At 37.8% G+C, this 72089-nt stretch overlaps 1 protein-coding gene across 1 annotated transcript; it reads right to left on the bottom strand.

Annotated features, from left to right (window-relative positions):
• Positions 1 to 49528: 49528 nt before the first annotated feature.
• EPYC (epiphycan) lies at positions 49529 to 71235 on the bottom strand. Its single transcript, XM_061351231.1, has 6 exons — positions 71068 to 71235; positions 57322 to 57475; positions 54545 to 54703; positions 52826 to 53028; positions 51221 to 51316; positions 49529 to 49699 (listed from the first exon to the last, which is right to left on the bottom strand). The coding sequence occupies exons 1-6, from the start codon at positions 71233 to 71235 to the stop codon at positions 49529 to 49531; spliced, it is 951 nt and encodes a 316-aa protein (XP_061207215.1).
• Between the last annotated feature and the right edge of the window lie 854 nt (positions 71236 to 72089).

The raw sequence follows: 72089 nt of genomic DNA, 5'->3' as shown, positions 1-72089 counted from the left end.
GTATTCCAGGTTGTCCTGTATTTATTAAAAGTTAAAGATTTCTTACCTGAAATGCCTAAGGAGGAATGTAAGAATGTGGATTATATAGGATAATGACAGTTACAAAGCTAATTCCTGTATTATATGAAAGTAGCTTCCAATAAAATTAGAGCCTCTCACAAGTGCCTAGGTGAGGACATTCGGAGAAAAGTTTGTTGTAACAAAATTTTAAGTGAAAAAAACAAAAGGGACCATGGTTTGTGTTTCTTCAGTACAATGTATTGGAGAATTCACCTGTAGCAATGCCGCGATACCATACCATTGAATTCCAGAACAAAACACAGCAAATCTGTAAGAAACACTTGTATCAGCACATAAGAATTTCAATATACTAGAAACTGATGCTCTGGAAATTGAGTTTGGGAGAGTTTCGTGTTAGAAAAGTAAATAATTCTGCAATCCCACAAATGTGCTCTAAATTTCAGTGGATTTTTTTATGAATTGGCTTATTTTTTTGTAGTTAATCCAGCCAAGACTGCAGCTATGGTTTCAGTCTAATCATCCCTCACTAGCCATTAGAAATTAAAATTTAAACATGACTAGTTTACACAGAAACTGTATGCTGGCCAAGTATCCTTATATTTATTTTCTTCAAGAGAGAGAAGCCCACCAACATTTATGATAAGCTAGTGCTGCCACCTATAGCAAGAGAGACCTTGACTTTTATCTTATGTCAAGCACAGCGCAAATTGAGTTATATTAGGAGGAAAAAAATATATAGAATTACAAAAGGGAAGTAGAAGTTGGATGATGGTTCACTGAAGACTGCAAATTAAATCTATGTGCAACAAGAATAATTATTTTTGCAAGATCTTCTTCCCCAATTCATTTTTTAGCACTGTGACAAAAGTAATCGTTGGCAAAGTTATATAAAGCACATTCCTCAAAACAGCCTTTTTTAAATCCTCTGGTATGCAATCTGATCATGAGTATAATGTCAAAAATACCCTTAAAATTGAACTAAAACTTACTTTTTTTTTAACTGCAAATTTCAGATGTACTCCTGTAATTTATCTGGATCTGAGTTCAGAAAACTAATGTTTTCCAAGTTTCACATTTTATTTACAGAAAAGTTACTTCTGCCATGGGCAATTGTTCAAATTACCAGGCAGCTAGTAGATTTAAGATATATTTGGAAAACTGACTTATTTCCTCAATTCATTCTATAGAGTGTCACCAGCCCCTGGATATCCTAACTTTCTGAGACACAGGATAGTTTTATCAATAATTTTTTGAACAAGCTGACAGGTAACCAGTCTTCAAAAACAATTGCCAACTAGTAAAACACACTGATATATTGAATTCTCCCATGCTTCTCTGAGCTTCAGACGTTTTAGTGATTCTTTAAGCCATATGTTAATACAGACAGTCCTTATTTCCTCAGTGGTGGCAGGGATGTTATGTATATTAGTAGGTCTGAATTGCACACTGGAAATGCCAAAACCCTAACAAAAACAAAAAAAAAATATTTTTTTTTTAAATCTGTAAGCAAAATGCTTCAGTAACATTCTAGGATAGAAGTTATCTTGGCATAAACCTAACTAGTATCCTGAGCAATGGGACATGACATAGTCTCTTACTATGTGGTTTTGTATCTTATCATGGTTCCACAACTTATTGGTTGAACATTTGCTTCAGATATTTGGCTTCTCTCCACACAAAGAAACATAAAGAGGGATGAAAGCTCCTACTAATACCACAGTAGCTACAGTCAATAGCAGTGAGAAGATTAAGATATAGCACTTAGTATGGAAGAAACATAATAGGAAACAGAGTCTGGAATTGAAAAGAATCAGTCTCCAATGCAGTAAGACTATGTTTATGCTTTACAGGCAAGATGAAAATTGCTTGAGTGGCATGACATTATTCTGAAGCCCACAATACTTTTTATAAAGCATTAGATCAATTGTATAATTTACATTTTTTATAATAAATAACATAAAAATGTATATAAAATATACAGGTTATTAATGAGTGCTAACTAATTATTATGTAAGTATATTTTATGGTAAAGATTTGGTTATAGAGTTGTAATGAATCACTATAGTTTATATGCAATTATTTGTGAATCAAAAATTAACAATGTTCCCTGTTCCAATGCTTAGTCTTATTTTAAAAATCAGGACTCTTACAACTAAAGTAAAGGGAATAATGATTGTTATTAACAGTAGTAATAATGAGAGTGCTACCATTTTATGCATATTAACTTTTATTTATATTTGCATGAAAAGAAAAATGACAGGAACAGATTGTTTAGACCAATCTTTAAATCTCTACAATTTCAAGTATTTAAAAAAGGTTAGACAAACATCTGTTAACCATGATCCTATCTTGAAGAATAGACTCAATAACATTGCTAGATTTTCTGTAGCTTTAGTCTGTTATTCCAGAAAATTACCTGCAGCGATATTACCTTGATGCTTTCCTTTCTGCTTATCTGCCTCTGCCCTTTGTTTCTCCTTCCCGTTCCTTAGCCCTGGTTAGTCTGTGTAACTATTGGGTATGAATATACTCTGAACAAATACAGAAACCTATAACAAAAACAAGTCTTAAAAAACAAAAGTGTTACTTAAAAGCAACTGCATTTTAAACTGCTGTTGCTATTGAATACTTTGTCAAAATGATGGCCTTAACTTTCTGTAGTACTGTGTTGTTTTGAATAATTTTCTAGGAGCACAAGAACTCTTAATTTCTGCAAGGCATTCCGAGCCATCATATACTCCTAGAACAAGGTTCACATAGAGCTATTTACGCTGTAAACAGCATGGTTAGTAACAACAACCATGAACCATTTATGAGCTTATATCCAGCTCATAAAACAGAAACAACAGCTTATGAAACATTTGTCCAAAGAACATTTATTATATACTTATTCTTGCAAATTGAAAAGATAAGCAAAATGAAACAGCAGGTCTTGTTCAACAAGGAATTTCATCAGATGTCTAATTTAAAGCACATGAGCAATTCCAAAATCAAAGCACCTGCTTGTATATATAAGGATTTTGTTGAATCTCCTGCAGTAGTGGGAATGAAGCAAGTGAAGGATGCCATAGCAACAGTAATTCAGAGAGCACTTTCTGAGGAAGAGGGAATTCATAGCACTTTTCCATATTTAATGGAGGTCTCTATGTTTATTTTGAAAATGCAATCCGCAAGAAATTTTCTAAGTCTTTTAATTAGGGTATTCATGCATAGTGTTACCCAACAGCCCTGAATTCTTAGTGTGGAAACAGCAGGTCATAATCATTTCATTGACTTTATGAATAAGTTATAAAGCAAGAAAATAAATAAGTTTTTTCTGAGTAAGTAAGCAAGGTGCAACAGCTGACCAGTCACTGCCTTATTAATAGGTTTCTAAGTGTCAAGCTTGTCATCAGTTATAAGAAGTGATAGCACAGAATATTCCCTGGAAATCTGTAAAATCTGGGAAGGCAAGATGCATAGTGTATCTCTTAAGAGTAAATGAAAGACCGCTGTGCCTATATATCATTACTATAGCTTTGTATATATTTGTGTGAGAATAGAAAGATGCATTCTTATTACTCTTGAAGTCAGTAACAAGCACATTTACTTTGCTGTCCTTCAGCAAAATCACACAAGAATAAAAACATCATCTTTGATCTTTGTAATCTTTGTAATGGTGACTCATTACAAATGGTAGAAGTGGAGAGGGATGGGAAACTTCAGTCCATCCATGTGTAAATGTCTCAGATGGGATGGTATCTTCTATCTGTTCCTATACACTGACTGTTAAAGAAGACTAAATGATAGCATAAAATGGCTACCTAAAAACATATGCCTAAATTTTAGGCCTAAGAGAAACATGCAGACAACATATTTGGACACTGTTTTGCTCATTGCTTAGCTTTTAAATGGTATTTTTGTACATGTGCAGACACATATATTGACCTCACGGGGACCTTTGTACACAAATGAAAGTTCACTGTTAACTTTCATTTGTGCAGGTATACAATAATATTGGAGACAATATCTTTTGATGATATTTCTTTCATATATATATATATGCAGGTAGATTTGTGCTCAGATGGGCTACTGACTAGAGAAATATGATCAAAATTTATTGATAAACAAGCAATAAAGACCATGAGGCAAAACTTTGTCTTCAATAACAAAGAAATAACGTTTCACCTGTGTAAAATGAAATGCTAATTATCTTTGAACATCTGAATGTATCAAAGACATGAATAACAGCACCAGCACTTTTCACTACATTAATGGGAGAAAGATGTCCCAATGTCTGTATTTTTGTTCCTTTATTCACTTCAGCCAATGAGTTATTTTCAAGATCTTCCTATTTTATCTTGCAGCAGTTGCCCACACAGTTAAAGAAGAAATACAGGTGGAAAGGTGTTAATTTACTAATAATGAGATGTGAAGTTCTGATCAGTATTGCATTTTGGTGAAATTAACATTGAAATAGTAGACAATATGATTAAATTAATATCATGGCATCATATTGCAGGGAAAGATTTAAAAAAAAAAAAAAAAGAAGAAAAGCTACATTTAGCTGAGTTAAACCCAGACCTGCAGAGATTTGTGCCCCTGCTTTCTTTCTAACATGCGAGAGTCCTTTGAGCATCCATGTGAGTTGAGTAAGCATATTCATTGCTTCAGAGCCTTAAAAAGTGACCTTATTGAATATTTATAAGTGCTGTTCACACCTGAGGAGGACTGGAACCACTTAAGTCTTCAAAATATGTCTCAAATGCTGTATAGAGTAAGGCAGGATTTTACTAGAGAAGAGCTGGAATTTAGCTTTTTTACTGTATTAGTATCAGACAATGATTCACCCCACTTTTCACAAAAGGGGTACTGCCATGACATTTCCATTTCCACTGGGGCTCAGTTTTCATTTAAACCCCCTCCACTAGTTCCATGTACAAAAGCTTAGACCACTACAATTTTAACACTGCACTAGATACATCTTAAAATGAAGCAGAAACTCCAAACCAATTAAATGTAATACTAATTTGAAAAGTGTTGCCCCTCACACTGAAATTGATGAGTAACTTGGGAAAATACCTTCTTATATGTATTACCAAAGGTATTGTCTTGCATAACACTTTAAGAACTCTTGCAGTGGGCAGCATTTTTCCTTTCATAAAGGGCGTTCGCTCTGCATGAATATGTGGGATGTCTGTTTCTCTTATGAAGGTGTAACATGGAGTCTGCTGGAACTTCTGGAGTCCAGTCAGAAACTGCTCAAACCAACTTTGGTGTTGTGCAAAGGATATGTGATAGGTATTTGCAGAATTGGCATCTCTGTGGTGAGATCATTGCTATTTTTAAATAAAGTCATTTTTCTCAATGGAATCTTAATTTGGAAACACTGACTCAAATTACAGCTCCTGTGTGGAACCCAATAAACTATACTTAAGTCTTAAAACAACACAGACAATTGAGAATGTGCCTGGTCCAGCAAAACTTATTTTTGGCAATTGGATAATTGCAGTCTGTCTTCACTGAACAACATACACTTGAGAGTTGAAAGGACAGCCACACATATATACATATAAATCTCAAACAAGAATATTTAAGGAGGAAGTTTTATTAAAAATAAGTGTAAAATTCCCTTCTTGATTTCCTCACTGTCATTCAGAGTTGGCAAAAGATTATGAAAATAATTAAGATTAAACATCTATTCACGAGATTTTTTTTTAACAGTGAATTAGAATTTAATGCATTTAAGAGACCTCTCCATTAAATCTAACAGGAGTCTTTGTTTAATTCACTATGTGTTTGACCTGCAGCATCTGCTTGGCCCTACCTACTATGAGTTACCCAAATGAGACATGTAAACTAAAGGCATACTGTCCATAACTCCTTATCTAGTCAAAGAAGAAGCCCATCCATTTTATGTAAACTGGTATTCTCCTTCCATTCACTTTATAATGACTATTCCAGTACATTAGTCAGATCAATTAGGTGTGCAAAGTTAGATGGGATGAAAAAGAGTGTATGTAAATAATTTCAGCCAAAGCACTCTTACACATTTTTTTTTCTTTTCTGATTCTCCCTGCTCCACCACTTATTCCAAAATGTCAGAAAAATGCTTAAATAATGGGTAAGTTAAACTTTAAGACTGACAATAGAATTATCTCACTAACAAAAACCAATACTGTTGTCTCAAAATTTTTTGATATTTATTCTACATGATTAAGTGGACATATTCGAATTTCTCTGTGTATCAAACCAGAAATAACAACAAATTTTTTCCTTCAAAAGGAAAAATATGAGACTGCCATGGTTTAGTGTCTTATAAATTCCTTTTTGCAAATTTGGCTTTACATTTTCACATCAACAGAGAGTGAAAACAAAATATGAATTATTCATATATATATGCATATAATGTACACATATAATATGCACATATAATAGACACACATATATATAATATATACATTATTCTTATCAGATATATCTTAAGATCATAAAATCACCACGTAAATCAGTTGTCAGTTAACACCTGATAAAGCCAGGGGATCAGAAATACACAGAGCATTTTGCAAAATGCAACACCACCCACTTCACATATTAGTGACAATTCTCTGTGTAATAAGAATTCCTACTTTTCTTGCTAATAAGCTTTATGAACTTACTATAAAATATATATAAAAAAAAAAAGGGGGAGAAAACCCCACAGGTGGTTTTTTTTTGTTTTGCTCATTAAAAGGCAGAATGTGCTTCAAAATATTCTGCTTAAATGTTGATATTTGTAAGATCCTGAGCATTGGTTATGAATGTAATGTCTTATTGTTATGTACATCCTACTTCTTTAATTACTTTCTGTTTATTAACCTGGGAATGCAGGCATGAATTTCAAATCTGTTGGGTGTGGATCAACACTCATGCTAATAAGGAGGTTGATATGAGCAAATATATGATAATACATGAGAACTGCATATTCATCATTTGTATGCTACATACATGAAGTAAGTATAGCATATATTTTAATGATACAGTAATTTATCCTTCAGGTTAATTGATCTCAACAACAGCAAATTAAAGCTAATAAGATATAAATTTATTATCTAGATTATTCAAACTCAATCCTGGTAACATTGTTTTCATGGCCTTATACTTAACACTCATATAATTTAATCAAGGCATGAATTCACAAGTAGGTAAATTGACAATTTACCTACTTGAATGAATTCACAAACAGGTAAAAATAGGCAATGTAAGTCTGAAGACTGAAACACTGTGTTATGTGTATGCGTTAGATGATCTTAAGCTCCTTTCCACCCCTAACTATTCTATAAATCTGTGGCAAGGTCAAGTATGGTACTTTCATTAGGTAGATATGTGAGTATATGGTGTTGATCATGTTACAAAATCACAAAGATTTTCCAGCCTGAGCATTATAAAACCCCCAAAAAATATCCATAGTAGTTGATAGATGATGATCTCCATTCATAAAGCACAAATGAAAAAATATCAAAATAAAAAGTAATCAACCTTCTAGACATTGAGTAAATGCAATAATATTTAAACACATGGCATCATGCAGATTCTTGTTCAAATCACATTGGTGTACATGTGTGAGTTTAAATCAAACTGTAGTTTCCAACAGAATTGATATAAACCATGGTTCACTGTCTAGTGTAAAGATACATATATTCTCTAAAGCATGTATTAAGGATACTTAGGAACACTGGAACTAATATAGAATCATAGAATATTTAGGGTTGGAAAGGACATTGAGATCATCTAGTTCCAACTGCCCTGCCATGGGCAGGGACACCTCACACTAAACCATATCACCCAAGGCCTCATCCAACCTGGCCTTGAACACTGCCAGGGATGGAGCATTCACAACCTCCCTGGGCAACCCATTCCAGTGCCTCATCACCCTAACAGGAAAGAATTTCCTCCTTATATCCAATCTAAACTTCCCTTGTTTATGTTTTAACCCATTACCTCTTGTCCTATCACTACAGTCCCTAATGAAGAGTCCATCCCCAGCATCCCTATATGCCCCCTTCAGATACTGGAAGGCTGCTATGAGGTCTCCACGCAGCCTTCTCTTCTCCAGGCTGAACAGCCCCAACTTTCTCAGCTTGTCTTCATACGGAAGGTGCTCCAGTCCCTTGACCATCCTCGTGGCCCTCCTCTGCACTTGTTCCAACAGTTCCATGTCCTTTGTATGGTGAGGACACCAGAACTGCACACAATACTCCAGGTGAGGTCTCACAAGAGCAGAATAAAGGGGCAGGATCACCTCCTTTGACCTGCTGGTCACGCTCCTTTTGATGCAGCCCAGGATACGGTTGGCTTTCTGGGCTGCAAGCGCACACTGAAGCTGGCTCATGTTCATTTTCTCATCAACCAGCACCCCCAAGTCCTTCTCCGCAGGGCTGCTCTGAATCTCTTCTCTGCCCAGCCTGTAGCTGTGCCTGGGATTGCTCCTACCCAGGTGTAGGACCTTGCACCTGGCATGGTTAAACTTCATAAGGCTGACATCAGCCCAACGCACAAGCGTGTCCAGGTCCCTCTGGATGGCATTCCTTCCCTCCAGCGTATCAGCCGAACCACACAGCTTGGTGTCATCGGCAAACTTGCTGAGGGCGCACTCAATCCCACTGTCCATGTCAGCGACGAAGATGTTAAACAAGACTGGTCCCAACGCCGATCCCTGAGGGACACCACTCGTTACTGGTCTCCAGCTGGACATTGAGCCATTGACCACAACTCTTTGTGTGCGGCCATCCGGCCAGTTCTTTATCCACCGAGTGGTCCATTCATCAAATTGATGTTTCTCCAATTTAGAAACAAGGATGTCATGTGGGACAGTGTCAAAAGCTTTTCACAAGTCCAGGTAGATGACATAAACTACTCCATCAGTTCTGTAGCCCCATCATAGAAGGCCACCAAATTGGTCAGGCAGGATTTCCCCTCAGTGAAGCCATGCCGGCTGTCACCTAGCACTTTGGTTTTTTTCATGTTCCTTAGCATGCCTTCAGGAGAATCTGCTCCAAGATTTTTCCAGGCACTCAGGTGAGACTGACTGGTCTGTAGCTCCCTGGGTCATCCATTTTCCCCTTCTTGAAAATGGGGGTTATATTTCCCTTTTCAGTTGTCAGGAACTTCACCTGACTGCCATGATTTTTTAAATATGATGGACAGTGGTTTAGCAACTTCATTTGCCAGCTCCTTCAGGAACCGCGGATGGATTTCATCAGGTCTCAGGGACTTCTGTACATTCAGGTTCTTAAGATGGTCTTGAACCAGATCCTCCCCTACAGTGGGCCTAAGGTCATCATTCTCACAGTCCCTGCATCTGCCTTCCAGTACTTGTTTAGTGCTTCAACATCAAAATACAATTTAAGCACTCATGCAGCTATTTGTACCTAATCACTTATTTTTTACACATGGTTTAAGCTAGCTAGACATATTTTCAATACATAAGCTTCAGAAAAGAACAAGTTTCACAGCTGACGCAATTGTATCTTCTCTGTCAAGCAGATGTGATTCCATAAATCTACCCTAATCCTGTAGTCAGACAAGGAATTGATTTTTCTTTTTAAAAGCAGCCTTAGATGTTGTGGCTTAAGGGTAAAAGTGTCAGAATTATGATATCTTCAGTGTGCGTTTCTCAAGTATTTCAGAACAGGTATGAAATATAAGTTACAATTCTCCAAAGGTAAGGATGTACATGAAAAATGTTTACTAAATGAGAGTACAATTGTGTTCTATGAAACATCTTAAAACACAGTTTCAGCTGGTGAATACTTTTGTATTAAAAAAAAGGGTGGCATCTTCCTTGCTCAGGAAAAACATAATGAAAAGTCACAAAGGGTGCATTAGTTGGTTGCTAGTATTGTCCTTGGATGTGTCTTTAGTAACTTGTGCGCATCTGAGTTGTTGCCACAAACACATCACAAAATAGCTTCAAATTCCTAGACAATGTGTTTACCTTCTTTTTCTTTGCATAATTTTGATAAGTTTATGGAGAAGTATTAAGAGTCATTCCCAATAGAAGTAAGGATAAGTGGAAGAAAGATTACTGTGGTGATTCATCTCCACACAGAGTGGAAGGAAGACACCTAACTAACTGTAACACAACAGACTGGTCACTGGAAAAGTTTGAAATATGAGGATTAGTCTGAAAAAAAAATTTATTTTGAAATTCAACCAGAAGCACTGCACATTAAACACTGGTGAAATTATGGCCAAGAGTTATCCAATAATAGATTTTGTCAAAGACCTGCATATTGTTTCATCAGGCAGTGGAGCTGTATATCATCTATGAAATAATTCTTTCAGAAATAATTTAGAGCACAGAGAAGTACAATTGGTGACAGCAAACATTAGTTAAATTAGCATATACTAGGTTGTTCTTGGTCAATACTCTGTAGCTACATTCTTAATAAACAGACAATTCATATGAGGTAATTTTCTATATTACTAGGCTTAGTCCTTGAAATGCCACTAACTAGCAAGTAGTATTTAAAGCAATCTTGTCTAAAGCTGTAATTTATTTTTTTTTTCTGCAGATGTTTTTAGAACATTTCAGTGAAGCCGAGGGAATTACTGTGGTCATAGGTTTTAGCTTGGGAAAAAGGAGAGAAAAATAAAAGAAACGTTTAACCAGAAAGGGGATGCACTTATACTAATACATATTTCTTGAATAAAAACTGATCTCACTGGTCTTGTTGCCTGAAAAAAAAAGCCAATATTTTGTCAGTCAAACTTCTTACTCTACTCCTGCCTCCCTCTGGTATGCAGTATATCCACCTTTAAGTAAACACTGTGTTCATCCCATCTGTATGCCCCAGCAAAGCCAGTTCATTCAGAGAGGAGTGATTCCTCCATTTCCTTTCAGCAAGGTGAAGAAAAGGGCTATGAAAACAACACCTACATCCACTCATTTGACAATGCTTAGATGACTACAAAAATGAACATGTCTAAAAAACAGTCCCAACATATTATTCTTCTTCTGGAGAAGATCAAGTCAGTCTCCTCAAAACAACCTGTTTAAAGGGCTTTTTCTGCTACAGTTTCATGGATAGAAATTTCTCTCTCGTAGACTTTGCAAATAGAGATGTTAAAAACTATGATTTTTGAATGACCTAGATGTACCAGAAATCCTGTAATATTTTTTTTCATTATGAAAGGAAATTACAATTTACTTCCAGTTTGCAGTTGAGTGAAGTGACTAGATTCTTTACAGCTGACAAGCATGGAGGAAAAACTGCAAGCGCAACTTGTTCAGTATCTGAGAAATCAGGCTACAACTGACTATTCCAAGTTGATATTATAATGCATATATGCACAGGAAAAAAAGAGTTTCATCTACATTATTGATAAATTCAAAATAAAATGTAAGCTTATACACACGGGGTATCTCCCACAGTTTTTGCTAAAAACAGATAGAGGAGATGGGCACTTTAGAAGTCAAAAGATGTTCCTGATACCAAGAAGAGAATAGAGAAAGATGCTTGACATTAATGGATGAAGTCAAAACGTTGTGAAAAAGAAATACAAAATCAGTTGTGTTAACTGACAGCATAGATTTAGATAAAGATAGCACAATGAATACACTGAAGAGCTGAGACTGAGGTATTTGAACTGCATATAGAATGAACGAAAAAATAAAAGAAAGATAAGATCACAGGAGAGTGGGATGGAATTCTAATGGTAAGGATAAAAAGAAAGAGTAGATTCTGAGATAACTGGAGAAGACAAAGCAAAAATGTATGTAGAGAACCTAGACATAAAGAAAATAAGGCAGACGTGGTAAGGGATATTTTTGTTGTTGATATAATAAAAGGATGGCTGAGACTGAGATGAGGAACAATTATTTTAGAAGACAGCCAGGTTTAAAAAAAATAACTTGTGTTTCTTACTGTCTCATTTTTTGAGAGGAAAAAAACAAAACCAAAATTGTTTTCTAAAATAAGAGTCATTGATTTTGCTTTTAAAAGGCCGTAAGTAACAACCTCATGCATTCTTAGGACTATGTCTTGCACCATGACTAGGACTGTACATTTTCCAGAGTACATTTTGTAAAACAACTCTGAAACAATCAACCAAAAAAGAATACCACAGACTGTTTAGAAAATGCTGTGGAACTGACTCAAATATGTTTGCGTCAAATTATAAAACCTGTCTTTTGTGGATTAGAACATCTGAGACATGGGGCCAAAGGCCATCGAGCATTTTGTCCCTTCTGCAGCAAAATATTTTGTGCTAGAAAAAAAACCACTGAATTTTAGTGAATTCAAGCAGGGAAGCTAACTGCTGCTAGAAAAGAAGGGATGGATCTGGGAGGTTTCTTCATAAACCTGAGAGAAAGGAGTGACAGAAACTACTTTAAAACATTTTTTTCTTAATAAAGAGAACAAAGAGAAGAGCAATAGCCTAGATTAAAAAAGCATTCTTCTTGCTTCTGGGCCTATGAATGCTGACCAAATCCAAAACTTGCATGAGCGAAGTCCAGATACTGCATTAAAGGTGGGTCTTCCCTGATACTTAAACTTCTGTCTTTGGTGAGAAACTCCTTTGCTAAATGTCCCCTTTGGACATATTGTGCCCAAAGGTTTAACCTGAAATCCACAGGTAGACAAACACTAACAGCATTAGTACAAGTTTATGTGTAGCTTATCTCAAGTCTGAAGGTCTGATGGCAAGAAAGCAAGCATGGTGTGACAGACCTGATTCCAGCATTTCCAGATACTCCAAAACATAGCTCTTTGCTGTACACTCTGCATTTTTGCGCATTTTGTACACAAATAACCTTTCCATCCAGGTGAGCCTTTCTATCTAGACCATGAGAAACAGTTTCTTTGGTGTGTGTATGAACAGCTCTCTGCATCATCTGCTAGGAGATGAAGCATCCAGTGTACCATTTGTGTGTCAGATGTTGCCTGCTCTTTCACTGGTGAAAGCTGTGAACATGCTGATCATCCAGGAGTGGGTGTGTGGTGTGTGTGTTTGATTATATGGAAAACCTTTTTGTTTTGTAGTAAATCCAATGGTAAGGATAAAGAGAAATAGATTCCTAATATATCTTAATTTCATCTAATTATATCCCTTCTCTAAAGGGATCTGTGGTGCCTTCATACCTTCCTGAACCCTCTAAAGTTTTCCTACTTCATCCACTCACTACCCAGTGATACACAATCCACAGTCCATTGCTGCTCAAATTATATTTTTCCTGATCCTCTCTATCCTATTAGGCTTTTGTTATGTGGGTTTGCTTGTTTGCTGCTTTGCTAGGAGATGTCAACATTCAAGGGGAAGGGAAGGATGCAGGGCAGAAAGTTGCTGTATAAGCTGTTGCCATGTCTCAGGGCAGTGAATCTTGGCAAGGGCAGGGGAGACAGGGGGCAAAGTTGCTGATCAGAGGTTGCAAGGAAGGATGCCACCACTGTGAAAATCTCATTCCCGACACTGAGGCAAGAACTGCTGTTCTAGCTCATTTCCACCTACCTGTCAGGGGCCCTTTCTTGCATGGTGAGGCTTTTGGCAGAAATGTTTTATTCAGAGTACCTATGCCTTTTCTGCTTTCTAACAGACTGTCAATATCCCAAGACCTACAGTCCCTGACCCTTAGGGTCTCTCCAAGTAACCACATCTGTACGGACTCAGAGCACACAGACCCTATTTCTTGTATCCTTATCTTCTGTGCACCCCTTCCTTCCCCCCTCTCCCCAGCTCAATGCTAGACACTCAGTACCCCTGGATCTGCTCTTGTCACATCTCTCTTCTGTCTTGCAAAAGATTTTCATATTAAGAAAGAAAATAGCTGTAAACAAAAGTCAAATTTTAATGGGAGCACATCTGCTACTGAATAGAAATGGGTCATCAAAACTGCTCATACAAAAGCATAACTGCTCCCCAAAAAAGCCAACACAGCCCATAACTTGTAAGGAGATGTACAAAGGAAAGGCTGAGAGTGGCTGTACCATCCTGGCTCAGAACCTTGAAAATCATGAGCTAGGAAAGAGCTGGACGGCCAACATGGGGTATAGATGAGAGAACAGACTGACTTGGTCAGTGTGTGTGTCTTCTTTAGGCAGCTTAAATACAGGAGCAGGCACATCATCTGCTGTTATGAAGAAAACAGGGAAAGCCAAAAATATTCATTGTTCAGTCCAGAGCTGTGTGTTTCACTAGCCCAGTATAGGCGTATGCATTGAAGCTCTGTGCTCTGTAGAAATAATTCTCTTTTCCAGGTAAGGCTGACCTTCTTTCCTGCCCACTTATCTAATACTGGCTGACCTGGAAGAAAAAGTCCTCCCCAAAGCAAGAAGTCTTACTGCCCAAGGGAGCACACTTTGTTCCTGCCAGTAAAACTGCTCTAGCCTGGGCTTCTGTCTCTGTGGGGTTGCAGGTCTTTCCAGAGCCTGATAAACCCTAATCTAGAAAGAAGTATCTTGTTTCTTTTGTCTAGGGGGCTTAGCAGTAAGATGTTTGAGGGAAAGCACCGAAAAGAGTTTACTGTTATTTCAGAGATGAAAAAGCTGTCCTAGCTTGAAAAATACTAATTTCCAAATTTCTAAAGTCAACTTATTAGCTTGTGTGTTCCTTCTGTTCCATTCAGTGGTTCTATTTGTTACTTCCATTTCTGCAATACTCAATAGGATATCAAATCAATTTTTCTTCTTGTGTTTTCTAGATAAAGGGGATTTGTATTAACTCATAAGACTGTTGTCCCAGGATTATATATTGATTAAGGGTTGAATCAGAACTGTTTTGATTTTATAGTGAAGCTGAACCCTGAAAACACACTCACTGCATTATCATTTGAGGGTGCTGGTAGAGTTTTTGTTTCATTTCTAAATCACAGTGATGGAATATCCCTGTTAATACTATTCAGATGTTTCATGAACTCTTCACACCTGAAACACTCATGATGGATTACCAGCTAACATTTCCATTTCTCAGTTTGTTTGGCTTGTGGGGTTGACGGGGGAGAGCAGTTGACGTCATCTACCTGGACTTGTGCAAAGCATTCGACACTGCCTGGCATGACATCTTTGTCTCTAAACTGGAGAAACATCAATTTGATAGGTGGACCACTTGGTGGATAAAGAACTGGCTGGATGGCCACACACAAAGAGTTACGGTCAATGGCTCAATGTCCACCTGGAGACCAGTTATGAGTGGTGTCCCTCAGGGATCGGTGAAGGGACCAGTCTTGTTTAACGTCTTTGTCACTGACATGGACAGTGGGATTGAGTGAGCTCTCAGCAAGTTTGCCGATGACACCAAGCTGTGTGGTTCAGTTGATACGCTGGAGGGAAGGAATGCCATCCAGAGGGACCTTGACACGCTTGTGAGGTGGGCTGATGCCAACCTCATGAAGCTTAACCATGGCAAATGCAAGGTCCTAGACCTGGGTAGGAGCAATCCTAGGCACAGCTACAGGTTGGGCAGAGAAGAGATTCAGAGCAGCCCTGTGGTGGAAGGACTTGGGGGTGTTTTGCCAATAAGAAAATGAACATGAGCCAGCTTCAGTGTGCGATAGCAGCCCAGAAAGCCAACCACATCCTGGGCTGCATCAAAAGAAGTGTGACCATCAGGTCAAAGGAGGTGATCCTGCCCCTCTGCCCTGCTCTGCTCTGCTTTTGTGAGACCTCACTTGGAGTATTGTGTGCAGTTCTGGTGCCCTCACCATACAAAGGACATGGAACTGTTGCAATAAGTCCAGAGGAGGGCCACGAGGATGGTCAGGGGACTGGAGCACCTCCCGTATGTAGATAGGCTGAGAAAGTTGGAGCTGTTCAGCCTGGAGAAGAGAAGGCTGCGTGGAGACCGCATAGCAGCCTTCCAGTATCTGAAGGGGGCCTGAAAGGATACTGGAGAGGGACTCTTCATTAGGGACTGTAGTGATAGGTGTCCTGAGTTCAGCAGTAGCAGTCATTTTTCCCTTCTTGGTAGCTGGTGCAGTGCTGTGTTTTGAGTTTCGGCCTGGGAACAGAGCTGATAACAGTGATGTTTTAGTCTGACCAAGGACTTTGTGAGCCTCATGCTCTGCCAGGGAGGAGGGAAGCTGGGAGGAAGCAGAGACAGGACACCTGACCCGAACTGACCAAAGAGGTATTCCATACCACAGCACGTCATGCCCAGGACGTAACTGGGAGTTACCAGTAAGGGGTAGGACGGCAGGGTTGGAGGAGGTATCTGTCAGTGCTTGGTAGGGCTGGGGGGGGGGGGGGGGGGGGATGAGTTATTGGTCGGCTGGTGCTGAGGTGTTGTATTCTCTTCCCTTGTTATTTCCTTTGTCATTATTATTACTGGTGATAGCAGTAGTGATTTGTGTTATACGTTAGTTACTGGACTGCTCTTATCTCAACCCATGAGAGTTGCATTCTTTTGATTCTCCTTCCCATCCCTCCAGGAGCAGGGGAAGGCCAAAAAGGGGGGGAGTGAGAGAGTGACTGTGTGATTTATGGCTGACTTTGTTTAAACTATGACAATATGACAATGGGTAATGGGTTCAAACTTAAACAGGGGAAGTTCAGGTGAGACGTAAATGAGAAGCTTTTTACTGTGAGGGTGGTGAGGCACTGGAATGGGTTGCCCAAAGAAGTTGTGAATGCTTCATCCCTGGAGGTGTTCAAGGCCAGGTTGGACAGAGCCTTGGGTGACATGGTTTACTTTGAGGTGTCTCTGCCCATGGCAGGAGGGTTGGAAATAGATGATCTTGAGGTCCTTTCCAACCCTAACTATTCTATGATTCTATGATTCTGTGGTGCTGATACTTTATTAATTGTTGTTAATATTATTAATGTTAATAATAGTAAAGCAAGCTTCTGCTACAGGAATGAAGTCATGTAATCAAAAAATCTCTAAAAGAATAGCGAATGAATTCAGCTGATGACTGAGAGTATGTGAGCTATAGATGTGTCAAAGGATTAAGAGGAAGGCAACGGTGCTTGACTTTACCTATTCATTCAGTGACAGATGTTAGATTCAGGGATGAAGGGGGGTTTTCGAAATAAGCATTTATTTATTCATTCTACAGTCTCCTGCAGTGAAAAGCTGTGGTAGTGACAGTGTTCACCCACACTGAACAGCTTAGAAATGGCAATTTATGGTTTAAAAAAAAGAAAAAGCTGATTGTTCTGTTAACATGGAAACCTTTCACAGCACAGTAAAGGAAAAAAATCATCTACTGCCAGGGTCTTACTGGCTGCACAGTATGACACATACGATAGCACGTTACCAAAAGTTTTATATATTTCAACTTGAAGGTTGTGATTGCTGATTCTTTTCAGAACTGCAAGCCTAGAACTCACACTGACCCTTTTCAGAGAGCTGATTCTGGCCCAGTATATTAGAATCCTCTATAAATAAAACTTGCATTTCTTGGCAAAGAGGTACATTTTATCCTGAATGTAGACATTACATCTAGATGAATGACCCTTCCACCTCTCCAGTCTTTTCCTGGAATTAAAGCTGCCACAGGAGGTGTTACCAATAAAATTACATAAGTGCAAATCAGTGCAAAGTTGATTATAGCTCCTTCACACTCCCAGGTCTCTGCAGAGCCAAGGAAGGACTGTCACGTGGCTTTAGCATTCAGTATCTCCTTCCCTTTGTATATGGTAGATTATCAAAGTTCAGCTTCCACTGTGCCATCATAAACTTTTATGATGAGAGGAAGGGGGTGCAGAGAGAAGGGTGCATTTTAAAGGAACATTTTTAAAGAGATGAACAAATCTTTGCAGAGAGAAGGGTCTTAAAATCTTACCTCTCAGCATTTAGAGGAGCCTTTCTTTTGCTGGCCAGCCTTGCCTTCACCCTCATCTGAAGATTGCCTTCACCCTCATCTGAAGATTGTCAGGACAGTGACAGCAGGGAGGCTGTGGTGGTGTGGGTTGGCAGGCCTGGGATCAGAGGAGCTCCAGGGCTTGGCACATAAGCTGTGTGAAAGACCAGGTGGCCTCCAATGCATCTCTGAGCCATGAACAGACAGGGATATCTGCTGCTTCCAGCAGTTAGGGGAAATCTGCCATTATTGATCTGTTTAGACCATTTCACTGCCTATAAGCTATGACACAAGTGATAATGATAGCCAGCTGCAGTCTCCTCTGCTCTGCCTTCCCATCTCTTCCCTGTCTTCTTTCACTACTCATGAATGTGTAGTGACGCTCCACTGTGGATCTGCCTAATTGGGAAGGATTGTCCTAAAAGAATAACCTGCTGGGGTGATGCAAATGTGTTCCCAAAGCAACAGCTTCCTGTTTGCATTTAAAAAATTAAAATCCTTTCTTTTCTGAGATCATCAAAATCAGGCACTTGATTCTTCACTGTAAGAAAATGCCCATATTAAAGTGCACCATTATGGGCATCATTTCTTACAGAAAATCCAGGCAACATTTCTTTCTATCCCTGATTATTTCTTTCCGTTATACTAGGAGGGCACATACAATGCCTATCTATTGTTAGCTATCTAGCTTTATCTTTAAACAAAAAAATCTGCCATTTGCTCTGTAGTTTTGTGCATTCCTTATTCCACCTTTTGCTCTTTATATATTCATTAAAGGTCTGCAAAACACACTATCAAAATGTCAAGCACTTTGTGGCTCTGATTCATGTCTGCTCAGCATTCAGGAATTAGCTTTAGCAAACCTTCCGTGAACTTTTAATTGCAGCTGGTACAAAATTCATGCTCTCCTTGCCTGTCTACAAACATCTTTTCATACTGTTCTGTGATGAATTTGAAAGCTGAATCTTTTCTTTCTATAGAAAACCAACACTGTTCTTTCCATTTCCTGATTGGCAGAAGGTGTTGTAGGTGCCCTGGAGGATCAATTGGAAACTATTTCATTTGTGTGACTAAAGAAAGATAATCTGAGCTTTTTCTCCATGGAAAAAGAAACACAACCAAAACCAAAAAAACAATCAACACAAACTGTAATTTATCTCAGTCCTCCTTTCTGTGTTAACCAGAGCTATGAACTAGGGACTTTTACCTTCCATGGCTGACCTCAATACCCAAGCAACAGAGCATCACCAAGTGCTCGTAAATATGTTACATACAAGCATTAGTGTACATGTGCAAAATCTCATGTCTCTCATCACTTAGCATGGCTTTTTCTTTTAAACATCAGTGAATCCCATCAGCTACATCTATCTTTTGTGAGGAAAAAGTCCTTTGCTGTCCAGCTCTGGTCCATCCAGAACTTGCTACAACACCACTGAATAGCAGAAACTCAAAATGTGTGCTTGTCTCAGGTAGGTAACTATGTCACTGTACCCCAAACTCCATTTGGACATCCCATGACTCTCAGACCTCTTATATACAAAGTATTAACTTAGCGATGGGTTTCATATATCCCCATATATTCTCAAGTATTTAACTCTCTCAGGCCATGACTGCGACTGCAATACACTTGCAGACATGAGTACTCAGAGGTAATGTTTCATCTGTGGAGACTGAATAGGTTACTGGATCCAAATATCATTCCATCCTTTTACTACTGCTTAGACACCACATATCACAGGCTGACATGTTATCTCAAATCACCAGGAAGTTTATTTGATGTTGATATACCAGTCTGTGAATTATGGTAGCTAAGAAAGGACCTTCTGCCCTTTTGCTTCCAGGAAACACAGAGCAGAAAGCTAAGGGGGCAGGGAAGAGTGACTCTTTAAACTGACACGGCATGAACCTACGAGGGTGGGGTCTCAGTCTTCAGTTTCAAACTTTATCCAGTGGGCTTATTAGTAGGGTTACATCTTGTCAATTTATACTGCCTCAAATCCTGCTTCTTCCTTCTTCATATTTCTCTGCTTTACAATATATACTTCTGTTCCTTTCATAATTTAAAAAATCTTCTGCAACGTGTCTAAAATCCACCTTAGCATTTTTCCATTTGAGTGCTGCCTGTGACTTGAGCACATACTCAGACATGTCTTTTATTTCACAAGGAAAGCTAACCTTTGGTGGTTCAGCATTTGTAAATATATGCATATCTATTTCAGGCTGAATTTACTGCAAGGATAATGTGTCAAATTTGTCCCCAGTGAAACTAACTGGAGGCTTGGTCACTGATTTCAGTGAGCCAGCGTTTCACCATTAACTTCATTAATTTCACTCAGAAATAAAAAGAGAACATTTATTAATGTGGTCTTTTCAGCCCCTTACCTGAAGTCTGTTTCTTAAATCAGTTTAATCCATCTACCTTACATGGAGATACATTCTTTAAGGATTCAATGGCCAATACTATTTATAGATGATCAGTCTTAATGACTCAGCATTGATACTGCTTTCTGACCAATAATACTACTATTGCCCTTGAAACAACTGAGTAAAGGATGTAAGGTCAAGCACACCAAAAGTTAGCTTTTATAATGATTTTTTAACAACACAGCTGATCAACAATATCTTAAGGAATGAACAAGACATCTGTGAGCATGTCTATTCACTGGAAATTAGGAAACCACAGAGGCTTATGAGACACACATGGAACTTGTGATAGAGTATAAACATCCCTGAGTTAAGCACCCACCCAGAAAATATAAATGTAGTGTTCAATTATCCTCTGCTGTAAGCAAGTAGTTTATTAGAAATAGGTGTTCAAGAACTCTACCCTAGTCAAAAAGGGAGGAGCTGGTCTGCCAGAAGAGACTTCTGTGGTACACATTGAGGGAAACTTTAGAAACAGTGACTGTCAGCCATTGAAAATTAAAAAAACAAACAAAAACAAACCAAACCAAAACAAAAACACAAAAAAAACCCCAAGAACATGGAAAGCAAAGCTTCTTCAGGTGTAACACAGGGTTTCCATAATAAAATCTGTAGCAGAAAGTACAGCAGAGGTCATTACAGTCTCTGAGAAAAGCAAGTGGCTTCCATACAGAGAAGAAGCAAAAGGGTGTATAAATGACTGCTTGTCTTGTATGCTGATACTACAAACTCCAGAGTTATAATTAATTATCAAAGATTATGGCAGGTGAGATGTCTGTTCTGTCAAAAGTCGCTTATACTGATCCTAGCTGTGTCTGATGATCAGTCATCTTGTGTCAAAAAAAGCTCTTCTGTTTTGGAGTTGTTATCTTTCTGCATTATAGTACTCTTTTCCCCCTCCACCTCCACAATTTCTAGAATCACAGAATCATAGAATAGTTAGGGTTGGAAAGGACCTTAAGATCATAGAGTTCCAACCCCTTGCCATGGGCAGGGACACCTCACGCTAGACCATGTTGCCCAAGGGTCTGTCCAACATGGTCTTGAACATCCCCAGGGATGGAGCATTCACAACTTCCTTGGGCAACCCATCCCAGTGCCTCACCACCCTAACAGTAAAGAACTTTTCATTTGCATCTCACCTGAACTTCCCCTGTTAAAGTTTAAACCCATTACCCCTTGTTCTATCACTGCAGTCCTTAATGAAGAGTCCCTCTCCAGTACCCTTGCAGGCCCCTTTCAGATACTGGAAGGCTGCTATGAGGTCTCCAAGCAGCCTTCTCTTCTCCAGGTTGAACAGCTCCAACTTTCTCAGCCTGTCTTCATACGGGAGGTGCTCCAGCCCCCTGATCATCCTCGTGGCCCTCCTCTGGACTTGTTCCAACAGTTCCATGTCCTTTTTATGTTGAGGACACCAGAACTGCACACAGTACTCCAGCAGTTTTAAATACTGATATGCTGAAGGACTTACATGCTAATTGAAAGGAAATAAAGACCATGAGAAAGGAAGGTGTGCAAGCAGATCCTCTCATAAAAGAACAGTAAAGGAAACACATACAGCTTTCCCAGCTGGAAGAGAAATAGAATGCCTTGAGTCCCTAAAATCAGGAGGAGAAGAGAAAAGAAAACAACCCAGATCCTGTGTTTGTGAAGCTAATACCCAGGCTGCTTTGAGAAGCTGTGAAGAGTGACCTCTAATAAATAATTTACTTGAAAATAACACATAGAAGTGCTCCTGTGCTGGAAAATATTCTTCAGAAAGGTAAGTAATTTTCCATTTCACAACAGTACTGAGTATGCCTGTTGTTGCTGTTTCTCAAATGCAGTGGGAATACAGAGACTGAGGTCTTATTACATAGTTTCTCTTCCTATGAACCTACCTTTCTTCTTTTTAGTATGCAAGAAGAAATTTAAATCTAAGGACCACGAGACCTAATCAAAATAAAACTACTCTGCAGTCAAGACTTCTAATTTGCAAAGGTCTCCTCACATTTAAAGCATTTGATGTGAAATCCAAGCCTTGGTAACTCTCCAGTTTGAGCCGTGTTTCAGATGCATGCACTAAGAAGAATACACATGCACTTTTCTGTGAGGAAGTGAACTGCAAACATAACTTTATGAATAAAAGCCTCAAATGTCCTACCGACAAGATTTTCATTTTACATTCCAGGTTTTAAACTAAAACCAATTTTTTTTTTTTCCTTCTCTAAAGTGTTGTATTTATTTCATGTGGGACTTTCTTCGAAGCTAGCTTCAGATATTAGAAAGAATCTTCCTGCAGACATTTAAAAAATCACCCTGATTAGCTGGGTAACTACAGGTACATGACCCATTCCAATTAAATATTACAGATGATAACAATAATCTTATTAGTTAGGTGCCACAGCTGCCATGGTACCCTCATTTACACTACAAGAAAGCAATGCAGAAATTAGGAACTTTAAAGAAGTTATAAGTATACACAAATTATTGGAAATATGAGATAAAGACCCAGTTGTAAAAATTCTCTTTTATAGCTAAATCAAATAATGCCTGAGCACCATGACCTCCTGGAGAGGAACTCAGAATATGGAAAGGGGATGTTCTACCTTACCTCATAGTTGTCAGCAAAAAAAGCCTGAAACAAAAAAAAAAAACAAAACCCACCCTGCTGCTAAAAATAGATAGTCAGCCAAATAAGATAGTTTTTGAATAACCATGTGCTAAGTGTATTTAAAGGTTCCTGTGTTATTTCTGCTATTAGTAGAAAAAATTAAAAGGCCAGGCACATGTTTGTATGTTATTTCTACAAACTGTCTGATTCTACAAATTTCTACAAAACACATTTTTTTAATTCAGAAGTAATTTATCAGACATTAAACTATAGTTCTTTATGTATTTCCAAGCAATTTGGGCAATAGCTTGCAAAAAGAGGGATTATATTTCCTCCATCAGAGAGAGGTAAAACTGAAAGGTTTGACAGGCAGCATGCTGCATTTTCAGTGAAGATCACTCTATTTCAGGATCATTAAAAAAAGAAATGGACTATGGAAAACTTTGGAAATGGCTTAACATTTTTTGTTGTTAGAATGAGTCTTGTAAAGAGCTTCCATTTACAAATTGAAAATGTGGGAGAAAAGTTGAAAAAAAGTTTTATAAGGTGTCAAGCACTATGGAAAATAAGAGAAATCCTTTCAGCTTGATTACACAACATTTGAAAAAACACTGCCACCAAATAGAAGTATCAACTATTCTTAAAGCTATTTCTGCAGCATTAAAAAATGAGTTAGAAAGCCAGGGTAATGCTTCTTACTCAGAGATAGTCTCTGTGTGTGATAAAGAGCTCCCTCAGTGCTGCTGAAGAATTGCTGCCTATTCACTGGAAGTAGATACCTGTCTAAAAATGCATGGGATCATAGAATCATAGAATGGTTTAGGTTGGAAAGGACCTTAAGATCATCTAGTTCCAACCCTTCTGCCATGGGGAGGGACTCCTCACCCTACACCACGTTGCCCAAGGCTCTGTCCAACCTGGCCTTGATCCCTGCCAGGGATGGAGCATTTCATAGAATCATAGAATAGTTAGGGTTGGAAAGGACAGCAAGATCATCAAGCTCCAGCCCCCCTGCCATGGGCAGGGACACCTCGCTCTAAACCATATCACCCAAGGCCTCATCCAACCTGGCCTTGAACACCTCCAAGGATGAAGCATTCACAACCTCCCTGGACAACCTATTCCAGTGCCTCACCACCCTAACAGGAAAGAATTTCCTCCTTATATCCAATCTAAACTTCCCTTGTTTAAGTTTTAACCCATTACCCCTTGTCCTATCACTACAGTCCCTAATGAAGAGTCCCTCCCCAGCATCCCTATAGGCCCCTTCAGATACTGGAAGGCTGCTATGAGGTCTCCATGCAGCCTTCTCTTCTCCAGGATGAACAGCCCCAACTTTCTCAGCCTGTCTTCATATGGGAGGTGCTCCAGTCCCTTGATCATCCTCGTGGCCCTCCTCTGCACTTGTTCCTACAGTTCCATGTCCTTTTTATGTTGAGGACACCAGAACTGCACACAATACTCCAAGAGAGGTTTCACAAGAGCAGAGAGGAGGGGCAGGATCATCTCCTTCAACCTGCTGGTCACGCTCCTTTTGATGCAGCCCAGGATACGGTTGGTTTTCTGGGCTGCAAGCGCACACTGCTGGCTCATGTTCATTTTCTCATTGACGAGCACCCCCAAGTCCTTCTCCGCAGGGCTGCTCTGAATCTCTTCTCTGCCCAACCTGTAGCTGTGCCTAGGATTGCTCCAACCCAGGTGTAGGACCTTGCATTTGTCATGGTTAAACTTCATATGGTTGGCACCTGCCCACCTCAGAAGTGTGTCAAGGTCCCTCTGGATGGCATTCCTTCCCTCCAGTGTATCAACCGAACCACACAGCTTGGTGTCATCGGCAAACTTGCTGAGGGCACACTCAATCCCACTGTCCATGTCAGCGATGAAGATGTTGAACAAGACCGGTCCCAACACTGATCCCTGAGGGGCAAATCACCACAGCACTTATTCTAGCAATTTAGCTTTACAAACTGGTTACTTTGGGGCCTGGGAATATCATTTTGTACTTTATTATTATAGATACGCCTTATATGTTTCTCTAGCAACATATTTATTGCAACATTCAAAATCATGAGTATTCTTATACTGTGGTTGAAGATACGTATTTAAATACAACAAAACAAGCACACCAATAAATTTTTCAGATACTTTTTAAATAAAAAGAGAAAGACTGGGACTCAGTCTAGATGTACAAGATTAAATATTGTGCAAGAATGCTGTAGTTGAGATTTAAAGCTGCAGAGACCATAACTGTCAGGAGAGTAGGAAGAAAGGGAAGGATCAGACTTTTGAAGGAAAAATCTTGGAAAATATCCAATGTTCATTTACTTCAGCCAAGTCATAATAAGACTGATATAATTCAGTTTTCTCCATAGTCTCAAACTGATGAGGAGTTACTAAGATGTGGGTCACTTTGAACTGAATTTTACTTTAAAAATATTCAGTAATTTCAGGAATTTAATATATAACATTTTTCACATTGATTATTTTCTGCTCTTACACGTGTCCTCATTTGATTGTTTTGTATTGTTTTTTAAATGTCTTTTAACAGTTTATTTCCCATGTTGTACTTAGTTGGAAGGACAACAGACTTATTGATGTCTATTTTTGTTCTCCCAAACTGAAGTAATCGAAACTTGGTGCAATTTCAGTTTGTGTGTGTTGGGTAGATAGCTGTCAACATTACCTACCTGGATTTTCTTTTCCTCTCCTGCATCTTTTAAGGGTATTTATTTTTCCTATTTGCACATCTACAGAAATTTGAGCAAGGTCTGAATGCTAAGAGGAGAAAATATCTTTCACAGAATCAGGGAAACAGAATGGTTGAGGTTGAAAGGAACCCCTGGAGAATATCATGTCCATTCCCCCTTTCTCAACTGGTAATATAAAGCCAGTTGCCCAGGAGCATGTCTAGATGGCTTTTAAATATCTCCAATGTGAGAGACTCCATTATCTTCCTGGGCAACCTGTGACAGTGTTACCGTCACAGTAAAAAAGTATTTCTTAATGCCCAAACCTGTGTTTCAAGTTTGTGCCTACTATATCTGATCCTTTCACTGGGCACCACCGAAAAGAGTCTGGCTGCATCCTCTTCGCACCTGTCCTTGAGTTTTTTATATACATTGATGAGATTCCTCCTGAACTTTCTCTCCAGGCTGAATACTCCCAGCTGTCTCAGCCTTTCCTCATACATGGGGTGCTCTAGTCCCTTAATCATCCTTACAAACCTTTGTTGAAGTCTATTCAGTACATCCATATGTGTCTTGCACTGGCGAACCCAGAACAGGACACAGTACTCCAGGGATGGCCTTGCAGTACTTAAAGGCGAAGGATCCTTTCCCTTGACCTGCTGGCAATACTTTGCCTAATGCAGCTGGGGATACAATTTGTGCCTTTGCCACAAGGAGATATCACTGGCTCACATGAACCTTGTGTCCACCAGGACCTCCAGGTCCTTTACTGCCAAGCTACTTTCCTGTTGTGCGACTTCCAGCACATAGCGCACGGGGTGGTTCTTCCCTAAGTGCAGGAATTTGCACTTACTTGTTTCTGAGGTTTCTGGAAGCCCATTGCTTCAGCCTATCAAAGTCCCTCTAGATGGTAGTACAACCCTCTGGCATATCAGCCACTCCTTCCAGTTTGGTGTTGGTTTCAAACTTGCTGAGTGTACACTCATCATCCAGATCATTAATGAAGAGTTAAACAGATCTTGATATAGTATTGACACTTGAAGTACACCACTGACTCTGGCCTCCAACTAAATTTTGCACCAATGTTCACCACCCTCTGGGGCTATCCATTCAGCCAGTTTTCAGTCTACCTGCCTGCCTCCTCATTCGCCCGTGACTTCCCCTTGGTGATGCCATGCTGAGTATTTCTGATGATTTTCCATTATTAGCGTGCTTGGAAATAGTTTCCAGAATTACTTTCCCAGGGATCAAGGTGAGGCTAATTATCAACCAGCTGCCTCAATAATTGTGGGTGCATCCCATCAGGGACCATGGACTGTGTATGTCCAGTTTGCTTAAGTATTCCCTGATCTTTTTCCACCAAGGGTACAACTTTCTTCCTCTAACAATTCTCCCTGGTCTTTGAAACCTGGGATTCCTGAAGGTTAGCCTTACTAATAAAGTCTGAAAGAAGTATTTCCATTTTTCCATGTCCTGAGTTCAGTGTAACCAGTCCCCCATCTCATTAAGCAATGAGCCCACATTTCCTCCAGGTTTCCTTTTGTCTCCTGTGTTTTCTAGGGTTCTTAATTCCAAACACTAAAGGCTTCATTTATAGGGTCCTGTGCACTATCATAAATCTCATCTAGGAAATGGTTACAATGCAAGGATATATCTGGAGATAGTGCTATTCACAGCTCTCTCTGAATACAAAGCCCAACACATGACAAACTATCCTATAACATAACCCTGGAGTCCTGTTTCTTGCTTTGTGACCACAAGTGCCAGATACTGCTACATCAGGGTCATGATACCCTGCACAAGGAGATATTGAGGTGGTGCAACTGCTTATATGTCTTGCTGTCTGAGTGCCTGGGCAGCCTGACAGACCTGTGGAAATTGTGGGAGTTTTGTCACACCTCAACATAAACAGATCCCAGTTTGGTCTACCTTGACTTCAGCAAAGCATTTGACACAGTCTCCCACAGCATCCTCGCAGCTAAATTGAGGAACTGTGGTCTGGATGATCGGGTAGTGAGGTGGACTGTGAACTGGCTGAAGGAGAGAAGCCAGAGAGTTGTAGTCTATGGGGCGGAGTTTAGTTGGAGGCCTGTATCTAGTGGAGTGCCTCAAGGGTCTGTACTGGGACCAGTATTATTTAATATATTCATCAATGATTTAGATGAGGGAATTGAGTGTACTATCAGCAAGTTTGCTGATGACACTAAGCTGGGAGGAGTGGTCGACATGCCAGAAGGCTGTGCTGCCATTCAGCGAGACCTGGACAGGCTGGAGAGTTGGGCGGGGAATAACCTGATGAAATATAACAAGGGAAAGTGTAGAGTCCTGCATCTGGGCAGGAAAAAACCCAGGTTCCAGTATAGGTTGGGGAACGACCTGTTAGAGAGCAGTGTAGGGGAGAGGGACCTGGGGGTCCTAGTGGACGACAGGGTGACCATGAGCCGACACTGTGCCCTTGTGGCCAAGAAGGCCAATGGCATCCTGGGGTGTATTAGAAGGGGGGTGGTTAGTAGGTCGAGAGAGGTCCTCCTTCCCCTCTACTCTGCCCTGGTGAGACCTCATCTGGAATATTGTGTCCAGTTCTGGGCCCCTCAGTTTAAGAAGGACAGGAACCTGCTGGAGAGAGTCCAGCGCAGGGCAACTAAGATGATTAAGGGAGTGGAGCATCTCACTTATGAGGAAAGACTGAGGGAGCTGGGTCTCTATAGTTTGGAGGAGATTGAGGGGTGACCTTATCAGTGTATATAAATATATAAAGGGGGAGTGTCACAAGGATGGAGCCAGGCTCTGCTCAGTGGCAAACAATGATAGGACAAGGGGCAATGGGTACAAACTGGAACACAAGAGGTTCCACTTAAACTTGAGAAGAAACTTCTTCTCAGTGAGGGTGACAGAACACCGGAACAGGCTGCCCAGGGAGGTTGTGGAGTCTCCTTCTCTAGAGACATTCAAAACCCGCCTGGACACGTTCCTGTGTAACCTTATCTAGGTGTTCCTGCTCCGGCAGGGGGATTGGACTAGATGATCTTTTGAGGTCCCTTCCAATCTCTAACATACTGTGATACTGTGACCATCCTGGTATCTCCCTACTGTGAGACTCAACACCACCATGGATAGGGGCAGGCTTAGTGGAGGAGCAGACTAGCAGGCTTGGAGCAAGTCCTGGACATGTCTGCCACAGGGGGGCTTCCTTGTCTACCATAGCTTAGGGAAGGCTGTTTGCTGGGGCTGTAGTTGGGAGAGATTACCCACAACCTATTGCTCGTCCTGGATATCACCAGTATTATAAACAGAGTGGCTGATGAGCAGTGCAGGCTTGAAAAGAATAGCAGGAGAATCAGTATATTTGGTGTGACATTGGTTACTAATAACTTGAAAGCAGAAATATCTATAAAATCCAAGTCCTCACGTGAAATAAATAGCTCTGATGGCATTGACTTGATTGGTCATGACAGTTTGTATTAGCTAAGAATATCCATGATATACGCATTGGTAATGTGTATTGCACTACTTGCGAAAATCATTTGCTAGAGCAAGATGTCATTTTTCACATAATGTACAGCACAGTTTTCTTTTTAAAGTAATGAAAAAGTAAATTAAATTCCATGGAGCAGAATGGAACAGACTTTAAATTAGCAGGAAAATAATTCTTAATAGCTCTGTAAACTCAAACAGTAGTTTCAGTTCACAAAATATCTATCATGCTAATGTTACCCATTAATCTGGCAAATATTTAAAAGGCAAAAAAATTGATATCTGCCCAAATTAGTTCTTTAGTTTTGTCTTTATAAAAAAAAAAAAAGAAGAAAAAGCTTATGTTCCAACAGTTACAAGTAATGGTATTTATTAGGTGAAAATTGCTTGATTTATTTTTAAGCCCCTCAGTATCATTAAGATAGGAACTATGCAGTCAACTTGCAGTGACTATTACTTGTATTTCTTTTAAAACAAATTATTCATTTAATGATGTGATCTTAAAATTTATAATCAGAGAATTTTAATTTCCTGACAGTTTATACTGAAGAACGAGTTATATGTAAAAAATGATGGTCAGATTGTTCCTTATAAATTTATCTTTTCTTTTTCATTTTTATTCTTCAGTCCCAAACGTACTTCCAAAAGGAAGCAGAAAATGCAGTCAGGGATTTTCTTTAGTGATTTTCACTGGGCCTTGCCACTTGGCTCTGGATTTCAGGAAAAAAATGTTACCTGGTTCAGCTACCATCTCTGGAAGAAAATATTGATTTTTCATGAAATCATAAGTTTATAGTGCTGGAACCTGACAAAATAATGATTTATCTTGCTTTTATTGTGCACTGAGATATTCACTAGTATGAGGACATGTTTTAATATTGATTTAATATACCTCCAAATCCTCCTGGTCTTAGTTCCTTAAAATTATAGAATTTATATCCTTGTAAAGCATGAGTGAAAAAATATTGTAAAAAGAGTTGTAAGGTTTGCAAAACCTGTTAAATGATGGGTCTCTTAAGACTGAACTTCAAATTCATTGTATTTGTGAGTATAAAGAGTTTCATGAACTGATTTTAAAAAGTAAAGTTATTGGTATTAAAATTAGTTACTGCGTTGAAGGTCATGCTAACTGAATTGCCTGATAACTATGAAATTTCTTTTCCTTGAGATAAAAATATATAATGTGACAACTAAAATGACTAAAAATTACCTTTGTCTCTAAATTATGCATAGTTTCTCCTTATTTCCATGATGCGGACCTCAGCCTCTCTGCTGTAACACCCCCAAAATTACACATTTATATGCCATGATCTTATCCTGCTGTGATGTAATATCATCAAAGTGGAAAAAGGGTGAATAAAACTGATTTTGCAAAAAAGTACACTGTAACACAAACAGATAAGGAATCCATACTAATATGAAGTTTGACTATTTAACTCTTCAAAACTGAACTGCACGAAAGGTCTTGAAACAAAATGGGCTATTATTATTATTAATAGTAGTTGTTGATATCTTGACACACAAGGTGAAGATTTCATTTCTGTTTCAGAAAAAGTAAAGCCAAGTTTGGCCATTGGGATCTCAGCATTTTCTGGAATCCCTGGGAAAGTATGTTAGAATTCTTTTCAGAAAATCCTTGCTTTCTGGAAATGAGGATTTTATTATAATTATACCTTACCAGATTTTTGAACAAAGGACAAGTTAAGTCTTAGGGCTTTTCCACCATTACAGGAAATATGCAGCAAGGAAACTTTTCTAGGATTTCTGCTTTTTGTTTGGTTTTGATTTTTTTAAACAAACAAACAAGCATTCTTGTTAAGACTAAATCCACATTTTGAGAATACCTGATATTTTGTAACAGTTTCAACATTTGCCTTTATTGCAGAAGAGTTTGTGAGACATACTCTTGGGAGTACACAGAGGTGTGAGTATGAGCATACCTGGCACATCTACACAGGAGTCTCAGTTTTACTGTACTAATAGCATGTTCAAAGTGTAGTACAGATGGTCCCCAGCCTACATTGGCCAGACCTCTAAGCACCTGCCCTCAAAGTGATATTCTCAAAGCCGTGTCCAACAGAATATTCACAGGGGTGAAAGTTGGTAGTGTACTCCTGAGTCTCTTTTGAAAAAAAAAAAAAAAAGGATTATTGAACAGCCTAATGTCAACAGCAAAGAACAATAAGATCAATATGGAAGTGGGGTCTATGCTTGGGAGTGTACCAGGTTTTCATCTGCCTTTAGCAAGCTCAAGGGCATTACAGATATTGCCTTACTTTCAGGTGGTACAGCACATCTTTGCGTTTTAGCTTGGAGTCAAATGCTCTTTTCAGAACTTTTTTCGAGGTAGGAATACAGACAACAATCTTGCCGTATGTAGATTTGGGTTTACTTCACAAAAAATCTTGCTCTGCAGAAATGATATATATCTATGTAGTAAATACTCTTAAGTTTGCAACAAATATTTTGATTTTTGTTTTAAATGCACATTTGAATCACAGTCTGCTGCCTTAACATATTAAGAACAAAATGTCTGTGGCATAGCACTCCAATAACCTTTCTCTGAAACATAATGTGCTCATTTTCATGTTCTCCACAAAAACCTGTCAAAATAGAAATTTCAGCAGTGTTCCAGGGAGTCATCTTTCATCCTAGAACAAACACATATGAACACCTGCTCTTACATGTTGGAAGAGTCTCAGAGACAAGAAAAGAGGCTCTCATGTGAATCCAAGGATTACTCAGCAATGCCTGCTGCTGTCTTGAGCAAACACATTAGTCTGTTGCTTAAAACAGATGCAGGTCATGTTTCGTGGGCCAACAAGCACAGACAAGACTCTTGAACTGCCACCTGTGCTTGAGCTGTCACTAAAGAGCAAACAAGGGTGTTCCAGCCTTCCAAAGGAAATGCTGACTGGTAGGAACATGCACCACATTAGAAGGCCCTGCAATCACAGGGCTTTCTTCAGTTTTGCCTTGTTTGATTGCTTTCTGAACTCATTATTTGGCCAAGATAACCATCTTAATCAGTATAGAAGTTTATTTAAAAGATTAAATGCTAACAAAAAATAAATCCCCTTCAAGATTATTATTTTTGTGTGTGTATTCCAGCAATTATGTAATTTCTGGACATCTCTGTTTTGATTAGCAACCTTCTTGTTAAAGAAATTCTGTTTTCTAAAGCATGATTTAACAAAGCAAGTGTTTAGGGATGTAAAAATGTACAAGAAGTCCTTTCAAGCTACTTTATTTTAATATATTATCTGAGACAATTCACGCCAGAGTGTGTTTTCAGGAAAAATGTACTGCCAAAATCATTTAGTTTGCCAATGGGATTTTTAGTCCTCTTTTCTATGCTAGATGTACTTCTGTAGTCTAAAAGTAGACTTTATCCTACCAAAATCCATCTCTTTTCTGAATCTCTCCTACATATGCACTTATTCATGCAGTTCCCTCTAGCTTATTGTCCCATCACCAAAGAAAGGGTGTAATTTCGCAAACCATGACTCAGCTACTGTAGCAACTAAAAAAGCATTCAATTAATTTATCTCTATAGGTAAGACATCTCTTTGCTAACTAGGTGAAGCGGCAGAGAAAGTCGGTAAAAACAAGATCAAGACAAATTTACCCAGACTTTAAATAACATGGATGAGATGTATAGCTTGTTTGAAGCGATAGAGTTCTACTGATTTAAATGACATCCCTACTAATACAGCCTGAGAATGACGTTTTATGCGTTTTGAGGTATTGTAATTTCTTTGACAAACTATTTAGCTATCTGCTATCGTAGGTTGGGTGGTGAAGGCATGAAGAGAAGATAAAATATAGACAGTTAGAGGGTCTCCCAGTGGTGTCACTGAAAATAGGAGAACAATTTTCTTGTACCTTCCATTCTGCTGGAAATTTACAGCAAACTGAACAATTTGCTGGGCTTTAAAAAGTCTGCATGAGCTTGATTGCCTATGAAAGAAGGAAAATTATGCAAAGAAAGACTTCTGAGGAGAGCAGATATTTATTTTTTCACTCTGTCAGTGCATGAAGTCCTCATGAAACTCCTGTAACCTTGGAAGTTTTGTGTCCAAAGCACCCCATTTTTCTGAAACTTAGTGTTATGCTTTAACATGCCTTTGTCTTCTCAGATTACAGGTAGGGTTTTTTTCTACATTTCAGAGCTGAGCCATCCCTAGCCTGTATTTTGGTGAGCCTAAAAAGGATACGATTCAGCCCTAGAACAGTAGCACTTCTTTTTTTTGTGTGTGCAGCAGGTATTGCATCAACTATAGTCTCCTCTATAAGCAAATCTCTGTTTTGCTTTTTTTTTAGTCTATGGACATAAAATCATCACTGTACTTTGTATTCAGGATGGTTTTATGCTCTGAAGATCTATCCTATAGAGGCAATGGCATTAAAAATTCAATGCGCACGTTTTTTCTTTTCTCTTTTTTTCTTTTTTATTTTTAATCTCTAAAACATTTCTAAAGTAGCTTTTATGCTTTTATTTTCTTTTATGTCCAGAAAACATGGCAATGGAATATAATGGTCATTTTGAGCAGTGTATAATATAACTTGATCCTGGTGTCATCATATATAAATAATTCAGTTTCCCCAAACTCACATTAACAAAAATCAAAAATTATTTGGAAACAAACCCAAAATATGTTCTGCTTTACTCTTAGAAGAATCTCCCCTCTGTCACATTGTTATTTTTTAAGCAATAGTTTGTCAGTGTGGCCCTCAATTGTTTCAGTTCTGGCAAGCTGTGTTTTGAAGCAGTAAATCACTCTGTTGGACTCTCTGACTAGCTCTTCAAACTAGTTCTGAGCAGATGGGAAGCTACTTCTGCTACTCCTACCAGCAGCGAGATTCAGAGGGTTGATGCTTTTCACTTCCCAGGAATTTTTTGGGGCTTGAAATTCTTCTCCTCCCACTCCCATCCCTCAATCCTATTAAAGCTGAAACCAGCTTTTTCTCCTGTTTTTCAGTTCTTGATTCTTAGTAGCAGTTAAAAAATACTACCCCTACTCCAAATAAGAGCTGGGATGACCCCAGGCCACACAGATGCTTGTTGTTTTTTTTTTGTTTGCAGAGTGCCTTCAGAAATTTCTAAACAGTTTATGAATGGGTTAAACACACTGACATATTTAGTGATATCAAGTAGAAGATCGCTATTTTACCTGTAGAAAATTAAATTTCACAGTAGTTCGGCAACTCACTTATCAACATTCAGCATGCCAGGACAGAGTGGAGCTGAAAACTCACATTTTACATCTCTGTGGGCACATTTCTCATTCTTTCCTTCACTATTTTGTCTTAAGTATCAAACTATTAAGGCTATTAAACTATTTAGGGCTCGTCCTAAGAGGCCTGTCTCTTTGATGCCCAAATAATGCAGTGCCTTAGTGCTCAGGTTTCATTTGTTAGGGAAACTGAGGATATCTTGGAGTTGTAATCTAGTCTTTTCAGACTACTGTCACTTGATGCAAAATGCTCTGCTGAACAAATAAAGGGTTCATTGCAGAGTGTAAGCTTGGATCTGACAAAATCGCAAATAAAACCTTTTTCTGCAAAGGTCCTGCCACTTTCTTGGTGAAAAACCTGTTACCTGTGAAACTTACAATGCTGAAATGCCTCTATTCCCTGATTTTGCAGCTTTCTGAATGTGCTGGAATTACACTGCTGGAAAAGAACTGCAGCAGAGCTGTAAGGAAGAAGGCAGGAGAGGCAGTGTTGATGGAGAAGGCGCAGAAACAATCTCCTTCCCAGTGTTGACTCTGCCTCCCTGATGGCAGTCTCTGCCAGGCACTGTGCTCCTATGTGAACTTATGATTCCCTGTTGCCTGGGAATCAGGAACAACTTTCTGGAAATCAATAACAAAATGTAGGTAGCTGGAAAGGAGGATGTTTGTTCATATACAGAAGAAAGAAAAAAACCCTCCGTTGTGTCATCATGCTGGCTGCATAATTACTTCAGGATTTCCATCCACATTTTCCACATTCAAAAGCTTTTTAAAAGATAAGAAGATCCCTTAAGGCAGAGTTTTGAAGCAATGGTACAGTGCTGGGACTTCAAATTAGTCATAGCTAGGTATCACAACCTGGCCAGTCCTCTGACTGAAAACATTGTAACTCATGGGTCTGCATGGCTTCCTCTTATCTAGATGACAAAAAGTTTTCATGGGCATCTTACTGTACATAAATGCCATATCTTGCTAATATGTCCATAATGCATGCACGAGTCAGCCAAAATGTTGCACCAGTTTGAACTGCGTAATGCCTCAGAAATCACATTTTGCTCTTGGAGCTAGAGCTGGCTCTGCTCTAGATGAGGTACGAAACTGAGTGCATTGTGACCCAGAGAATGCATCTTGCACTTGCAGGGCTGAAGCTCATTTTTCTTTTCTTTTTCTCTTTTCTTAAAGTCCAGTAAGGGACAACTGACATTGTAGATATCTAAAATTACATGGGATGATTTCCACCTCAGGTTTAGCTTAGAAAACTTTGGCATAGTAATTTATTCCGTCTGGTATACTGCTGTGTTCTTCAGAATAAGTTTTTACTCAGGTATAATTTAATGAGGGGAACAATTACTTCACATGTGTTCAGGTTTTTTAGTAGTTCACTGATTTTAAATTTTTAGCACTCCCTGTTATTAGTGGTAATTCTCACTGTAATACCCTGCCTTCAGTTGTTTGTAGCTGATTGAGAATGGAACTGAAATATCCCATTATCCAGATTTAACTTCTGGAAAACTTTTAGTCAAATTAATTTTAGCTATTTCTAAACAAGACTATGAAAATCTGTCATGTCGCTGTTAAAAATCCTTAAGGTCCTTCTTTTTCAGCCTCCTGTACTTTAGAGCAGGAACTCAACACTGAACTGAAGAAAGGCTTTTGTTTTAGGACATACCTCTTATGTTATAAATGAAAAATAAAAAATCTTTTTTCATTTATTAATCTTTAAGTAAGTGCAGTCTAGTTATGACTGTAGGAGACTTGTGAAGGTTTTGCAGTTTGAGGATTCCACTGACTCTGAGCAAACATATTCTATCCACGTGAGCTCACATAGCAGCCCATGTTCCATTGCAGAATTGGAAGGGGTTCAGACAGCTTTGGGCAGCTCTGGTCTATAGCAGGCTGAGCTGGGGCTGGAGCCTAAACTCAGTGTAGAAAAGCTTGCTACTGTTCTATGCAATCTTGTGCTTGACCAAGGAGTATATATTTAATTTGAACTTAGAGGAAAGATGGATCAAAAATAAAAGGAAGGATATATAGACTGGAACAAAGACTCTGAAGCTCATATATATGGGAATATTAGAGAAGACTGAGGAAGGGGTCTAAATAAGAAATGGGAGACTGGGAAAGAGCTGGCTTTAGAGAAAGTGCTTACCATGGAAGAAAAGTTCCTGGATCGTGAAGGCTAGGATCAGAAAGTAATTTAATTGCACTCTTGGTAAACAACTACATCATTTTCAAATCCTGCATAGTCTTCTAAACATCTGTCAGAGCAAGGTGCCCAAATCTCTATTCTAGTGTAGCAATAGCAGGAGGCAGAACAGAATGATAATCAGTCTAGTGTTTTGCAGTGCCAGATTAGATTTCATGGATTTTGAAGGATGTTACATTTTTGTGTATCAATACCTAATAGAACATAAATCATGTGGATGACTCATTTGCAAAGAAAAAAAAAGGAATTTATATTGTTTAAATTTCTTTTAAGCATATTCTTAACCTTGCATTTTCTGAGACTTTTGTGGCTTAATTTGGAAACAATAACAAGACACTGTGTAATGCTTACATTTCAGATGTATATTCTAAGCCACACCTTTCAAAACTATAATTCCTGCAGGAACTGTATTGCTTTCAAAATGTTCCTTCATGATCACTAGAAAGGTAAATGCAAACAATCATTTTTTATGCAGTAATTAGTGGTGTGGAGCTGTGTTTTCAGTAGAATCGCAGGCTTATTAGATCAGTGACTAACAACTACCTTGTGTTGCCAAAGGAGAAAACTACAGCTAAGGTAAAGTGCTCAGGAGAATCACACAATGGCTGGGGTTGGGAGGTCCCTTTGGAGATTGCTGAGTCAAACCACCCTGCTCAGAACAAGGTCTTCTAGAGCAGATTGTCTACGACGATGCCCAGTCAGGTGTTGAATGTCCAGAAATGGAGACACTGGGTCTTCAGATGTCAAGAGAAATACTTATTTATACATAGTTTGAAACAAATTCATATTTTAGGATCTGTGTATTTTAAGAAGCATTAAGAAACATTATTTGGGAGGCTACAAAATATTATTGTTATATATAAATAATTCACTTTCTCTTTTCGTTGATGTGCCACGTGTTTGAAAATTTTTACACGTTAGCTTGAAAATATTACATATTGGTTGTCTGCAGAATTCGTCTTAAATATAAAATGTAGTTTAAAAACAAAAGGAAAAGTAGGAGAAGCTGGAATTTCTCTCAGCTGTTGTTCTTCACTGTGAGTTACCTGTTCCTGGCTCATACCCTCTTGGGAATACTGTTATAGATAAACCCTTCAGTAGATTTTGCCCAGGCTTTTTCTGTTGTAAAAAACAGCTTCCATTTCCTAACTTTTTTCTTTCTCCCATCCAAAGGAGCAAATTAAACTACAAAATTTTCCTTGTGCTTTTAAATTAAAATGGTATTCGTGAGCAGCACTCATCTAACAACTGTAGTTTCTTTTGTCAGAAAATGAAACTCTTAAAAGCGCAATAAGCTTTTTCTGACACTAGAAGCATTTTAGACAGGAATTCATTCTTTAAGCCATATTCTGCCGTATTATTGAGCAGTACCACAGAGTTGCTTTCCTCAATTATATCACAAAAGCAGATTAAATAGATGAAGCAATCAGATATTCGCATTGGATTTAAATTTTTTATTGCCAGATTACAAGCCCTTCTGAAAGATTTATTTTTGATATAAATAATGGCAGAATTAATTCTGCAGAAAGGCATTTCAACTTTATAACTGAACTCATATTCAGGACCTTTTAAAATAGTCTCCTGACTGGCAGCACCTGAGCAATATAGTGTCAATGGTCCACCACTGAACTCAGGAAGATGACACAAAAATTGCAGATTGTGAATGGCAAAAATAGACTGTAATAAACACAAAATAGTTCAACTGTGTAGCAAAAATTTAAGTATTTTGTACTACTGTGGTTTACTCTCTGAACGCAGGACATGTACTAACAGTGTATTGCATTCTCATCTTTTCTAGAACAATAAAAAAATAGAGAAAAGGTATAAGTATTCCAGCCTCATGGGGCACTATTATTTCAATGACCAAGGAAATATTAAGAAAAGAAGCCAAAATTTATTTTTTTTCTAAATTTTGAATAATAATTCACATTGCTTGAAATAGAAAGGTTATTGCTCTATAATAAAATTATGAACTGTTTGCTAAACTGTTATTTTATACTGCTGGTCTGTATAAGTACAAAACCAATTAAAAACAAAAAAACCATGCTACTCCCTCCATCCCACAATATAGAGCCTGAACTTCCTCTTAATTTTCAAAATTAAGTCAATGAAGATATAATAAGTAATAAAATTGGAATTGTTCTACATCACTACTCATTTTAGCAGAAACATGTAGCTAATATGCTTACTCCAAGCTTCAAATCAGCTATGGTACCTTCTTAAACACCAATATCTGTAGATTTCTGTTATCAAAATGAACAGTTTTCTTCTGTCCTCTTTTATAAACCAAATATTTGACTAAAAGCATGTTATTAAGAGCGTTGTTCAAATGCCTCTTAAATACTAATGGATTTGGGGAATATGCTTAGACTAAAGTTAGAAAAGGCATATCTCACCTTATTTTATCTTTGTCCACAAATACAAAGGTCAGAAACAGAGGCCTTTTCTGCTAACTCAATTTTTCTTTCTCCCCTTTTAAATCCCTAGCCCATGTAAGCATCATTCTCTATTAAGTAGCCTCTTAAGCCTAGTTTTTGACTTCTGTTTTTCTCTTATGATGGCTAGTAAACATATGTTGTTCTTTCACCTTGAGACAGAAATACTAATATTTGTGATAGTCCTATGGTTATAGTTTCAGTCACCTGAACAAGTGAAGCTATAGCATATTACCAAGGTTCTCTCTTCTTGACCTTTGCTAACTGAAAAATATGAGCATTCATGACAGGTCAAGGTGCGTGGTCTGTGACTTGGCCACCATGCCCCAGATGTGTTTTTTTATTTCTTCTCCTATTTTTGAACTGCATTTATTTTACTTGACTGTATGTACACAAACACACACTTTAGTCATGGATAAACAGGCTAAAGTGTCTGTTTATATAAAATAAAATAATTATCTAACAATTTTTCAGTAAAAGACCAATATACTTAAAGCCTTTCTGAATGGGACGTGCCTGAGGGAAGCACAGAGTCTCTGAAAGATAAATCTCTGGAGTAGTTGATAGTTACAACTTTGGCATGTGTAATGTTAGCCATTTTGCTTTTCTGGTTCATATTGTGCCAGCACCATCTCAGTGTATATGAACTGGTAAGCAGTAGGCAGCAGGTTTAGAATTAGATATGCATATTTATTTAGGGAGATGAATGTCAAGAGCTTACCTGCTCTTAACAGCTGATGATTTTACAAGTCAGATGCTTTACTTGTGCTGTCACTCTGTTTCAGGTTACACAGTACATACCATCTTGGCATTTCTAGTCTTGGTGGCAGGCTGTGTGTTCCTCTCCTGCTGTTCCTCTTCCTCTTCTGTTGATGTGCCTTCATCCTCCTGGGCTGTGGAAGGGAAAGGTCTATGAGAGGGACATCTCCACCCACAGTGCTGTGGTTAGCACTTCCTTCAGGCATCTCCTTTGGCTCTTTCTCTTCGATTCTCCATGTGTACTCATAATGGTCAATGATGTACTGGCTGGTGTTGTGGGGTGCACACATCCCTGACTGGAAGTACCCTACCATGTTCATGGGCTGCAGGCGCTTTCTTGCCTCTCATAGCGTTGCTGCTGGCATGTGCAAAGTACTGACCCAGCAGTGCTTCCTCAACTTCCAGTACAGCATCTTCTCTTGACCGCTGCAACTCTGCTCACCCGTTTGGTCTTGGAGGAGGAGCTCAGTGCCTTGTTGTTGATTCCTTCTCCAGTTGTGATCCTGCCAGCATGCCTCCCTAGGCTGCTCACGCTGTGGTCCATGAACAGGAACCTTGCACTGGCCACCAAGTCTTCTGCAGCCATTGAGAAAGATGCACTGGGATACTGCTCTGTGAGATGTCTGTTAAAAAAATATTCTTCCCTACACTGCCATTGTCTTCTGCCACCGCCAGCTTCCTTGCAGCACCAGAGCAAGTGCAGTAGTTTGTCCAGCTTCTGCTGCTGCCCTTGCCTGTTGCAATTCCTTCATCTTGCTGCATTTTCTCACACGGCCAAGGTTTGCCTACTGCAAACTATATGGCACAGCTGCATGGTCTCTGCCAGGGGTGGTATCCTTTTCTGCTGGGGTCTGGGTCTCCAACAAGGTCATCATCCTTGTTCTCCTTAGGGGTGTTTTGGTGGGAGGAAGCCTTGTAACTTGTCTGATCCATGCTGACACTCTGATATCTGGTGGAGGGTCTTCACCTGGGGTAGCCTGGAAGCAAAGTGATGAAATTATTTGCCACCCTGCCTATCAGAACCAGCAGGACATGTTTGTGACATAAGACATCAGGGCACCAGCCTTTGTGACCTCAGCCTCAGTCAGCAGTGGGGACAGGGTGCATATGTGCCTCATTAACACATAAGCCCATCTCTCTACCAGGTCCAGGCTTAACATTAGTCCTATTATTTTGCTTGCTTCAAAGCATCTTGTAAAAGTGAGTGAATGTTATTCTGGCCATGTGGTGGAATAAAAAAACCCAACCAACCAAACAACAACAAAACCAAAACAAAGCAAATAAAAAAAAAATCTTTAAATCCTGCATTGAGTCCTTTACATTGCCTTTTGAAATTAAGTTTTGACTTTTTATTATGAAAGGTAAAAAGATGGACAGCAAACCTATCTCAAGACTAATTTTCTAACCATATTTACATCACATTAGATGCTATTTGTAGCACCCCTTTTGTTAGCTTCTTGGGGTACAAATAAATAATTTGTCTGTTAGGGTGAGAGTGAAAGCTGTATAAAAGGCTGAAGCCAAGTGTTATGCAGCACTATTGAAAAAAAAGTGGTATATCCTCATTCTCACCACACAAAGATAAGGGTGGGGGTCTTCTTGTGGTCATGTTTGTCTCTGTGGAAGTTCACAAGGCTTGTGTGGCTAAGACTCTAGAAAGTTTCCCATTCCTGCAGCTTTCATTAAAGATTAAAGGGGAAAAAAAAAGTGCATAAAATTAAGCTTACCAAACATAAAAAAAACAGGTCGCATCAACCCTTAACTTTTGGCTTTGGTATGACATCAAGTGTTACTATTTTTGAACACATGATGGCAGTAATAGTCCGTAAAATGGCTGACTGACGGTGCACACTAATGAAACAAAACCCGTTTTAAGCCTTTTTTTCTAGAGATAGCTACAGGTTTTGCTTATGAGTCTTGACAATTACCAGGTTCAGCTCCACAGGGTAATGAAAAAAAGACGAGGTTCATAGTCTCTGCTCAGTCAAGGTGGCCCTAACTATTATTCTTGATACAGTTTGTGATCTCAGACTTGGGTGTATGAAGTGGCAGTCTGGTGTAATGCTGTGGCTGAAGGAGCATCAAAAGGCTGTGCTGCTGAGACAGCCCTGTATTCTCCCAGCTCCAGTATATAACAGCAGGAATAGCTACATTGCTGCAAAAATCCTAGGTTAATAGGATTTACTGAGAAGGGTGCAAGGGTAGCATAGCTCTGATGCGCGGATTGACTCCCCAACTCGTTAAAGTTGTAAAGTAGGTATGCTTTTTATTCAGCCCTGAGACGCACGGGGATAATTCCTCAAAGTCATGCGTGCCTCAGTGTTGTTTCCCTCTACATTTATAAGGTTGCACCGTACGCCTATACATATTCATGTCCTATCCCGGCTTCGTATTACAGTGAGCTAGAAGGTCCTTTGCGCCTGCGCAGTGCTCCCTCTGGTCATGGGCAGGGGTCTCAAGATGAAGTAAATGAGTCTTCCTCCTGTGGGTAGGGGTCTTCAAGATGAAGTAAATGAGTCTTCCTCTTCTTGAACTTTTCACCTTTTAGTCTTCACGTATGGCCTTAGGGTTTGGTCCCATCCATAAACCATCTGCTTCTCTCCCCTAACAGTAGATTCAGGCATCTGCTTTTCTTTATCAATAGCTGCTTATCAGTAGAATCAGGCATCTGTTTTTCCTTGTCAATAGAACCAAGTGTCTGCTTTTACTTATCAATAGTTAGTGCCTTTGTTCTGCTTAGTAGGCATGATAGGTACAGACAATATCTTTGTTTAAGCAAGCGAATTCCTCTAAGCCCCCTGTACAACCCCCCTGTACATTGGTCAACCCTCTGCATCAGCTCCACCATTTCAGACAACTGATATCTTCCCATCAGTTCAGTCCCCCAGACCAAGAAATGAGTTAAAAGTTGTTCATTCCTCCTGCGACAGTCCCAGCAGATGTTCTCAAAAGACATCAAACATATGATTGCTGAAATGAATTGTTTATAAAATGTAACAGCAAACTTTTCCTTTTAAAACCAGTACTGGCTTTACTTTTGTGATTCACTAACATAGCCTTTCTAAGAGCGTGGACTTCCTAGCAGAGAGAGATTGGCAGAAATTTTCCCTGCAGACTCATGCTCCTGTCCACTTCCAGGCCTTTGTTACATATCTTGGGAGGAGTGATGGAAAACAGGAGCAGATTGCCCCATATATGACTCAAACACATAACTGTGGTATTATTAGTGCTAACCTCTGAATTATTTTCTGAAGTGGGAAAAGCTTCAACTGTATTACCTCTGATAATGATTTCATACTAAAAGAGTAGTATAAGACCTGGTCAATTAAGGAATTCAGGGCAGAAATACATTTTCAGACAGTGGATTCAGAAAAACTGGGAATACCCTCCTACAATCCACAAAACAGGATAAGGCAAATTTGAAGACCTGATGACACACTAATGATGTCATAGTAACCAACCGGTAGAAGCTGCAGGTTTTTTTATATGCTCCATGGCACTAAAGTTGGGCAGCGCAGAATGCATCAGACACGTCACTTGGTGTCTGAAGACAGCAAGTCAAACTTTGTAGGTGTTTTCGGCAGGTACCCAATTCTGCCTTGTAACAGTAGACTAGCACACAAAGTTATTTGCTCTTGCTAGACTTCCTTGATTATTGACCCAGTATTGAGTATTAGGAAAGTGAACTACCTGCAAATCTAATAGTTTCCATTTATCACTCATGTACTTAGATTCTGCGTGAAAAGAATATATATATGATTTTCTGTCGGGGGGGAGGCAGAGAATTTCAATTTAAACAGTAGATCTGCCTTTCTGTGTTGAAAATGTACCCATTTGTACTCCCATTTGAACTTCGAAGCAATGATATGATGTCAGGGTGTTCTAGGTCTGGGTTTGCTCCCAAAAATTCTGCTTGATTTAGTTGCTGAGAAGTGTTTGATCTTTCAGCTTCAGAGAAACAAGATTGTGGGGAGTGAAGGTGGTAAGATTTGCATGAAAAAGAGTTTGCGAATGAGCTCTGAGGCCTTGGTGCTTGACAAGCATTGGGGCGATGAGTTGGAACCTTGAAGGACAAGGAAAGTCGAAGAGCAAGCCTTGGGGGGATGGGCCAGGATGCAGTTGTGGTGGGAGTCTCAGTTGAGCATGTGAGGGTTGTGAGAAGGTCTGCAGCATTCGACTATTTACCTGGAGAGTTTTACAGGGGCCAATGAGATTGAATGTGGCATGCTGGGAAAGTACCAAACAGGGGGATGAAAAGGGTTTGGTTGTGATAAAGTTGGATTTGAGTCTCCTCATCAACTTGAGTCTGTGTCGTGCAACGCCACACAGGATTCTCTCCCTTTATTGTGTCCTTCTGGCTTCTGACCTTTTTCAAACCCACTAACCTGGGTACACACCCTTTTGCCTACTATGAGTTTTCTATTTTATTGCCCGAGATTTAGGTTAGCCTCCCTTTTTAATAAATGAGAACCCCAAATCGCATTGCTCTTGCAATAATTGTTCATGCAAATATAATTTTTACATGCAACCAAATGAGGGTGACAATATTGTTCTTGCTGATGCTAACCTGAATAGCAAAAGTAGGTTCAGTGGCAGGGAACAGAAGAGATTATTATTTTTGCATTAACATCTATTCACAATATAAAGGCATCACTACTGATATTCTATATGTATACTGAATAAATTTGAGAATGCAGGAAGTGTGCTTGGCCTTGTGAACTTGCACCAGAATATTGTCCTGATAAATTTTTTTTTTTTTTTTTATTTCACTAGAAAGAAGAAGTTTACAGTAATAGCACAGGATCAGGTGCAGGCTTTAATGCTTAGTTTTTTTCATTACAGTTTTTTTCTGGTTTTAGTTGTCTTTTGCTAAAACCATCAGCCCATGCACATTCACTTTGTGAAAGCAGTGTGAAGATAACTTGAGTGGAAAATTTCTAAAGGCTTATCTCTTACTAAAATAAGTTGAAAATGGCAGCTACACTTATGGTTCATGGCCTTGATAATATCCCATAGGAGTCTTCACAGACATTTGGAACGGAAGCCAGTAAGAATAGACTTGTCTAGTTTCTGCATTTCCAGTGCTCTTTCTATTTTTCATGTATGCCAGACACGACATTTCTGACCAAAGGACATATTGTAGGAGGTTTTGTCTGGTTTTCCTATTGCGCAGTTTTGATACAACTTCTTCTTTTGGTGAAATTTCACACTGATTTCACGCTGAGGGGATCAAGTTCCTGTCTGTGGTTTTGAAGCTTTCTTCCAAGACAAAGTTTAGAGAGATTATGTTCCATTCACTATTTTTTGACTTCTGGAATAAAATTTGATTTTTGTTTACCACAGAAATTTCTCCTTTTTTTGCAACATGCCTTTTCCTCACTGTCTTTATCTGTGAGTAGCTTGAGAAACCATCTTCAAATACCATATGCTACCATAGAATATGCTTAGGAGCCAGTTATGTGAACATTTGTTTGCATAATTTATATGCATAATATAAATAGCATCATAAATAGCCCTCTCTGACTGATATGAATCTTCCTTGAAACAGATGTTGTATGAGCAACAAATCCATCACCATGGCATGGTGCTTGGCCTCTGCACAAGAGCTTTGGTGCTGATTTAACTTATTGCACTATATTCTGTCACCTTTCAAAAGCGTTCTTATTTACCCATTTTCTCAGCCTTCATGGACAAGTCACTCATTCAAACCTAGGAAATCTTTTACTTTCACTTCCATTTGCTGGAGGGGAAGGAGCATGACAACTGGGGTGTGAAGTAAATGCTGGAGGTTGACATTCGTACATTCATTTTATAGGTAATGGAATGAAATGAATTGGTATGAAAATGTCCCTGTTCTGTAGGAATCTAATATTCATGTTAATTAGGTTACTACAAAATGTTGTTTGGTTTTATTTGGTTGGTTGTTTTTTTTTTTTTAATGTTTCCTTAGGATCAGGTTTTTTTTCTGACCATTCTCTTAAATGTATTGCTGGGTTATGTATACTGTTGGTTTAACTGCATGGTTACAGCCAGTTCTGAAAAATTCTGCTTACCTGATCAGCACTGGGAAAACACTTTACTTGAACTGGACTGTCAGGCAGTGTCTGAACCTATGTTAACTGTGTGAGCTTGACTTGATAGTTCTCTTTGGGAGTCTTTGGAGATAAATTTACAGTGCAGCATTAATTCTGTTTTAGGAATAAGCTTGTCTGCATGGCACTGGCCACATCTGTGGGAGCTCTGAAATGCATTAACATTAGGGGTGAAATGTCTGTAGATTAGACAATGTTCAACTTGTCTCTATATTGGAGATATGAGTACATAGACATTTAAACTCAAAACAGAATCATGGTTGTTTTTCAGATTGTGCCCCAAAGCCTGCCCAAAGAACGTGTCTGAACATAGGCATATGCTCAAGCAATGTGAATGCACAGAAAGTGATGGAGGGTACAAGCTCTGGCTGGTACTGAGAAAGTGATGTGTATGTACCATAATCTTCTATAGGCAGTACCTATTATCAGTTCACCATATTGACAGACACAGAGATTTCAAATAAAAGAACAGCCCAATAGAACAAATAATGTTTTCCTTTTTAATATTATTTTTGATTGACAAAACAATATAAAGCTTGTTATTTACATGTAAATTGAACAGGAAAACTGACTCCCAATGGCAAGACAAAATGGCTACAGAATAAAGCACTGTAGATTGTGTGTGTTTAAGGTACATTGCATATCATCCTGTTGACCGCTAAACACAGTGCCAGATTTAAGGCCTGAAACAAAGTCTGTAGCTTGGAAGGGGTTTTTAAAAATCATTGACCTTTCGATTCCTATTAGAACTAAAATGGAAATAAAATATAGTTTCAGCTCTAAGAGTTATGTGTGTAAGAACAACTCATGTATTTGGAAGGAAATGTTAAAATGAAGATAGCTTTTTCTCTGCAGTTTGTTCTGCACAGGTGTCTGAAAAATGAGAATTTATTATAAACAAAGTGAAAGGTCCAGCTGTTATGTTTAGTTTGGGGTTTGGTTTTCGTTTTTTTTTTTTTGTTTGTTTGTTTGTTTGTTTTTTTCCTATTTTGATTTCAAGTAAAACTTCCAAATTGATAATGGTATAGCATAAGGGCACAGTCACTGTAGCCTGCTGTATTTCTTCAACTCTGATTTTAGCCTAAGGCTGTTGTGTATAAACCCTGCTGTTCATGTTTCCTATCCTAGAAAGGATAGGAAAGGATCATATTCTATCCTAGAAAGTGGTGGTGAGTGTGAAGAATGTGGTCTCTGTGAGCGGAGTTTCCATTGCCTGACTGGAGAGAAATTTAGTGAGTCAGCTGCATTTAGGTTTTAAACAAGCATGTATGTCCAGTTACATGAAAGGGAACTTTGATATGAAATGAATATCAGCTTGTGTAAGTGGAAGGATTTGTTATGTCTTATGGGGATTATTTTGACTCAAGTCATTCATCAAACCTTTATCTCTGAAAATGTGCAGGTGTTCTTTGCTGCTTGTCACTGTAGAACAGAATTGCAAGTACCCACGTTATAACTAGTGGAACTTCCCTGGGGACTTTCTCCCTAGAAAAATGTATTAAATCTCACCCATGAAAGGAGGAGAGTTGTTCAAATGCCCAAAAGGAGGCAATTTTCTAGCCTTTAACTGCAATCGTTCTTGTTGTGGAGTGGGTGGTTACCTCAGGCCAGTGGGCAAGATATATTAGGGAGCTTGTATGTTCTTGTCCAGATTTGTCCCACATTCTAACACTGTCACATTACAAGGGGGGTTTCCACCAAGCCTTTATATTTGAGCAGCCTGATAGTGTCCCAGGAAAGATGACACCTTTGTGCCCAACCAGCCTTTTGTGTCCATGTATTGGACAGCGCACCAAATTCGGGGTGATTTGTCTAACTATCCAGGGACCGCATCAACATCGCTGTGTCAAATCTCTTAGTTCAAATATTCAAGTCTCCTGAGACTTACACATAATGGTTTTCAGCTGAAGATTTCAATTGTATAAAATACAAGTTTGTGACAGGATAAGGTTCAGATATTGCCAGTGATAAGATACTGTCTGCCAAACCAGCTTGAAGTGATACACAACCGGACTATAACCAGACTATAACCAGACTATAACAGCTAACATGAGTTAGTCATTTAATGCGCATAAGGTAAAATTCTTATCAAATAGATGTCCCTGTGGGGGAGAAGACAGATTCAGCCTGTTGACTGATCCCAGAATTTATGATAGAGTCTTCCCCTTTTCCTTTCCTAATTTCACCTATTTATGCCATTTGATTCAGGTTAGTAACTCCTTGTAACCCTCCCACCATATACGGAGTGTCAGTTACTTTATGTAAGGGTACCTTGTTTTCATCAAAAGGACACCCTAGTCATGTTTTGCTGACATATGAAGCCATATGTTGATGATGTCCATATGCTTCCAGGATGTACCAGTCTTCCAATCCTCAAGGGTAGTCTTTCCTGATTAGAGATTTGTTAGCCCTATTTCTTGTTCCACCTACATAACGTAAAGCCTCCTCTCCCACTATCAGTTCTTTGTTCACCAGTGTTCATTCTGCCCTTGTAGGAGGCCCTTGTATCCGTCTAGGTTTTTCCATAATAACACAAATTTCAGTTCTTTAACTATATGCTTATGGAGCTTGAGTGACTCTACTTATACATATTTTTATTACTGATGGGTGTAAAATTCTCTTGGTTTTGCTTTTTAAAATGGTACCTTCAAGTTCCCACTCCTAAAGGGAGAATAATAGAGCCTGGCCACAGTGCCTTCACTCCGCTCTCTGCACTCTGTTCAATTTCTTTTAGTATATGCCAAGGTTGCAGGGTTGCCTGGGGAACTATCACCAGGTAGATTCTGTGCATACCAACTGCATCCCACCCTTAGTGTAGAGCTGCATTTTCTCCTAAGATTTCCTTAGTGTTATAACTTTGGGGGGACAGGGGGAGGTGGTCTCTAATTTTCCCCCATTTTCCCACAGCTCTAAAACCAGAAAAGCAGAAAAACTCAGTGAAATTGTTTCAAATAACTGGAAACTGAGCCATGCCTTCACGAGAACATTTGTGACTTGAGCTTTTGAATTATGGTTCATAGGATGTTGAACTGCGATACTTTCTGTGACTGTAAATACATTGAGGGGATTTTTTTCCACTTCCTATGCAGAATAAAGTTCAGCATTTCTCTAATAGTCTATTTTACATGAGGCTTTTAGTATCCAACTGATCTGGTAGGCAAGTTTATCAAAGATACAGCAGATAGCTTTGAGCCTCACCACTTTACACAGACCAATTAATACTGAAAAGGTATAAATAAATAGTTCATGTGCTTTTGGGGGTAATCTGATGCAAGTTTAAACTTTAAATTTCAGTATTGATTCAAGACAAGATTCTGTTTGCTTCGGAAAATGCATTTTTTGGCATATTGCTAGCACTTTTCCAAAATGAAGGGACATTTAAGGAAAGACATCAAAAAGTGGATTAGTCTCTGAGAGAAAAATATTTAATTAACTGAAAAGGGATAAATATTCAATTGTGTACACATTTTATTTCTATTTTTTATTTACTATGTAATAGATTTTAACATATAAAATATTTCACTTTAGAATTCTTACATTAGATCTGAATAATTCATCATAAAATGTTACATATACATTGATCTTTTATTACCTTTGGTACAGTTCTGGTAGTAAAATATTTTTCTCGATATTGCTATAGAACTTGTCGTTGGGCAGATAATGGAGCTGTCTTTAAGCATTTAATATTATTCTTTATATCTCAGTAATTGATTTCATTATTAATAGAAATATTTACTAAATTAATGAATTTTGGAAAAGAAATCTTCCTTTGTGTAACAGTGAGCTTATAATTTTTCTTTAAAGATTTTATAGTTTACAATATTGGCTTCTGTCAAATCTTAAATAAGGTTGCCAACTGGCAAACGGGGTAGACATATGTATGCATAAGGTGTTCTGCTCAGGTTAATGGGATTACCATCCAGTCTGATGTCTTCAAGAGCCCTACGTACATAAGTAAAATCTTTAATTTTGCAGAAAGTGTCTTCGTGCATCTCTTGAATGTTGTTGTTCTAAAAAAACACAATAAACCAGATCAGAACAGTCATCTGAAAGTATTTTTTACTCTTTGAAGAGCAATTTATGGATGTATTTTCAATGCCAACAAGATACTTTCTTGAATCCAAAGGACCGGCTTTTGTCTGCAAGTCATCAACAGAGAAATCTTCCAAACGAGGGGGAAAATTCTTGGTCAGTGTAAAGCTTCAAAACTAAGTAACTCAAATCATGTAGCAGAGACAGCATTTGCAGGAGAGGCCTGGTAGAAGTATAGGGTGTTTTCATTTCTGAGATCATAGCGAAGATACTTATTAATGCAAATTGGAACCAGCATAGGTCGGTCCAAAAATCACAGACCAATAATTATCATCTTGACAACTTGTTATGCCTCAACCTGCAAAGGAACAAGTCTGCAATCTGATCTGTAGCAATTTTCTTTCTTCAGATCCACTCATATTAGCTTAACCCACATCTGTATATGTACGGGGAAAATTTAATGCTTTAGATTTTATTGCTTTGATTTAAATTCCTCCATATAACTTATCTTCACCAAGATTTTGTTCTTGAAGTGAACCATTTCCAACAACTAATTGCTAGAATACAATATTGTCTGATGATTGAGGCTAAAATGGTCATTTCCTAAAATAAGGGCTGTCTGAAAATTCTTCCCATCTCCATTCCTTTGATAGTCAGAAATTGATGTGGAAAAAGGTGAGCTCACTAGCTTTGGTCTGTAGCACATAGCACTGAATATTTAATTTACAGGGATGGGCAGGTGAAAAAAATAGTCAGCTAGTAGGTAGAGTATTTCTGTAGATTTATTTATTGAAAGATAGAAGTCAAATTATGTAAGGTTCATTAAGTTATTTATTCAAACATATTTTTCTGTATTTAATAAAATCTTCTGAAAATAAATACTGGGCATTGGTACAAGAGGAGATAAAAGGAATGATGCAGAGGTGGAAAAGGTTAAAAGGAAGAATTCAGAAACAAAGGTTTAGGTAAAAGCAAATTAAAAAAAAAAAAAAGATTACATAAAGATGATTAATGGAATATTCCAACATAGTCAAATGGAAAAGTTTGGCTGAAAGATGTTTGTTAGTAAGTGGGAATGACCTGTATTTAAGAAGATATGAAACGTAGTCTATATAAGTACAAGCACTATGTAAATAACTTTCTTTGGGTATCTAAATATATTCCTGATGGAAGGTTTGTATAAGCAGTGTGAAGGATTTCTGTCTTTAAAGTCTTTTAGACTAATGATGTTCTTGACAGCTTTGAATCTGACTTTAGTCTGTACTCAGGGTAAATGTTTGAAAAATATTGTATTACAAATTTTAATAATCAATGCTTAGCTGACCAAAATTTTACTTCTTTCAAATAGTTTTCACTAGTTAATTGTGTTTCCAATATCTTGTTTGGTCAAGTACATACAGTTTTGGATAAACAGAAGAAACAAAAAAACAATCACTATGCTTTCCGGTTTTACTTGCTGTTTGAACATGACAAATAGATCCATTACTTCTGTAGCCTACCTGAAGATGAAGAGCTTGGAGGCTTTCAGGGAGAGGCAGTGGAATGTGATCCAGGTTATTGTCAGTGATGTAAAGATGCTGCAGCTGATGTAGATCCTAGAGAATGAACGAAAAGGTGGGGGAAAATGACAGACATTTAAAATCTCTAGCAAGTAAGTTTGAAATCTGTCACTGCAATGGGCACTGCTGGATACCAAGATATTTAGTTTCAGCATGATATGATTGAAAAGGCAGAAATTCAAGATAGTCATGAACTTTTATTTGTATAGGCTGAGAGATGTTGCTGTCAGAGATTATGTGTTTGGATTAAAATGAAGGAAAAATATTTCTTTGAAATCTCTAGAGATTTGGTAATTAGAGATGCAATTTCAATTATGTTTTTCTGAAGTGAAAATACTGCCTCTCCCAGTTATTATGCAAAAAGGCTTCCTATTCTGTTTGTTTTCCTGCTTGTGTGGCAAGCTTACTGAATTTTGCAGAAGTGTATTTATGTTGAAGCAAACTATAACTGCATAAGAAATGCCTGAGCTAATAATTTCTTTCATTTGAAAAAGTAAATAATTTTTTCCCTTGACTTAGTGAAAGAAGGAGCTTTATCTGGTAATTATAACCATAGTAAACCTGTCTAGGTCAATAAGAATCAGTAGAATATTCTCATTTTGCTCCCTTTTTATACACATAATTTGTCGTTGTACCTAACTAATTTGAGTGCAGTGTCTTAGTTTAATTCATACTGACAGAACTTTCAGATGTCAGGGCGAAGGCTAGTGGCATATGTAGAAGATTAATGCTGAAACTTCTTCGTGGCTAAAATCAGGACAGCGCAGAAGAAAAGGGTGCTAGGCCAGAGTCTCAGTTTGGAGGACTCATTTTTTCCCATCATTCCTGTTCCTAACACTTGCCTTGTTTGGGCTAGGAAAAAATATGATTGTGTAATTGCTGTTGGTTGCTTCATTAAAAACCTGTTTTCCACAGGAGGAATTCAGAGATGGCTGGTTACAGCTACATTTTTAGAATTGAATAGTGTGTATGATCCAGCTCTGACTTATGAAGCTAGCCTATATCCTATAAGGACCTCATATTTCACATTCAGTTAGTAGCACTACATGGCTGTTTCTCCCCACCAAAATTTTCATGGAAGGGTGATCACTCACAGGTTCCAAATTCCCTGCTTTTCAAGGTGGAAAGAAAGTATAACCATTTAATGAATAATCTAGCAAATTCCCCTGTAGATACATTGCAAAGTAGGTTTGAAGGAGCACTGTCCACAGTTTTGCCCTTTCCTCCTACCTACATCTAAGGGAACATCAAGCATGTTTATGGAGTCTTGCTAGTCGTGTGGGTAGTTGGTTCATAGATATATACATAATGAGCCATCATATGTCTTGTGTGGATTTTTGTAAAGAAGAATAAAAAGGGTTCTCATGTTGAGCTGATAGAGCTTATATATAGTGCTCCATTTTCATAGATTACCCAGTTGTCAGTACAATCATGGTTCCTATAGTCTTAATGGTTTTACGACTGTAGGTGGATACTTAGGCTGCTCTTCTGACCAATTCCTTTGTAAAGAGGAAGAAAAGTCTTTCCCATCAAACCCAGACTTACTTTAAATGCCTCATTACGTATTCCTTTGCGACCAAGTCTGTTCTTACTAATGTCAATGAATGTTAAGGTAGATGGTAATTCAGGGAGTTTCCTTATCCTATTATCACGAAGAACCAACTCCTGAAGTTGGGGCAACCTCCAGAAGGCATCTTCATGAATCTCTGATATAAAGTTTGCAGTCAAATCAATCCTCTTTAAATTGTCTAGCAGAAAAATAAAATGGAACAGACATGTAAGAATGTATTCCCTGAAAGTCTTTTTGGAAAAAAAACCCAACAAAAAACAGAAAAAGGCAAATGTGTTATTTAAATTGTAGGTGAAGTGTTTTGAATCAGGCCCATTCCTAACCCACTATGTGATAGTATTTTCTCCCTTTCTCAGTATAAAATGCAATAATCTGTATTTGAACAGTTCTCATTCATAAGGAAACCAACATCTTGTTCTCATGCTGTTTAAAACTGCCTGTGTTATTCATCATACATCTTTTAGTGAAAGACTTTAAAGCTAATAGTTTTAAAATTTCTGTGTGTTCTGGAAATATTTAAATGGCTATGGTTTGGAAAAAATACCCCACATTTAAATGGAAATAAACATATTCTCTACCCCTTTGTTTCACATGTTTCTTTATTTTCAGCATTTCCTTCTATGTAAGAAATTTGATGCATCAATTTTTTTCTAAACCACACTTAACTTTTCCCAATCAAAAAAGAAAAATTAAACTGATTTTTGGCAATAGAGAACAACATCTAAATATCAGTGCACTAATATGCATTAATTTGAAATGTATTAATCTGTTGTTTAATTATATTTTCCATCCAGAATGTTTTTTATTTTATTTTATTCTTTTCTTATGCTAACAGCATATTTTGGCCTAAATAAATTTTCTCTCTTCTTAGAATTTATTCCTCTTGCTTTTTTATACAGCAAACATGTTCCTTCCCAACTTTCATCTTGGTTTGAGCAAATCAGACCCTTCTAGTTTTCTTTCATAAAAGGGTCTTTCCCTGGGTTATTGTAGTAGCCTTTTCAGACACCGATTCCACGCTTCTCATCATGAAATCAATAAGCTTTATTTACACAAAGCTAGGTCTAAAACAAAGAATATGACTTCTGATATTCAAGCTGGTGAGTGTATAGTATTCCCTCTCCCTAAACAGGGCAGGCCTAATACTTCCTGAAAAAAATCAACTATCTTTAAGAAACTTGAGCAGTAAATGTGACAACATAAGGTTCCTAAATCACCAGTTTTAGGCCACAAATAGTTTTGCATTAGCAGTTTTCGTTTACTGAAGATTTTTTTAGATAATGCTGGAACAAACATATGATCATATAATTTACAGGTAAAATTGAAAATTACAAGTTTTTTACACAGATACCTTGCAAATAATTTAAAGTATGTCTACTTAAGAACTGATCTTGCTTAGGAAAACAGTACTTTCTTATATACTATAAATATTCTATCAGCTATAGCTATTTTTCCCTACCTTTCCAAAGCTGATTACAATCAAGATAAAAAAATAGATTAACATTGTTTTCTCTAATAATTCAAAAATTTGACAGAGAATCTGCATTTGAAGTATTAACCTTTACATTCAAAAATAGCAAGCCACTTCTCCATACCATGATTAAATATTACATAAAATTAATCACTGTCTTAGATTAGCATGAGCCAGAAATAATAGAAATTGAAGTTAATTACAGCAATGCTACTATCCATACTTAAGTTCACAAAGTCATTTCTGTTGATCTTCCTTATTCTGTTATAGCGCGAGTAGAAATACATGGTTTTCTTAGGCAACGGTGAAACAGCATAAAGTTCATGATCATCACAGTAGACTGTCGTCCCTAGGCATGTACACAAAAGGCAAGTGGGAAGACCTATCAAAGAATTTGAAAGAAAACAGTTTGTTACAAAAAAGATGCACAAAATTGATATGCAAATTACTGTAATAAAATGCTCACCTAAGTGCATCATAAGATTTTGTTAATGATAAAGTTCACTCCTATTGTGTTTTGATTACAAGATCATATAATTACAACAAGGAAGTGAATAAATTCTGCTTAAAACTATTTTTTCTGCCTGTGCCCATTGGAAAGTCATTTAACTTGTTCTGACCAGTGTTTCTGAGACTATAAAAATAGAGTATTACGTGACAGCAGCCAATCAAGATCAATTTCCCTCTTAACTGACAAGCGTGCACTTCCATCCAGCTGGAGAAATATCAGTTAATGACTGAAACTTGATATGATTTCCCAAATTTGATTCTGTAAATAGTATTTCTGAATAATTTGTAAAAAAAAATTAAATTTTCTTACAGAGCTAGGAGGAAGAACCTCAGTTTCCTTTGCATATTTTTAAATTATGCTTTCTGATTCAGAAACTTAGTATCATGAAAAATTTTTCTATCAGTCTGAGTTAATGTAACTTGGAGACCATGTTAACAAAACATTTCGTTACCACTAGAAGTATATGAAAATGAAAAAATAATCCATTTCATCTCAGTCATAAAACTGCATGAATACCATGAATTCAGAAGTTTCCTTAGATGGCACTGTTCAAATTTGGTGAGAATTGTGACACTGACTGGGTTGTCTGAATGGCATTTTTATTCAGGAAATGTTGTTAGCTGCTGTGAGTGTTGATTTTTTGATAGATCTTTTCTTTGATTATGGGTATAAATCAGCATATTTGTTTCTCATCTTTTAATCCCATACAAATGCTTTTCTGTTTCATTCTTCCCTCCTCCTTGTAGCAGATGGCTGCTTTGTTGTTCTGATTACTTTATAAAATTGCAGCATAATTAATGAGTATGAAAACATTTTTCTCCAGATCAGTTGTTACATAGAAGATTTGTCTTTTTAAACTGTGTCAGTTACCAACAGACAGCAGTAACTAACTGAAGGGTGGGCTATATATGTGGGGTCCTTTCAGGTAATATTAAAGAGTCAGCGACCAGAGTACTCTTACAATTATATACCTCTACTTTGGCATGCAGGAATAACTGGACAGATAAGACTTTTAGCGTGTTTTCCCTAACTTCCTCCACTTGAGAGTTTAAATTAGCTACTTGGAGCAAGCCTGACACAGGGAGAAAATAAATTGTCATATATTGAACTATTCCAACAAATCTAAGCCTAAATAGATGTAGAGTTTAGGATAGCTGACATTTTTTTGAAATATTGCAACATAGTACAGGAAGAAAGTTTCCTCTTCTGTCCAATTTTTGGTCTGGGAGGAGCGTTAGTTGTCTCTTACGTCTGATGTAGATTGAAACAAGACAGACGTATGGGGAGGATAGAGAAAGCTATCAACAAGTAAAATGAGCTTGGCTTGATGTTCCTGAGCCTTGTAGTCTTCTATCCAGCACCACGCCAAGAACAGCAGCAACATCTGATGAGAAAATATGTTGCTGAAAAAAAATAAAGACACAAAAAAGATCTGATTTGATATGTTACATCCGTGAGCCTCCCATGCATGTCTGTAGTTGATGCACTAGTTGGTTTGCATCCAGTGCTCAAAAATGTTGACAGATACAGAATTCATGATATGTAAAATACTTGAAATGTTTTGTAACATCCTGCAGGTTTCAAAAATAAGGAAAATTATGCAGTTTTTTCCAGAACTCCCCAAATCTTTGTTTCTATTTTTATTTGTTTTGACATCAGTATTTTTTGGTTTGGTTTAGGTTTTTTGTCTGGTCAAAGATCACCAGTAATATGTATAAAAACAATACTAGGATCTTCACTAAGGACACAGTTTTGGAAGCATGATTTTTTTTTTTTTTTTATCCCCATCAACGGCACATATTTATAGTGTTTGGTATAGTAAAAAGTAGGATTTTCCTGTTGTATGTTCAACACCATATAACACAAAGGCCCATTGCAGCTATGGATAGCTCTAGTAAGCATCAACTACAAGAGTTTAAAGTAGCTGCTAACAAATGTTAGTTATTAGCATCACAATGTTTGTGTGGGAAAAAGACAGATTGCATTTTAAAATTTTAATTCCTCTGTGAGATGTATAAAATCCTTATTTCACTACAGCTAATCAGAAGAACAGAAAATCAGCCTCATCCAAAATTTCAAAATATCGCCCTTTCCTTAAGTTTCGCAATTTCTTGTTTTCATGGTCAAAAATTCATCAACATATTAATTGCATTTTGTATTAACAGATTTATAAAAATCATGTAATAAATCACAATAAAATAAAGTAAATAAAAAATACTTGTAGCATTTGCCAATTTTTAGAAAATTTTTAAATTTCGTGTAGGCATTAAATAAAATTTTGTCTAAAAAAGATTCATTGTTTATTTTCATAGAGAAATGGCATGAAAACGTTTTGACTAGGCACCTATTGAACTTCAGCTAAGCATGCTATATCTGTCTTCAGTAAGAGGTACAGAAATTATATACCTCCTTTACATTCATAGGCAAGCAAACTGGGCTTACTCAAAAGCATTTCTACACATGCAAAACTCATTTTTCTTCCTACTAACCATCTTGAGTTTGGGGTCCAAGAACCCCAGACCCCTGTGCTGAAGACCCATCAATTAATTTTGGTGTTGATGCTTCCTCTTCAAGTTCATCACTCAATGGTGCAGAATAATAACTCTCTTGAATTATAGAAGGTAGTGCTGTCCCAATCTCTATCTAGGGAAAATTAAGAGGGAACAGGAAATATTACTGTTTATTTCCACTTACAGCTGTTTCTCTTCCAGTTATTCATATTCTCCCACTAGAGGTCACATATGTTCTGAGGTTTAGTGTTTGTTCTGCATTTTATCCCACAGTTATAATGAATTCTGATGATGTATAAACAATTAATGAACTCCAACATAATCACTTTTTACCTGTGTTTTAAATGTTTTGTTGTATGCATACATGTATATACTTCATTAGCGAGAAAGTGTGCTAACAATATGCTTTTTCCATATTTATTTAAAATTAGATGTGTGATAAAAAATGATATATTCTATGTGACAAATGAAAACTTGCTGTGAAGCATCAAAGAAATGTAAGTCATTTGACCATAAAGTTGTAGACTGTCCCAGCATAAATCTAAATGCAATGTAGCTGTGCAGGCTGTTTTAAGAACACTGACATACTTTAAAAACCTTATTTTCTAAGAATTATGAAGTCTAAGTCCTCATACTACTTACTAACACATTGGCAGTGATTTTGACAATTTTCTTGGCAGGCCTTTCATGGAACTAGAAACGTTTTTTCTTCTCCACTCAACATAATCAGTCAAACCAGTTAATTTTATTGTGTTAATTTTAATTCTAAAGATTAATTCTGTTTATTTTGTATATGACAATTTCAGGATAAAAATAAAGATGTAGATTTTTTTCTTGCATTATATTACAGCATAAATACCATAAAGAGTATTGCAGGCTTCCCAGGTTTGTTAAAGAGGGGCCCTCGTTTGCAAAAAGATAGAGTGGCTTACTGTAATCACCCAGACACTGAGAATCCACCCTAGTTGTGTGACATTTGCAAGTTACTTTACCCCTGCATCTTGATTTCCCCGTGTATAATATTGTTTCACCATACTAAGGCCTCCTTTGAAAGTGCACTTTTTAGTTTTAAAAGCCCAGAAAATTGACTAATGTCCTTATAGGGCTTTGCACATCTGAGGTAGAAGTTAAGTAAAGTAGTACATGCACCCATGTGGGTGCTTCACCATTGTGCTACAGTTGACATTCCTTAGCCTATACCTAAGGCATGACCAAAAATAGGAATTTCATCACAGTATCCTTATCCCAGGTGTGAAGGCGCTGAAGCCTAAAATTATGCTTCATCAAAGAATTCATCCTTCTAGCACTACACCTCCATAAAACTACTCAATCCTGAGTTTTTCACCTGACCAAAATCTCCTTTCTGAGATCATTCCCCAGATGCTGCTGGCTTTGTTGTGTCCATGGAGAACCAGTTGCTGAAATCAGTCACATCAGTGAACATAAATTCTAGTTGTAAAAGACAGGTAAAAGCATCCAGACTAGACAAGTGTTTAGGATTTTTTAAATTAGGCTTTCTATGTAGACTATGCAAACTAATGGAAGTAACACATCTGAAGTCTGGGTCCCAAGCACAAGCAAAGCTTTTGGTATATTCTGATCACTATTTAGATCTCTTGGTTTAACTATATAATATTCAGCAAGTATCTCTTTTTCTCTTTTTATTCTGGACAGGGTAAATTTTAAATATATTTTTGTGAAATACTTGTGTACATTTGTCTGCATACATATATTTACTACAATTCTGGAAGTAAGCCCCTTACACTTCATAATATACTCCCTGGATCTTTGGTGTAGCTACATATCATTACTAGCACTATTAAAAACTATGATCTTGGACTGCTTGAAAACATCTAAATGACCATCTAAAATATACATTTTTGCATAGAAAGAGCAGAAACTTCTGTGCAAATTTTGTTTAAGTTATATAGTGGACATAGCTTCAAATATTTTGCCTCAGTTTCTTTGAAGTAAAAGACTATGGAAGCAATGAAAAACCAGGAAGAATTCTGAAACTCACAGACTCAGATTTTGACTGAGCACACTTTAAGCTCTCTGTATATTCTGCAGCTGTATTCCAATAAGCCATAGATGCTATTACTTGGTAGAATTTATGGATAAAAATGCCCTGACACAGTTACTAATATGCAGGGTGTTCAGTTGAGCAAAATGAACTTCAGCTGAACTCTAAATAACCTGTTGATGTAAATAAGAGTGATGATGTACCTTGTTGCTTTGAGCAGACAAATACACATTGTTCCCATCTCCAGCACTGAAAGTGGGACAGCTTAACCAGGAATGGACTTGGGGACAAATTAAAAAAAGATTTTGGGAACAAAGGAAATGGGACAGATGTTCTCCAAATGGAGGAAGCCTAGAGGGAGAGATTCATTCCAGACTTTTTTTACCCAGGGTAGTGCTGTATTAAAGTGTTTGCACATGCTGTCTACCTCTTCACCAGTTCTGTGAAATCAGCTGATTCCCTGTCCCAAATTTTGGGACAAAAAGCAGAGATTTTGAGACCTATTATCAGCTTTGTATGCATCTTTTTGTGGCAGTTCTAATGAAAATAATATTCTGGAGAAAAGCATTTTCAAGACACACTTTGTAAACAGGCGTGGGACCTAAGATAAAGTTCCTTTCACTTGTCATAGGAGTTGGGTCATCTACACTGACTGCTACTTCTCTGAATATTTGAGGGCAGACTTCATGGAACTTAACTACCTTGGGATTTGTGATTTGCTTTATGTTATCTTGGATGTTCTTAGTTGATGAGTCACTGTAGCTGTTGGGTACCAAAAAAGTAGCATTAACTTCTAGTAATTCTGTTTCTAGACTGTTATCTCTTTTTTATTAAAGGATGTTATTTCATTTTGGAGATGTACAATTGAAAGTCTCCTCATAGTTTCCTTGTCAATGTGCTAAATCTGGGTTCTAGAGAAACTGTTCCAAACAGCATTATCAATTCCATCTCTTGCACCAGTTATGACTGTCATAAAAAACGCAAATTATTATAGTGAATTTATGGTGTTGCCATTTTTACACTGGTAATGGTGTAGGAGTTGAGATACATGTGTAGCATGTACCAGACCCAGAGCATGAGCAGTATTTGTTTCCTCTACATAGGTACATATGGAACCAGTAACCTAAAGGTAAACATCTGTTTTCCATTATTGGTGATATGATCCATGCAGCTTTCTATCTTTTGTGTAATTGATAAATCACGCAAGATTGTAACAAAACAAAGATGTTTCTTGGACTATACTGCACAGAATGATCCTTCATCTTCCAGATGTTTGTTAATTTTTGGCAACATGGGCTTTACTGAGAAATTGAAACAAAAATGATTATATATCACTCAATGGTAATATTTTTCCTAAGTTTTGGGAGGGTTTGGGGCTGGGGTTGTATTTCTTTTGCTACTCTAAGTAATATTATTTATGAAAAAGCAAAAAGTAGGAAGAATATTGTAGAGAAATACAATAACGCTTGGGGGTTTTGCCAACAGTTGCAAGTCTTCAAATTGCAACTACCCTGCCAAGCCAGATTTAATGCATGGCATAGGAAAACATTTACAGGGGATCACATCGCCTACCTTTAAACACCTAACTCTGTGGTTTAGAGTTACTCTCCACTGTCTTTGAAATAAATCAAAAGATTTAGAGGATATCAGTGCTGAATATTAACCAGAGTATGCCAAAAGAAATTGATATCTTAAGATTGCAAGAGGCATCTTTTTCTTTCTCTGCCCAATATTTATCCAATATCACTACATTTACAAATGAAACTGCTTAATGTGGGTGGCAAATTTAGCAGCACTTTCAGATCAGGAAGTTGCTAAAGTCAAGAGCACAGAAATCTGAACATATCAAAGGGTGATAAAATACAATTGGTAAAAGTCAACTTGTAACTTCAGTCATCTGTAGGCTTGGCATTTAGTCTATGCTAGCATCCTTTCCCAGTCAGCAGAGAATTAGATAATTCTGGAAAGCAGCTCCAGCCACTGACCACAGATGCTTCTTTTAGGATTGGCTCTTCAGGTATCTATCTCTTACCAGTGGCTGAAAAGAAGGTGAGACAAATGAAAAAGTTTTTAAGACTGGAAATGGCTCAGGAGGCTGAACTGTGTGTATGGGTAATACAAGTAAGATGAAAGAGTATCAGTCTACTAGGAGTCAGTAGGGTGGAACAGAATAGAAATGTAGGCAAATGTAACCTATATGAGGATTATAGACCCACATAATCTATGCAAAGTAGTGAAATGCAGAAAATAAATAGATTTAAAGAGGAGAACAGCAAGGCTGGAAGCTGTCACTTGCTACATTTCTCTTCTAATGTGGTGTAATTCCAGGGATAAATGTTTTGTCTATCGTTTTATGTTTGCATCTTTTAGGAGCGAAGTTGATGTATTACATGTAATCAGTTTAAATCCACAGGAGGATCTGAAATGCATCCTGTTTCGTTTCTTCTTTTACTGCAAAAAAATACACTTAAAACCACAAATGACACTTCAGAACTTAACAAGAGACTTGCTAAGTCTCTTATCGTAAACTTGAAGGGATGGTTGTACCACACTGACCCACCAAAAGGAGCTAGTTTTCCCCACAGCTCTTCTAAAATTACCAAAGTCTTACAAGAAAATGTCTAAGTATGGTAGAGGTTTTTGGTTTGTTTTACTTTCCAAAAGTGGCTTATACTTGTTTCTTCTTGAATTTGCATTTAAAGTCTTCTTTTGTCCTATTTGTTTATCTTAAAAATAAATAGATCTGTGAACCATTGCATGTTAATGCAAGAGACACTTAAACTGCAATGGTGCAGTTCAGATAAATCGTCCTTTTCTTGTAGAGAGCTACATAAATAAGTTAATTAAAAAAATATATAAGTTAATAAAAAATAGTGTCTTGGGGAATGGGAAGATGTTATTTTTTTACAAAATCCCTAAGTAAAGTTATTTTACCTACTCACACTCATTCTCTCAGATTTTAATCCCTTGTACATTTCCAGACACATATTCATACATACCTAAATGTGTATTCCCTACTGCTCTGGCCAGGATCACCTGTGTTCAGCACAGAAGACAAGGGATAGAAGATGCTGATTCCTTTTGGTGCCTCTGGGATTCTTGACAGGCATTAAAAACTAACATTTGGACAATTTTTCAACTCTTTTTTCAACTCTTTTAAGATTCACTAGCTGTCATAGGGTAGTTGTCTTTCTCAGACTCTTGGATACTCCATTATCCATTGATCTTAAGCCAGGTTGCTGCCCATTGCCTCTTTTCCTCATTGGGAATATGGTTTCATGATGGCTCACATGGAAAGGAACGGTATATATTGTATTCTGTAACTGTATTTCCTGTCTGCTGGGGGTAAGATGAAGTGTTTTCACCAAGAAGTCATCTGTGTTGCAATGTTATCAAAGGCAGGACCTTTGTTTTTTTGGCATAAACAACACATTCCTCAGTTTTGCTGCAGGGAACAGTGTTTTGGAAGTGGTACAGTCGAATACAGTGTCAGATCGCTATTTAACCCTTTAAGCCTTCTAATTTATTTAAGTTATTTTGTTGTTTCTGTTGGGTTTGACACACATACACATACAGTCAGACCAACCTTAATACTTAACTTACAAAACTCTAGAATTGTAACCCAGCTATCTAGAAATTAGTTACTGTGGCTTTGGCCTTGGAAAATACAGATAAACCCTCAGTTGCTTTTGATTAGTCTTAAACAGAGAAGTAGTCTTTTTGGCACTTTGAACACACAGTATCCTAAAACTTCTTGTCTCAAAAGCAAATGTATATATTTCATGTCTGATTTCACCTGAAGAAAAAATTAATGCTACACAGCATTGCTAAAAAGATTTTACTGAGTAATTCTGTTGTCTGAGAATAAACAGATTTGATATAAACTGAGCTAATTTGTATTTCCCTGGGTGCAAATGTAGTCAGTCTCCTTCCAGAACTGTATTTGAATTTACAGATTTTGTTTCTACCATTCTGTTTTGAGGTCTATGCAATATCTAAGCCTACAAACAGCACTTTTCTTTGAAACAGTGCTGAAGTTTTTGCCAGACACAAAATTTCAAAGAGAAATATGTCAGTTTTAGAAATTGCACTACTATAAAGCACAAAAGAACTGAAAACTAGTCCTAGATATTTAATAAAGATTTCCACAGGAGCTCCCATTAATCCAAACCACATAAACAGCCAAAGTTGGACATCACTCAGAGACCAAAGCATCTACCAGAAACACTGCCAGCCCTCAGACTTGTGGTAAGGAGCTGTCTCAGAGCAATTTCCAGAGCTCACTGTAAAGGAGGGTTCAGGGTTTCAAGCATATTTCCTCTTGCAGTCCAGGCAGACCAGGCACTGCTGGAGCTGAACATGCTTTTGCCCAGTTCACCAGTCTGGCTTTTCCTAAATGCATTGTAACTGTTTTATTTTAAATTTAAATCCAATCTAAAACCAATCAGTATTAGAAATATGAACAAAAAAGACGATTCACTCAACTTCATACACTGAGTTTAAGCTTAGTCTCATTGCATTCCTGGTGCAGACAGTGGAGGAAGAATCACCTCCTGAGGGAGGTTCAGCACACATATGTTGTGAATTAACTCCCTAAGGTGCCTGTCCATCTTCTTTTGGCTGTAAAGGAGACAATGAAGGCAACTATATTTTCTACTAGACATCAAGGCCAAAGTGTGGTGTCAGATCTGCTCTTCCTTCAAATTTCTACAGCTTATAGTGCAAACCGTTTTGTCTGACTTGATACAATCCAGTATGTACACATAGCCTGCAGTGGTACAGACATAGTGTTCACAAGCTGCTGTATCTTCATAACTAGAGAGGTTTCTCATAGTTTGTCTTCACAGTGTGGACTGTCATGCTATATAGAAACATCCTGTCAGTGTATGATCTGTTAACAATTATATAGTGACAGGTCCAGAACATGAATATGGTACAATGAAGAAAGAGCTGAGGATGGGGGCATAGGTGTGATATATTTCCTGCCATTGGAAGGGACACTCTACGTCATAACGATAGGCATTGCTACACAACTCTGAATATCATAAAAGGAATTATAATAACAGAGCACTTTTCTCTGCACATTAATTTTCTGTACTCCATAGTTTTTCTTGAACTTGTTGTCTGAACTCTATATCCAGGATTGATAGCTGCAGCTATTACATCCAAAGCTACTATTTCCCTTTCTATTAATAAGACTTAGGTCAGGAGTGGAAATTGAAAAGCAGAAATTGAAGTTGGTTCAAGCTTAGGTCTCCCATAAAGAAAGTCAGAGCCAAAACCATTCTTGAGAAATAACATTTAAAGTAAATTTTCAAACCCCAGATTTCTATGATGTCACAATAGGGATTGGGTTGCTATGAAATATGTACAATTACTACTGGAGTACCATTTCTATACAATTTTTTTCTTTAAACAAAACAAAAAAACTGGTACAATCATTAAGTAGAACAGCTATGCTGATACTGGTAGACAGCCCACCAAGTCTTTAAGCATCTAACAAGATATTAGATTGCATCAAGGACTTTAGGGAAAGAAATTCAGTGAAGTTTTACTTAGCTAACTCAGGTGCCTGATACATATTGTGCAGCTAAGGATTCAGGAAGAAATTTCATTAGAGCTTTACAGTTGTGCATGCTCTGAAGATGTGTCTTCATTTCACTGTCTCACACTTAAGGCTATTTTGTGTAGGGAATGAGGCACTTCTGCACTTCAGTAATTCAAAGAGCCCATCTGCTAAATTTGCACAAGTTTTTTACTCCAGCTCAGATGAAAACAAAGGTGCTGGCTCTCCATTCATCCAAGGAAGAGAGCTGAGACATAATTTGCTAGCAGAGTAGACTGGCATTCCAAATTCACCTGTTCCAGAAGGCATCCTAATCATCAAATGGGGGCCAGAGCAGAGTTTGGATGAGCTGTTGAAACAATAGCAGAATACAAAGAGGCAGAACTCATAGCGAGAAAAGGAGAACAAACCAAAGGAAACGTGATTACTTAGCCTAATATGAAAGGCTTAGAATTTTTCAAAGGACTATTAATTAGATAATCACTAAACATGAGCAAAGATAGAGCAGACTTGGAGCAGAACCCCTTCTGAGCTGTGCATCAAACCACACTGGATTCTGTTTTGATTGGCTTTAAAATTATTCTTATCTGAAATGATTTCTAAATGGGATAGAAATGTACATTATTTAACTTGGCAGTGTTCAGGGAAAAAAAGCCTGTATAGCCATGGGTACCATTTAGGAAATGGGAGTAATTTTCTAAAATATCTGTGTCCTTGTTTCATATCTCATGTCAGTAGGGATGGTGCACGTTACTTCTTTCTGGCAGAAGTCACAAAACTTGAATATGGGGGAGCCCAGGAGGAGGGGAGGTTAAGTGACCAGGGAAATCAGGGGAGCAAGCATCTACTGCAGAAGTTCTATGTATTCTCACTATGGAGTTTCAGCTGCCACCTCTCCCACAGGAATTTCATACGATGTGATATGACACATTTCACAAAGCCATTGCGTATCCAACTTGAAGTCTCTTATTTAATGAAATACCTGCCACAAAGATAGAAAAAGCAGTGTTAAGTCTGTCAACACTGCAAAGTGTCAAGAGGGAGGTCTTGAACAAGACAACCCATCTTTATGTGTGTTACAGCAATAGCAGAGATGCTTTGTGTGTATGCGCACATACATATAAGTGGAGGGGTGTGTATGAGTCAAGTTCTGAGCTTTGGGCAGGCACCTGAATATTTTATCAGTTTAATTCAAATTCAGCAAGATAATGCAGGGTCAAATATTAGGCTTTCACAATGCCTGTTTCTGATAATTTTGTGTACTTTCTAGCTCACTGCTGTGTGAGATAAAAAAACAAACCAAGATCAACCTGTATTCAAGTCCCTTTTTTTGCTACTTATTCAGTGCTAAGATAGTTTATTTACTTCTCAACCTCACTGATACCCTATCTTACTGATGAAAATATTTTTCTGATGCCCCTATATTTTCACTTCTTTTTCTAACAGCTTTTCCTGACTAAAGAAAGATTGAGTGATTATATTTAACAAGTTCTGTAATCAAAAGTTTCAACATGATTTTATTAGACATTAGTAGCTGATATATAGTCTCTTTTGACAATCTGTTTTTCTCACACAGTATCAAAGCAAATTTTTAACTTCAGAGTGAAAAACTGAGCTTTCTTTTTTAGTAGCAAGAAGCTTACAGAAGAATGCTTTTGACAGGCTACCTTCTTTGTATCCATTTTAAAAAAGGAAATCTATCTTTGTGTATGTTTGCAGAACAGCTGGGCCAATGAAGACCCAGTCTTGACTGGGGCCTCTGATCCCTATCATGATATAAATATTAATTGAAAGTAATAATGAAACTTACTGTGAAGAAAAGGAGCAATACAGCAGCTCATGTTTGTACTGTTGAAACTTTCAGTTTCAGAAGATAAAATCAACACAAAACTTGTATACTATCTTACAGGGACATTCCTCTGAAGTGTCTTTCTCCTTTAGGACTTTGGAATTTTTTCCTTGGTAATAAGTTTTTCTCTTTTACAATGCCTTTTTTAACCATTATCTAACCGAGTTGCTACTGTTCTCCCTAAAGTATCTATACACATTTTATTTCTGACTGATATATTATGTAAGTTTTTTTAAGTAACTATTTCTCTTGGGATGCAAAGCTTCAGCTACCTATTCCATGTATCACTAACCTGGGAACTTGAAAACCACAGATTTTATAGCCCATGACCCACCTAATACATGAAAATGCATAGCTTTTATTAAAGGTTCAATACAATTCTCCCAAGTAATTCATAGCTACAAGTATTTTCCCCATGAAAAATATTTGCATTAAAAATGTACATATATTGAGTACAGTGAAAAGAATGAAAGAAATGAAACAGATCTGTTGATGTAACATGGTTTACTGGTGGACTTGACAGTGAAAGACTAATGGTTGGACTTGACAATCTTAAAGGTCTTTTCCAACTTAAATGATTCTATGTTAGCAGCCAATGCTAAATAACCTCTGATTCCTCTTCTTAAGCAACTTTTCCAAATCTTAAAGTTATTCTAAAATCTGTGAGAAAAATAGAGGAATTTTGAGTGGAAAATTATCAAGAGCTGTTATCTAGATAAAATGTTCTCAGAAAACTGTGTGCAAGGCAATAAAGTGTGTGTGTATATGCATGTGCACACTTCATTTTTGGCATATGTACTTCACAAGGAAAAGCACTTCCAGAGTATGAGGAATAGAAAAGAATTCATGAACTTGGCTTCAGTCACTCTTAATTAACTTTATTAAGCTAAAATTTTAGTGCTAAGCCTGAGACAGGTGGCTAGGGTCCATCTAAAGTTATTTGAGGAACGTAGGTGCATTGGGTCTGCCTGGGAACGAGTTAACTTTCCCCATAGTAGCCCCTCTAGTGCTGTACTTTGCATGTGTGGCTAGAAGGGTGTTGATAGCACACCAGTGTTTTGGTGACTGCTAAGCAGAGCTCTCACAGCATCAAAGATGTCTCTCCAACACTTCTACCCACCTTAAGGCTTGGAGGCTGGGGGTTGGCAAGAGGCTGGGAGGGTACATAGCTGGGGCAACTGACTCAAACTGACCAAAGGGATATTCCGTACTATGTGCCATCATGATCAGCAATACAAAGCAAGAGAAAGGAGATGAGGAGTGGGATTGGTCTTTGTTATTAAGGCATTTGCCTTCTGAAGAGACAGCTACATGCACTGGGGCCATACTTCCTAGGAAGTGTTTGGATATCACCTGTTGATGGGAAGTAGAGAATAAATCTTTTTTCTGTGCTTTGCTTCTGCACTCAACCTTTGCCTTTCTTCATTAACCTGCCTTTTTTATGTCAGCTTATGAGTTTTTAATTTTAACTTCTTCCCCTGTCCTTCTGAGAAGGCAACTGGATGAGCTCCTTCAGCCAGCCAAGGTCAGTGCACCACAAAAATATCCAAAAGTATGATTCATACTTGTCTTGAAGGTTGATCTTGGGATGCGACATCTAATTTTAGACAGATAGAATGAATAGAAGGAATCCCTCAACAATTACTCCTCATTTTGGTGGTTACACATCAAACAAATGATTACAGTATGCAACAGGCAACATTCTGAAAAGGACATACTGGCATAGGCACTTCTGAATAATTTCTTAAGATGCACAGGTGCCTGAGTAACTCCCACTGAAATCAACAGGAGCAGTACACAGAATGTATCCGATGTCCTAGAACCATTCAGTCTCCTGGACCTGCTGAAGATCAGGTGGATACACAACCTTGGAAAGGTTTCATTTCTCAAATGAGTCTATAAATGTGTTAAACAGAATGATTTCTTTTAAACACAGCTGAACTTTAAAATCTTAAAATGAGGACAACAAGAACAGAAAATGCTATTTTGTTTATTTTCTCACTGTTTCAGAAGACTAAAAACGTGATTCAGTGCTCTCTAAACAGAAATGCAGGGCTTAAATCAGAGCCTAAAGAGTTACTGTACACGGGCTAGATTGAATGAAGGCCTGCTGTTTGGGTCTCTGTGGTATTGCTCATCATTTAAGCTATGCATAATAAAAACTAACCTGCAACCTTGAATAAATATTGGGTTTTACACATAGAGCCACTTGTGTAGTTCACATATTTATGATAATAGGATTGCAGGGAGGAAAGCCATAAGCACGAACAAGAAATCAAATGCATTCTGTTTAAAACTTGAATGACATAAATAATATTCAGTGTCTAAGACAATGTGCAAGACTGAAATGCATAGCTATAAAACCTGCTTGTTTTCTACAACACTGACCAGTCTGAGTTCTCCCTGGTTAGGGAACTTGTGAATGCTTAGGTTTGTTTTGGGTGGGAAGTGGTAAGAGGAATGTAAGCAGAAAAGGATTTTGGCTAAGCATCTAGGAAAGAAAAGGCTCACACAGGGAGGTCCATCCATATGCAAAGCAACATTCATTCCAAATGCTATGATGGATGACCTTCTTTTGAATTTTAAGAAGGCTGCCTGAAGAGCTAAGTAATGTGCCATAATCCTACTCCAGAAAAGAAAATTACAAGACAAAATGAAAAGCCTTTTTGGACTCTGCTGATTCCATGCTTCCCTAAAGAAAGCAAATTGTGATAGCACCTGTTGTATTTTTTTTCCTTTTTTTTGGGGGGGGGGGGGGGGGGGGGGTGTGTGTGTAATATTGATCATCCTGAATTTCCTTTCAGATAGAAAAGAATCACAGGAGCCCTGCCTTGTCTCTGCTCTTCACTCAGACTTGGAAAGGGACCACCCTATGCTTCATTGTCTTAGGACCTCAGAGAAAGAGGATAGCACAGGAGGGTCCCACCTACCATTCAGTGCATTCCTAAGAAATCTATTGACACAATGAGAAAATCTCTGGGTTGAGGCATATACAAAATAGCCTCGCCCATTTCTGGGAAGGAAGCCGTTTTTGTAGCACTGATAAAGGCTTCAGTTTTAAGAGCAAAAGAGCAAAGAAAGACAGAAACTGTAACATATTTGTCAGTGTGAAATAGAATACAAGTATCCAGTCACTAGAAGAATGGTGATTTTATCTGAGAAGAAAGCTCTATCTTATAGGTATGTAAAGAGCCTTGATTCTGCATGGCACAGAGGATCAGGTTAAAGGCAGAGTAATTTCTTTAAAGCAAATTTATTTTCAGTACTTAGAGAAAAATTGTTTTCTATACGTTGTAAAGTTCTGATCTTAGTGAAAACTTTGAGGTTACTTTTATATATATATAAAAAAGCTTAATTTGTCTTTGTCCTTTGATTTCAATGCTGCTACCCAATTTTGATCTCATCTTAATGAAAGATCCTGTCCCTCCTGCTGCAGTCATGAATCACTCAAAGGAACACATTAACATGAATTATGTACTGCTATGTGAAAAAGTTTTAAAATATTATATGTAATAGCAAACCCCAAAATTATTATTTAAACGTTAAGTTTTTCACCCAACTTCTATCCCACTCAATCTTGAATCATACAGTGCATATATCACCTTCAGGAAAGTGGTGCCCATCCCTAAACAGCAGAGTGAGATTAAAATTAAGGTAGCCTTTTAGCAATGTGGAGAAATACAGAAATACAGGGGGAGAAGGAGATAACATAATTTCAACAGGATTTTTTCAGTAACCTTTAAGTGCTTTCCCTTTCTTTTTTATGTCATTTTGCCCACTTCTCTAATAGAAATATAAACCACTAGCATTTATACCCTTGAATAAATACAAGAAATACTTTCATTGAACATTACTACAAGAAGTAACCTATTACTCAAGAAATAACCCCAGGAAACAGCATTTTACAACCTCATTTAGTGGGGAATCCTGGATGGCCTGTCTCAGCCGTGCTTGTCACAAGGACAATTTCCAAAAGATTTTGTGGCAACGCAAGGAAACCTGAGGGAAGCATGGTACATTTCACCAGCTCTCAACGATTACACCAAAAAACCCCAAAACCCAAAGAAGAAATAATCAGAAAATCTTTTGGCCACATTTGTAGACTAGGGAAAATGTGAATGAACTATGGTGTTTTATTAGCACAGAAAATTGTTGATCAACCTAAGTCAATAGCAATCACATACGTAGATATGTCTGACAATTGTTTTCATGGCCAAGAAAAAAAAACATTAGTAAACATTGCATTTGTGCACTTTGGAAACATAGAATAAGTGAAATTTTGATTACCTCCAATTGATCAGACTGCTCTTTTTCATCATAAACAAATGCACGAGGCAGCTCTCCAACTGGTATGTCATAGAACTCGGAATCATAAATTATGTTATCAGTTATAGGTGCAGCTCCAACAGACTCAAAGATAAAAAATCCCAGAAAAATATTTAGAAAGGTCTGCATTTTGCTTTCTTTTCTGAAAAAGAAGAAAATGGACAAATTGTCGGTAATCTGGCATTTTCAAAGAATCTATGAAAACTTAATCTCACAAATACATTACTTTTATGTGTGAAACACTGTTACTGGTATATAACTCGGTTATTCACGATGACTCAATGATTTATTCTGTTCCTGGTCCTAAGAAATTCTACAGACTGCTTGGACCATACTAACAAGAAAGTTCTATTGAGTTTTATTGGTATAAACTGGCCTCAATGAGAAAGTATCTGAAAAGATGAAAGGATGATATAAAATAATCTTTTTCCTTTTTCATCTAACTTCATTTATTTCCATGACATCATTGAAAAGACCTTTTGAGAAACTAGTCAAAAGCTAAATTATTATATTATTTGTCTATCACAATAAATAATATTTTGAAATGTGCAACAATGTAATTTTGCCTTCTGCTCCACCAAAAAAACCCAAAATATTAGAAAACATTAGGACCTCTGTGTTTTTTGCTGCCTCTGGGTGAGCATAATCAAAATACATTTCACTTAGTAGGTTTTTTGCCAAAATATAATTTTAATTGGTTGAACAGTGTGGCATATGGGGACCATGACTTCTGCAAATGTCTATAGAGCAAAATAAAAATTAATCTGTATCCTCCATAGACCAGTAAGTGGCAGTAATTTGCATTCCTTCATCACTCAATCAACACCATTTTTAAAGTAGTGAGAATGGTAGCATAACAGAGTCACCTGTTCTCCTTTGAGAATAGAATTGTAAAATCGAATTTTCACCCATCTAGATGTTCTGTTTTAGCAAAATAGTAGAAAGTCATGCTAAGCTTGAATATAAGTTTTTATATGTTCCCT

The sequence above is a fragment of the Neopsephotus bourkii genome, unplaced genomic scaffold (genome assembly GCF_033783945.1).
Source record: "Neopsephotus bourkii isolate Nb327-2 ecotype Australia unplaced genomic scaffold, CSIRO-AGI_Nbou_v1 NB_567, whole genome shotgun sequence".
Classification (NCBI taxonomy): domain Eukaryota; kingdom Metazoa; phylum Chordata; class Aves; order Psittaciformes; family Psittacidae; genus Neopsephotus; species Neopsephotus bourkii.
This window is presented reverse-complemented; position numbering and strand designations above follow the sequence as displayed.

Coding starts and splice junctions, on each gene's coding strand:
- EPYC (XM_061351231.1), bottom strand. CDS start 71,235: ATGCAGACCTTTCTAAATATTTTTCTGGGATTTTTTATCTTTGAGTCT. Junction 57,476..71,067: donor AGCAGTCTGATCAATTGGAG/GTAATCAAAATT, acceptor AATTTTCCCTAG/ATAGAGATTGGGACAGCACT. Junction 49,700..51,220: donor TCCAAGCTCTTCATCTTCAG/GTAGGCTACAGA, acceptor GTGTTTTTTTAG/AACAACAACATTCAAGAGAT.